Source organism: Primulina tabacum, chromosome 18 (assembly GCF_025594145.1).
Source record: "Primulina tabacum isolate GXHZ01 chromosome 18, ASM2559414v2, whole genome shotgun sequence".
NCBI classification, from domain to species: Eukaryota; Viridiplantae; Streptophyta; class Magnoliopsida; order Lamiales; family Gesneriaceae; genus Primulina; species Primulina tabacum.
This window is the reverse complement of record NC_134567.1, coordinates 2,194,067-2,266,155: the sequence shown is the minus strand read 5'-3', so window position 1 is coordinate 2,266,155 and position 72,089 is coordinate 2,194,067. Positions and strand designations below refer to the sequence as shown.

The following is a 72,089-nucleotide window of genomic DNA, read 5'->3' as shown; positions in this document are numbered from 1 at the left end:
GTTTTTGGTCACAGGGTGAGGCTGCCCATTTGGCACCGCAGCACTTGAGCTTCAGCCTTTGTAGCGCCGCAGCGCTGGTGCATGGGGCACCTAGGCGCTTACCAAGCACCATAGCGCTATGCACCCAATGCCTAGGCGCTAGTCCAGTACATGATGGTTAATGTTTTTAGTAAGCATGTCTCGTTTTGGGTGTTGATATATCGATGTGTCCAGGGTTATTGATGGTTAAATTGGGTCATACGGGGTTTAATTAGGAGTCTCTGAACTATGGTTAAGTTTCGGGTTGACTTGGGTTAAAACTGGGACTCCGCTCTAAACTTTAAACAGATTATAGAAGTTAAAGTGTGAGCTCGAGTTTACATCTAAGAAGTGATTAAAAAGATTTTTTTAAGTCGTTTGATAAGTTTTAATGGGAAATGGTCATTTTACACGCGAGTTATGTAGCAGTCCTGACAGTGCCCTGACAACTGAAAATGCATATTTAAAATGTATATGTTGATTATGAACATGGATTTTTATGTTAACGCTGGAAAACACTTTGCATGCTTGGTTTTAAGGAAATGTAAGTATATGCATGAATTTTTCAAGTGATGAATATGACGACATGTTTCTAAAGGAGGTGAATTTGTTGTGACTAATACGAACATGAACACGAACATGTAAGGCCAAGGCTCAGTGAACGGGTAAAACTGTCGTTGATGTCCCCGCCGCCGGGTACCCTGTTATACGTAGATGGATCTATCGACATAAAACTGATACGAAAGTCACATCTAATTATCTGAATTCAAAAAAGAGAAATGAATACTGATGTGATCCGGGTTAAATGTATGAGCCGGGTCGGATGCTCCACCGAATCTACTATCAAGATGTTGGGAAAAATAAGAGCAGGACGTCTGGATCAAAAGCTTCCCGGGCACTAATGTGAGGACCTGCAACCAAGAGAGTAACCGCGTGAATGGGCGCCGGAGGAATGTCCGGCGTGACCACTCCGATGCTTAAGTTAGTGAACAACTCAAGCAGGAAACCAATGTAACCAAGTAATGATTGTGAGATTGGTGTAGAAGGTATAGTAAATGCACAATAAATGAGTATTTAATATCTGAATAGAGAGTAAATGCAAAGACTAAACCTGATATTTATAGTAGGATATACAATGATGACCTCGTTCTTTGTGTTTGAGCACTAATTATAGTAGGGCGGCTGATTATACCCTATTATTCTGACACGTCAAATCTCATACTAGTCACATCCGACCTACTTGATTTTGTCAACCACTTGCACTGGTGTCAGAGATAGGTCGGCCGCACACAACCTTCTTTGTCGGCATAATTAAATGTGGCACGTTTATCGGAGTGGTCCGGGTAAAGTGCCTCTCGGGCATTTTCATGAGAGCCCGGGCATCCCATATCCCGGGTAGTTCAAGTCCGGGTGTTCCGATGGCCCGGTCTTTTGACTGTCCTCTCTACTTATTCTGAAGTCATACTCCCAATGTCCCAAGCAGATTGAGATCCGGATTTCAGATTGTCATCTTACTGATCTGGGAATAATCCATCCTCCTGACCCAGGCACTACCCATGGCCCGGCTTCATAGCCCGGGACATCCCGGGTACTATCCATGACCCGGGACATCCCGGGGTATCAAATACGTATATAATGATACGATATGACATGACTTGATATGAATATGTTTATGATTATGTTCATGCTTTTGAAGATTATGAAAGTTATTTTGTTTATAGTATTTTTCACTGTTGCATGTTATGTATATGTGCTAGTTATAAAGGTTCAAGTGTGTTGAGTCTTTAAACTCACTAGGGTGATTGATGCAGGTAATCATGTGGATGAGGAGACTGGAAGCGCTAAAGACTGAGTAGACTGAGCTGGGGGTGCACGTGAAAATCCGAGGACCTTGTATTTCTTCCGCATAATATGATTATGAGACATGGGTTTTAAGCAATATTTTTAAATGTTTTTGAATCTGTTTATACATTGTTGATTTGTCATACTTGTGGTATTATTCTCGAGTTTTTCTTTTAAACCAGTAGACTAGGAAATTGAGTAAATTGCAAGATTTAATTAACTGCAGTTATTTTTAATCAGTGGTTGGATGACATTTTAAAATGCATGATTTACTTATCTATATGTATATAGTGAAATGCCCACTACTTTTAAACCTTAAAATCCTACTAATTTTATTTAAACATAAAATTCAAAATTCATATTTAAAATGACTTAACATTCAAACATCCAAAAATAATTTAATATCTAAAAATTTAAAGTGCATAAAATACCTAACTTGTCAATTAACAAAAATCTTATATTATCCATTAACATGATCAACACTAACTTCAAAATAAAGCATAAAAATCTCTAAATAAATCATTAGCAAAATCTTTAAAACTTTAACAATCAAGCTAATGCGGAAAATAATGTCCCTCGGGAGTGTACTGCTGGACTCGATCTACTCAAGCGTCAGCGCCTCCCTCATTCTCGTCCTCACCTACAACATTCAAACCTAGTGAGTCAATGACTCAGCACGTTCTAAATATGAGTAACAAATAATACATATACAAGCACATGCATTAAAATCATACTTTGATTCAAAATAAGCTAGCATAAATTTGTAAGCATAATTTAATCATAAATCGTCAAATCATAAAGATTTTCATCATTTATTGTTTTGGGTGAAGTTTGATCCTTGAAAGTGACTAGTTGTATCATGTGGTTGACTGATCAGTCTTAGCTCACCATTGCGCATGAGGATGGGCACTAGGCACCGACTAAATGGAAGTACGATCGTTTGGTTTCCTTTTGGGCCTTCTGCTGTAAAGGAGCTCCCTTTGGGGCCTTCACCCTCACAATAATATCAATAATCATATATCATATTATTTTTCTCACAGTCAATTATGTTTCTTTTCTTTTTAATCATAAAATATCGCTTCCTTTCCAAATTCCTAAAATAGCATTTTAACAGTAAAAATCGCACAATTTTATCATAAATAATAAAATCTCATATTTTCATCATAAACGTTTTAAAATATCATTTAGCATATGTTATGATTCTTCGGAACACTGCTAGCCCTTTTTGTACTATCCAGGTGTAAAATGATTGTTTTACCTCTGGACCATAAAATTATCGATTTTGACTTTTTCTCACTTTTATTGACTCGAGACTATCTCAAATATTTATTTAAGCTTACATTTGACTTCTAATAATTTTATTTAACATAAATTCGGTCTTTTTGTTTTAGTTCCTCAATTAATAAACTGCAAAGTGTTTAAATCTCGAATTGATTCAAAACTTAATATTTTCTTCCCAAACTTTAAGCATAGACTTTCCATACCTAAACTACCCTCGTGAACCATGAATTTACCCCCGATGACCATTGTTCGAGCTCTTCCATTCACCAAGCCATGTTCGAGCCCTAAAGTCCCTATGAACCCTCGGCCTCACCCAAACCACGAGCCACCATCGACCAGCCCTGACCCTGACCCTCCTGGACCCTACATTAAGCCTCCTGGACCAGCGCACCAGCCCCAGCCCATGCGAACCACCCTTGCGCATGAACTCCTAGCCGCGACCCTCTTTCATTGAGCCACCATGGACCATGCTGCACCAGCCTGAGCCCTGACCCCAGGCCATCCTCCTTATACCCTACTGAACCATCCTAGACCATCACTAACCGAGCCACGCACCCTCTTGAATAATCCAGCCGACGCATGCACGGGTGAGAGTCCTTGTGAGCATAGACTCCCCTTTTGCTACAGCCACCGAGTCCATCCATGCTAGGACTCTTCCTAGCGTCGAGTCACATCCAACATAGGCCCCTGCCTGAGCCTTGACCGAGCCCTGGCACTCTTTTCCTCCAAACCGTAGCCTTCCCCCAAGAGAAACCCTAAAAAACCCTAGGTTTGTTGCCTTCCTTACAAGCTCGGTTCCAGCACACATATTGTCCCCTAACGACTCTTTTCCCGTCCTTTTAACACATCCTATTGGTAGTGTGTCTTTAGGAATCATAACATTTTTCAAACAAGCGTAAATGATCATCAAAACTTTGAAAATAATAGTCAAAATGTTAAGCGATTTGTACCTCATTATTTTTCATGCAAAAATATGTAAAACAAGCATAATATGATTTGAATGATGCATCAAACAAGTTTAAAAACGTGCCTTTGCGTTTTAAAACATCAAATACGATCGTTGGCGTGAGGTGCAAAGAAGGACGAACGAGCGACGAAGACTCCTTGTTTTTCCTCTCCTAATTTTTGAAAACTATTGTGTGTGATTCTCGACTAAATGTCTTTCCATCTCGAGATCGAGAAGCTTGAAGTTGCTGCCACCAAGCAACGGAGCGACCCTGAAAGCGAGTGGCGGTGAGAGTATGAAATCCATAGGTATTTTCCAGTCCATTAGTTCATTCGTTTCCACTTTACCTAAAAATTGAAGGATATCCACCTTGAAGGATGCATTCCAACTACTATCATCGTTTGTGACTACTACGAATATAACTTGATGTGGATGGACATGACTATGAGGCGACACAAACCGATTATTTCCCTCATTCTCATCATTTCTGGGTATGTGAGTGCTCTGATTGGCTTGAAACTCAGCAAACTCCAGCATAGGAAGGTTATCTCGTCAACAAGGGTGGTGAGAAGGGACACAAACATTGAAAACACTGTGTCATGGAGGCTTGATGTAAAAAAAAACTTGGGCATAACAGTTGGCTCTGAGAAGAACTGATGTAAACTGAAATACAAAAGATGTCAGAGTTTGAGAAAAAATCTCGTTTTCCACTTTATTAAAAAAAATATAAAAACTGTCTATATCAACGCTAATGATAGTGTAACGTCCGAAAATCAGTCCACCACATATATGAAAATAATTAAATTGCTTAAATCTTTTAATTAAATGATTTTGGATGCATGAATGATATATTTTGAGTGAAAAAATGATTAATTATGTAATTTTGCTCGATTGCATAATTTAAAGATTTTCAGACAAATATCGGTGGTTGGTCGGGGACGGAGGACCGAAGACGATTAAAGTGTTAAATATTTAAAAGCTAAATTTTTATTTCAGTTATGAAAATACTTATTTTAAATATTTTAAGAATTATTGTTTTTTTAAGGTCAAATTTAAAATAATTAGAGGAAGCAAGGAATTTATATATTTTATAAGGGATTTTTTTGGAAACAAGTATTATTAAACCTTTTAATTTGAGGACTAATGATTTTATTAATCTTAATGACCCTAATTTATTAATTAAAACTAGGGTTAATTAATTCCATTAATTAAGTGTTTGGAAAACCTTTTTAAATTATTTTTAAAAGAGTCCTACACACACACACTTAAAAACCTACACACACACCCGAAACACGCACATAAGTTACGTGATTTTGAAGGGGAAAAGAATAGAGTGCAGCGGCCGATCTTTGGCTTGGGCAAGTGAAGTTTTGATTTTTTTCTCCTTTGCTCTTCGATTTTCTTCCTTGTTCTTCCTTCCAACAACAAAGAATTGACTCCCTTGCATACCAAGGTGGGTTTTTGGTGGGGTTTTGACAAGAAAAAAAGGTAGGAAAAAAATATAAATTGTCCTTCGTTCGTCACTGACTTCCACCGCTACGGTATTCGTATTTCGAGTGTTTTAAACGCAAAGGCACATTTCTAAGCCTTTTTTTCTGCACCATTCAAATCATATTATGTGTGTTTAATCATGTTTGCATGAAAAAATTTTAAATTATTCTTTTATTTTCGTTTTTATGGCATAACATGAACAAAACTTGAGTTTTTGTGTTTCTAAATTCATGGTTACGATGCACAAAGGGGTTGCCATGGTAGAGCTATGAGAAGGGACGTTTTTTCAAATGTTTAAGGGTCCTTAAGTGCATGTTTAAGGGCTGGACATGATAGGGTTGTTAGAGTAGATGTCCGACAATCCAACGGTTAGTTAGTGAATTTATTGACTCAAGTGTAATAAACAATATTTATTTTAATATAATTGAATTTTTTATGGTTTTCTTTTACTTTATCTGTATACACATGCAATCATCATAGATAAAGTCCTTGATTATACTTTAATACAAATGAATCGTAATTCAATCTTAAAACTCATTTGTAAACACTGCATATTCTAAATTCGTTCATAGTCGATTCGGCCACCTAAAAAAAAGGATGAAGGCCGTTTGAGCTTAAACCTAGCATCTGTGATGTTGTATATCGTGTTTCATGAAAAGGGCATAGAGATGTCCAATAATACGGATGGGTAATCATACGATGATTGTACCAAACAACACTCACTCAGACTTTCCAAGTGGTTACCATTCATCGAGAGGAAAAGTTTGTGGCTGTGATTGTACGTGATTAGTCCTTACGACCCAGGACAACACTAAGGCTCTACATACTATGATTGTGCTTTGACTCATTTACCGACTCCGCGACGGTCACAAGGTGGCGAGGTTGGGTGCAATTGCGAAATGTGCAGAATCCAGTGCATTGTAGTCGAGAATTCACCGCTCACCTACGGGTGTGGATATCCTATGTGATCTAACAAAATAGTAATGCATGAAATCTCTGGCCAGAGTGTGGGATGTACATTAGGGAAGGAGTTTTCTGTTGTGCATTCGATGACACTATGAATATTTCATGATTGTATAACATAGCTATCGAATTAATATGCAACCCTCGATGAACCAATGGTTGCAGATTCGATCGGGATATATGAGATAAAGGGACTGTACTATACGTTAATTGTAACCGACTGGTTCTTGCAGGCACTATCAGTGATACCTAGGAAATCATGGGGCGATACTACAAGACGTTCTTACCATGATTCGATAGATTTATTCAGAAAATGGTTTCTTACATTCTCATGATCAAATGTTGTGAATTGAATGTGGGCAAATTAGGCTAAGCCCGAATAAAGTAAATAGTCCCGAATCACAAAGAGTTGTGAACCCACAACTAGCTGTATTCCTGAACTATTGAGGGTCACAAAAGCACTGGTTCACTTGTATATGTTGAGATAATGAAATCAATGAGTTGAATTTAAAAGAAATAAGTTTGATATGATCAATCGATAAGCTTATAAATAATGTTTATAAAAGCTTATAGAAATTTTGAGAGCTTGACTGCTAAAGACAGTCAAACAAAGTGCACATGTCTTATTTATACATTGGTAATCTCGAAACTAAAGTGTGCATCATAATAACGAACAAGTTGAAAATGTCAAATCAATGATATTTGATCACCGATCGGGATTATGATCAGATTAATATAATAGGAGCATAAATCATGGACTTATAAGAGTATAAGCCCATCATGCTAATTTATTAAAGTTCAAATGGACTTTATTAATCAAATTATATTTTAATTGAGTTAAAATATAGCCCGTTAAGTTTTTATAAAATATGGTATTGTGTTGGAACATTTCATGTTCGCAATCTTGATTTTTGATGTTAACAAAACTTGTTATTGTATTTCTAACATATTTACTCATGTGTGAAGTTACAAACACAAGAAGCAAACTGAAACTGAATTTAGCCAAACTGAATTTCTGGCGAGATTCGGTGTTTTGATGATATCTATCAACTGGATTATCAAAATGACAATCCGCCATCTTGACTGATCAGAAAACTCAATTTGAAACAAGTCATATTTCACATTAGTTGGGAAAAATCGGATGTTATCATGGTCTAACTGATCGTTGAAGTACCGAACTGATCACACGAAAACAACAATCAGTTGGGTTTGAGCAGTTGCGGTATTTTGGTCATATCTCTCAGATCAGTTATCGAAATAAGGCGATTCAGTATGCGTTGGAAAGATAAGACGAAGATCTACAAATCATCTTCAGAAGTCATCTGAATCGAAGTTTAAGATACTGATAAATGACGATGAAGCTACTGGCTCTGCGCAAACTAAAATCAGTTAGGCTGATTTCAACATACCAACTGAAACTGAACTAGACCAACTAAACTGAACCAGCTGCTGACCAACTGAACCAGACCAGCTGAACTGAACCAGCTGCTGATCAACTGAACCAGACCAACTGAACCAGCTGCTGATCAACTGAACCAGAACAACTGAACCAGCTGAACTGAACCGAACCAGCTGAACTGAACTGAACCAGCAGTTGACCAACTAACTGAACTGAACGACCAGTTGAGTTGACCAGAGTTGATTAGTCGGGAAAATGCCCAGCAAGACGAATTTGACCGTTGCAACCCCAGAAACAGTACAGAAACTTTTCAAACGGTCATATTCTTGTGTCTAACGTATATATTATTGTTGGAGCCTAAAAATACAACATATTGAAGATCAAATAAGTGCTTTTGAAGAGAATTCAAAATATGGGCAGTTGACATGAAGAAATCAGCTAGTTGAGATCACAAGCCCTTGTGTAAGGATACATTTGAGATGTACACTGTAAAGGATAAATTCCTCACACACAATCACTCACACATTCACAAGAGAGTTGAACTTCAAATATTAGTTGAATGAGTCTTCACACAAAGACGTAAAACAGTGTGTTTGTAGTCTTTGTGTATGAGACATTAAATAATATGTTGATTGTGAGGTGCTGCATACAATCTTGAGTGCTAGGAGTTCAATTTAGGCAGTGGGTAAGTCCTAACTGAATGGGTTTGTACAAGGTGTTGTTTAAATCAAAGTCTTCTAGTGAATCCTTCCCAAGGGGAAGAAGGGGTGACGTAGGAGCATTTGAAGTCTCCGAACATCCATAAACAAATTAGTGTCTATTTGTTTATTGCTTTACTTATCATTTCCATTGTTTTTAAAGATGCATTGTTGAAGCATTTTATGTGTTCTTCAAATACCAAAATATTGCATACCAAGTGTTTGATAAAATTCTTCAACCAAATATTTTTACTCATTCAACTTCAATATATTTTAAATGGTTTACAAAATGATTAATCGGTTTCTACGAAGGATTATTTCGAGTGTCTTCCGCTTGGTTTGAAAACCAAACCTATTTAATTCATCGGTATTCAATATTTCAAGAACCGAGCTATTGTAGCTCAACGATTTATCACCCTAATTGATCCTGTCAATTGGTATCATAGCCAGGTTGTTCTTGAATGAACATTGAAACTGATTTTGATGTTTAAAATTCGAAAATTTCAGATTTTTTAAACATATACATGCAAAACTGAATTTTCGTGCAGCTTGCAGCAACCGTAGGAAAAATGACATATCTCCTTTCTCGAGTGTCCAAATTACAAACCACTTTTTGCGTTGCAAACTAGACTCATAAAGGTTTATAACAGTTTAAAATTTGCAGCCTAGTTATGCTCGAGAAAATACAGTTTATTCGTTGAAAGCAGAGCATATGTGCTGCGGCAGAAAATGAGCCATGGAGAAAATTGGTTAGTTATCACTCTTCTTTCATAAATTTCAAAATTACAAAAATATATGGAGAGATTTCATTATTATTTTAATGAGTTGATTATTTTTAGATATTGAGGGGAAGAAAATTTTGTTTAAAATGTTTTGAAAATATGACTTTTTGATTCACACAAAAAGGGGGAGAAATATGTTAGTTGAGTTGATTGTTTATCCAAGTTTTGTGATCATCAAAAAGGGGGAGATTGTTGGAACATTTCATGTTCGCAATCTTGATTTTGATGTTAACAAAATTTGTTATTGTATTTCTAACATATTTACTCATGTGTGATGTTGCAAACACAAGAAGCAAACTGAAACTGAATTTAGCCAAACTGAATTTCTGGCGAGCTTAGGAGTGTTGATGATATCTCTCAACTGGATTATCCAAATGACAATCCGCTAACTTGACTGATCAGAAAACCCAATTTGAAACAAGTCATATTTCACGTCAGTTGGGCAAAATCGGATGTTATCATGGTCTAACTGATCGTTGAATTACCGAACTGATCACACGAAAACTGCAATCAGTTGGGTTTGAGTAGTTGCGGTATTTTGATCATATCTCTCAGATCAGTTATCGAAATAAGGCGATTCAGTATGCGTTGGAAAGATAAGACGAAGATCTACAAATCATCTTCAGAAGTCATCTGAATCGAAGTTTAAGATGCTGATAAATGACGATGAAGCTACTGGTTCTGCGGAAACTGAAATCAATTAGGCTGATTTCAGCACACCAACTGAAACTGAATTAGACCAACTAAACTGAACCAGCTGCTGACCAACTGAACCAGACCAGCTGAACTGAATCAACTGCTGATCAACTAAACCAGACCAACTAAACCAGACCAACTAAACCAGCTGAACTGAACCGAACCAGCTGATCTGAACCAGCAGTTGACCAGCTGAACTGAACTGAACGACCATTTGAACCGACCAGTTGAGTTGACCAGTCGGGAAAATGCCCAGCAAGACGAATTTGACCGTTGCAACCCCAGAAACAGTACAGAAACTTTTCAAACGGTCATATTCTTGTATCTAACGTATATATCATTGTTGGAGCCTATAAATAAAACATATTGAAGATCAAACAAGTGCTTTTGAAGAGGATTCAAAGCATGGGCAGTTAGCATGAAGAAATCAGCTAGTTGAGAGAACAAGCCCTTGTGTGAAGATACATGTTAGATGTACACTGTAAAGGATAAATTCCTTACACACAATCACTCATACATATACAAGAGAGTTGAACTTCAAATATTAGTTGAGTAAGTCTTCACACAAAGACGTAAAACAATGTGTTTATAGTCTTTGCATATGAGACATTAAACAATATACTGATTGTGAGGTGCTGCCTACAATCTTGAGTGCTAGGAGTTCAGTTTAGGCAGTGGGTAAGTTCGAGCTGAATGGGTTTGTACAAGGTGTTGTATAGATAAAAGTTTTCTAGTAAATCCTACCCGAGTTGATAGAAGGGGTGACGTAGGACAGTTGAAGTCTCCGAACATCCATAAACTTATCTTGTGTTATTTCTGTTTAACTGCTTGTTTTTGTTATTAACTGATTTGATCAGTTCAGCTGATATCAGTTCAGTTCTGTCCATAACTGAACTGATATAAGCCAGAACTGATCCCTAGCTATTTCCAGTCATTCAGTTACACAAGATATAAAATATAACAGTGTTTCTTAACGAATGATTATTTCGAGTGTTTTCCGCTTGGTTTAATACCAAACTCGATCTAATTCATCGGTGTATACATTCTTAGAACACGAGCTATTGCAGCTCATCAACGTTTTTAGAGAATTTTCCCGATCCCAACATATTGATTTATGAAATATGGAAATATTCATGATACTATAATTTTAAAAACTTGCACAAAAAAAAAATAATATTGCATTATATTCTCAAAAATATATGCATCGAGATTTACCATGATATGTGATGCAATTTTGGAATCTTTAATTAACTTATCTGATGTGATTATTTAAGTAAATCAAATATTAGAAAAAAATAATAAGGATTTTTTTATTCTTATTTAGAAAATGGCATCCGAAAGTATTTTGGATACGCACACATTGGCTATGATTTGGGCATGGATTTTAAAATCTTTAGTTAACTTAATTAATTATATTAATTAATTAAATGAAAGATTAAAGAAATAATAAGAGTTTTTATTCTTATGGCATATCGTTCGGAACATGCAAGGGAATTTTGCAAGAAAAACTAGCAGCTCTCGAATCCTTTTTAAAAGCAAGAAAAATTCGGTCACTCCATGTTTGAGAGTTGTGCCAGGTTTTCAGTGTTCTGTCTCTACGCAAAATATCTTCTAATTTTCTAGTGCAAGTTAGAAGAGGAACAAGTAATCCGATCGTGGACCTGATTCAAAAATAAATAAGGAGATTTGAAGAAAGTTCGTAGGGATTTTCAACAAGAGTTATATCCGCTAACACCGGAATAGTTGGAGCCAAATGAATTATTCACTAAAGGTATATTACTAAAAATCCTATGTATGATTATATCATTTAAACCATACGAGTGTCCAAAAATTATTTTGAATATCAAACAAAAATTTTTAAACTTTCGCTGCGTTTTGGACACGAGAGAACCGATGTCCCAACAGTGATATCAAAGACGGGTTCTCTATATCATATGGTTTATTTCATGTTGAATATTTTATTTCTAACCACACAAGAAAATTTTCAGAAAATTGATGCATAATAAAAATTTGATTTTTAATAAAAAAAAATTAGACTGACCGAAACTATTTCAGGCAGTGCACTGTAGGCGCCTTTGCGCACGCAGCGTGCGCACAGCGGGCGCGCGCGCTGTGCGGAGCATCCGCATGCTGCGCGCACCTGTGCGCCCAGGGCGCGCACATGTTGCTCGCAACCTGCCCGATACGATCAGGTAGTGAACGGGCAGCGCGGGCGGCTGCACGGGAATGTCTCGGGCACCTGCTGGGTCGTGGGCTTGAATTGTTCGGGCCTAGGGTGCGATTTTATGATTTTACAAAATTTTGGATAAAATTGTTATTTTTTGAAAATTGTTCATTTTTCCTTAAAATAAAGTTTTGATATATTTATAATTTTCTTGTAAGGTAAATAATTAGAATATGATTTTAATTATTTATGGTAAAAATATGTTTTACAAGAAATCAATTATTATTGAATTGATTTGAAATTAAATAAAGGTATTTATTTAATTTATTAAATTCTTTAATAATTGTGGTGGTTAATAATAAAATTATTAGATTCATAATTTATTCAGTTAATTAAATTTGTTTAATTAATTGATGTTAATATGTGATATTAAATGCACGAAGGATGATCAAAAGCCTTGACCAATGTGTTAGGTGTATTTTAGGATATTTTACTGTTTTATTCATTTTTTTAATATTTGATATTATTAAAGTGGGCATGGTTTATGGCCCGTTCCCACCCCTTGAGATGTATCTCTTATGTGTCATGACTATTTAAATGTAATTATTAAAAATTGTGGGAGATCAAGACTGGAAGATGGTGGGCCCGAAGCACAAGATGAAGACACGTAAAATATTGGAAGCTTTTGTAATAAGTTGCAATTGCATCCCTACACGCACCTAGGTTTTGGTCATGGATCCATGTTTGGCTCACATGGATCTAATAGTATTGGTGATCGATCATCTTTTTTTATTATTGATTGTCATATCATGATATATATAGTAGCATGTATGTATGTATATTACTAAATAACATAGTTGCATGAATCCGGCAAACATACAAACATGGCACATGATTTTGAATTAAAATGACGAGACAAGTTTTAAAGTTAAAATCTCTCATTTTGAATAAGATTCAAAATTTATGTCAAACTCCAAAAGTAAAAATTAAAGGAGTTTAATTTATTATTGCCTTCCATCAACCGTGGTTACATGTTGAACGCTACCCGCGGATAGTGTCTGGCTCATATTATTGGGAGGCCTGGACGCCTGAAAAGCTGTGGCTTCCACTGGACATATGATGTGTATTGGGTGGAACTCTCATGACTTTGGCTCATATTATTGGGAGAACTCATGGCGACCGTACACTATTACTCGATATGATTGGGTCAATTTGACACGTGAAAATAAACGACATCATATTATTGTGTCCTTGTTAAACGTGAGACGAAACACAGAGAGGTTGTATAGGGATGCAATTGATTCTACCTTTTAGAAATTATAATTCACTGATATTATTCAGGATCATAATTGTCTAATTGGGCTCTATGTGCCCACTAAAAAAATACGATTTTCATTTTTCATCAAAGGATGGTAGAAATGTCAAAATAGTGGGATGTAAATTTATAAAATAAAAATCCATATTTTATATCTTAAAATTATTTTAAAATAATCAGCAACCATTATTCTGTTTCTATATCAGTATATTTTCGATTTCGTCATGTAATTCATTTATGTTATTAACAAGCTAACCAAATCTAATTTTCAAGACTAACTGGAATAATTGTTCTAAATTCGGAGAAAATGACATACACGCTAATGTCAGTATTGCTGAACTGACAATGCATACAAGATGGTGGGACCATAGTGTGCAAGCTAAAGTGTAATATGCTCGCTTCTATATCAAATGAACTGTAGGACAATTTGAAGAAATGTTGGATGATCCTAACATTCGAATACACATGCAAAAGTTGCATGGTGCATGAAACTTTTACAGTGATACACACCACTTTTAAAAGCTCATGACTACACGCATGCAAGATGGGGCTCTGGCCCATGAGCGTGGTGTACATATGATTGGGCCTATTGAGAAATTGGTGAGCATGAAATAGGTGATTCCTAACGAGTTACTTCATGACATTAATTTGTTGTCATTCTCTTCCTCAATTGACGAGTTTATAGTGAACTTCAATTTGAATAAGATTGATGATAGCCTTGAAAGCTAGTCAATATACTTATGACTTATGAAGCCACCATAAAATAGAAAATTGTTGTTTCCTAGTTGGGCTCTTGGCAGGAACAAAAAATGGCCCACAAGGTAAGGGAAAGAAATGTTATGTCCCTCACAAAGAAAAAACAAACCCAATAAGAGGCAAACTCCAAAGGACACTTAAATGGCCCACAAAGTTCGATAAGTCAGAGCATATTTGTGTCACTGCAAAAAAGTGGACATAAGAAATTATCTATGCCAGAAATATTTTGGAAATGATAAGTGAATGTCCAAAGTAAACATGATTTCAACAAAAAACAAAAGAAAATTAGATGATCCAAATCCCGCACAAATGTGGCACGATAGAATAAGTCACATTTCCAAAATAAGGATGCACAAAACTAGTGGGAGAAGACATGTTTGACTTGTCAGACGTAAATTATCTACATACTTGTGAGTCATGTCTAAAAGAAAAATGACCAAGGCTCCCTTTAAGGGAAACATAGAATGTGCATATAGTCTATTGGATTTGATCCACACAGATGTTTGTGGCCCGCTAAGCGTCAGCACAAAATATGGACAATCCTACTTCATTACCTTTACTGATGACTATTCGAGGTATGGCTATGTCTACATGATGAGACACAAAGCTGAAGCATTTGAAAAGTTCAAAGAATTCAGATTTGAAGTAGAAAAACAGCTAGAAAGGGATATTAAGACACTTCGATATGATCGGGGTGGAGAATACTTAAGTGCTGAATTTTTGGGTTATCTAAAAGAGAATGAGATTCTCTCACAGTGGACTCCACCAGCAACATCACAATTGAATGATGTTTCTGAACGTCGTATTCGAACCATGATGGACATGATTCGATCAATGATGGGATTAACTGAATTGCCTACATCATTTTGGGGCTTTGCGCTTGAAACTATGACAATGTTGTTGAATAATGTTCATACAAAGGCTGTGGATAAAACACCATATGAGATATGGTTGGAAAAAACTCCCAAATTTCTTACTTGAGAATATGAGGATGTCCTGCTTACGTGAAGCAGAGAGTGAGAGATAAATTGGGTAGTAGATCCATTTTATGCTACTTTATAGGATATGCAAAGAATTATGTTGGATATTATTTCTATCATCCCAATGAAGCAAAAGTGTTTGTTTCAAGAAATGCCACCTTTGCCGATAGGGAATTTCTATCAGATATAAAATGCAAGATGATAGAACTTGAAAAAATTCAAGATACTCCCTTAACTGGAGAAGTTGAACCTAATCCCCAACAACCAGCAGTTGAAGTACACTCTTCTAGAAGGTCTGATAGGGTTATTAGACCACCTGCAAGATATACACTTTTTCATGAACAAGGCCATGATGAGCCTTGTGTTGGATGTGATCCAATGAACTTCAAAGAAGCAATATCTGATACTGATTCATCCAAATGGCTTGAAGCCATGCAGTCTGAAATGGACTCTGTGTATTCAAACCAAGTCTGGACGTTGGTGGATCCACCTAAGGGAATCGTTCCCATAGGATGCAAATGGATCTACAAAAGAAAGCTTGGGGCGGATGGGAATGTATTGACCTTCAAGGCAAGACTGATTGCAAAAAGTTATACTCAAAGGCAAGGAATTGACTATGAGGAAACTTTTCACCAGTTGCTATGTTTAAGTACATTAGAATACTACTAGCCATAGCAGCATGTTATGACTATGAGATATGACAAATGGATGAGCATTCTTCGATGGAGACTTCAAAGAAGACATTTATATGTCTCAACCTGAGGAATACACATCAGTAGAAATTTGCATAAGGTATGTAAACCTCATAGATCAATATATATATGGTCTCAAGCAGGCGTCAAGAAGTTGGAACCTCATATTCGACAACACTATCAAGGAATTTGGTTTTGTCTAAGAATCCTGAGGAACCATGTGTGTACAAGAAAGTTAGTGGGGATGCAGTGACATTCATATTACTTTATGTTGATGATATCCTACTCATTGGGAATTATGTAGGATTACTGCAATCAACTAAAGTATGGTTAGCAAGTAAATTCTCAATGAAATACATGAGTGAAGCATCCTACGTATTGAGAATACATATCTATAGAGATAGATCAAAGAGGATGATGGAGCTCACCCAAGCGATTTATATCGATACCATTCTAAAGAGATTCTCTATGGAAGAATCCAAGAGAGGATACTTACCAATGTGTTGTGGTGTTACTTTATCTAATGCAATGTGCCCCAATACTGATGGAGAGATAGAGAAGATGACATGTATTCATATCCGTCAGCCATTGGTAGTATCATGTATGGTATGATATCAAGCAAACCCGGGTCCAATGCATTGGAAAGCTGTGAAAGATATTCTTAAGTACTAAGAAGGACTAAGAACTTGTTCATGGTCTGTGGGGGTGGAGAATTAATATTGGAAGGCTACACTGATTCTAGCTTCCAAAGTGACAAAGATGATTCGAAATCGATATCTAGTTTTGTATTCATGCTTAATTGTGTGGCTGTCTCTTGGAAGAGTTCCAAGCAAGACACCGTTGTGGATTCCACCACTGAAGCTGAATATATTGTTGCATCTGCTGCAGCAAAAGAGGCAGTTTGGATGATGAATTTCGTCCAAGAGTTGGGTGTTATTCCTAATGGAGTTGATCCAGTCCTGGTGTACTGCGACAACACTGGTGCCGTTACACAAGCAAAGGAACCAAGGTCTCATCAGCGATCCAAACATATACTGAGGTAATTTCACATCATTGGGGAGATTGTGGGAAGAGAAGATATATCAGTCGAAAGAGTCGCCTCTACAGATAACGTTGTTGATCCACTTACAAAGCCCTTGCCAGAGCCATTGTTTGAAAAGCATCGCGAAGCAATGTGATTAAAGTTTATGGGTAGTTGGCTCTAGGGCAAGTGTGATATTGTTAGAGTAGATGTCCGACAAGCCAACGGTTGGCTAGGAAATTTATTGACTCAAGTGTAATAAACAATCTTTATTATAATATAATTTAACTTTTTATGATTTCATTTTACTTTATCTGTATACACATGCAATCAGCATAGATAAAGTTCTTGATTATACTTTAATACAAATGAATCGTAATTCGATCTTGAAACTTATTTGTAAACACTGTATATTCTAAATTTATTCCTACTCGAGTCGGCCACCTAAAAATAAGAATAAAGGACGCTTGATCTTGAGACTAGCATCTGTGATGTTGTGTATCGTGTTTCATGGTAAGGACATAGAGATATCCAATCATATAGATGAGTAATCATACAATAATTGTACTGAACAACCCTCCCTCGTACTTTCCAAGTTGTTATCATTCATCAAGAAGAAAAGTCCGTGGTTGTGGTTGTACGTGATTAGTCCTTATGACCCAGGACAACACTAAGGCTCTACATACTAAGATTGTGCTTTGACTCGTTTACCGACTCCGCGAGGGTCACAAGGTGGCGAGGTTGGGTGCAATTGCGAAATGTGTAGGAGTCAGTGCATTGTAGTCGAGAATTCACCGCTCACCTACGGGTGTAGATATCCTATGTGATCTAACGAAATAGTAGTGCATGAAATCTCTGGTCAGAGTGTGGGATGTACAATAGGGAAGGAGTTCTTTGTTGTGCATGCGATGACACTATGAATATTTCATGATTTATCACATAGCTATCGAATTAATATGCAACCCTCAATAAACCAATGGTTGGAAATTCGATCGAGATATATGAGATGAATGGACCGTACTGTACGTTAATTATAACCGACTGGTTCTTGCAGGAACTGTCAGTGATACCTAGGGAATCATGGGGTGATGCTACTAGATGCTCTTACCATATTTCGATGGGTTTAATCATAAAATGGTTTATGACATTCTCATGATCAAATGTTGTACGTGGAATGTGGGAAAATTAGGGTAAGCCCAAATAAAAAAAATTGTCTGAATCACAAAGAGTTGTGAACCCACGGCTAGCTGTATACCTAAACCATTGAGGGTCACACAAGCACTGGTTTACTTGTTCCAGTTGAGATAATGAACTCTATGAGTTGAATTTATAAGAAATAAGTTTGATATGATCAATCGATAAGCTTATAAATAATGTTAATAAAAGCTTACAGAATTTTGAGAGCTTGACTGCTAAAGACAGTCAAAGAAAGTGCACCTGCCTTATTTAGACATTGGTAATATCAAAACTAAAGTGTGCATCATGATAACAAACAAGTTGAAATTGTCACATCGATGATATTTGATTACCGATCGAGATTATGATGAGATTAATGTAATGGGAGCATGAATCATAGGCTTGTAAGAGTATAAATCCATCATGCTAATTTATTAAAGTTCAAATGGACTTTAAAAATCAATTTATATTTTAATTGAGTTAAAATATAACTCATTAAGTTTTTGTAAAATATGATATTGATTTATGCAATAAGGAAATATTCATGATACCGTGATTTTAAAAATTTGCACACAAAGAAAAATAATATTGCATGATATTCTCAAAAATATATGCATCGAGATTTACCATGATATGGGATGCATTTTTGGAATCTCTAATTAACTTAACTGATGTGATTAATTAAGTAAATCAAATATTAGAAAAAAATAATAAGGATTTTTTATTCTTATTTAGAAAATGGCATCCGAAAGTATTTTGAATACACACACACATTGGCTATGATTTGGGCATGGATTTTAAAATCTTTAGTTATTTAATTAATTATATTAATTAAGTAAATGAAAGACTAAAGAAATAATAAGAGTTTTTATTCTTATGGCATAGCGTTTTCGAAACATGCTAGGGAATTTCGCAAGAAAAACTAGCAGCTCTTGAAATCCCTTTTAAAAGCAAGAAAAATTCGGTCACTCCAAGTTTGAGAGTTGTGCCAGGTTTTTAGTGTTCCATCTCTACGCAAAATTTCTTCTAATTTTCTAGTGCAAGTTAGAAGAGGAACAAGTAATCCGGTCGTAGACCTGATTCGAAGATAAATAAGGAGATTTGAAGAAAGTTCGTAGGGATTTTCAACAAGAGCCATATTCGCTAACACCGGAATAGTTGGAGCCAAGTGAATTAATTCAGTAAAGCTATTTTACTAAAAATCCTATGTATGATTATATCATTTAAACCATACGAGTGTCCAAAAATTATTTTGAATGTCAAACAAAAATTTTTAAACTTCCGCTGCGTTTTGGATACGAGAAAACCGATGTCCCAAGAAGGGTGTCATGATGAACGAAAAATAGGGTTTTCATGGGATTAGGATTTCGAACTTGGCTTCCTAGGAGGGCACGGCTCTTAGCTGCTGTTGGGACATGTTCAAGGGTCCTAAGAGAGGCTAGGCAAGCTCCTAGATGGATCAAGGGGCTGCTGGTACAAGTGTAGGGCTGGAGTCGAGAGCGTAGGGATGTGCAGGTCTTGTAAATGACGTGTCGAGGGCTGTGGTGTGCTAGCTGCTATAGGATCGTTCCAGTGGGGTCCCTAGGGGTGTTCTAGGTCCTAATATGGTCAGCCAGGGCCTGGTTGGGTTGGCCATGGGCTAGGGTCGAAGGAATCAACGGTTTGTGCAAGCTAGGGTTTTCGAAAATGAGCAGAATTTTCCAGCATTGTTCTAAGTTTGTTCAAGGGTTTTAATTGGCTTGATTTGGGATGAAAAAGGGGTTAGTAAGCTGTTAATAAGATATGGTTCAAGTTTGGTAAAGTTTGGTTTAGTTTTGAGTCGATACGAATTAAAAACTGGATACAATTAAATTTTAAAATGAATTGAGAAATTAGTTGAGGAGCTTAATTTTACGTCTAAGAAATGTTTATGGGTGTACGATAAGGTGTCATGATAAGGTGTCATGTTAAAGGTTAGGGATGAAAAGTTTATGTTTAAAATTTGGGAAGAAAATATTAAGTTTCGAATTTATTCGGGTTAAAAATGCTTCATGGTTTAGTCATTAAGTTATTAAATCGAAAGTCTCGGGTTTACGTCTAAGAAAAATAATAGAGGAAAAATTTAAGCTTATATGATGATTTGGAATAGGCTCGAGTCGATAAAAGTAAGAAAAAGTCAAAATCGGGATTTTTAGGGTCCAAGGGTAAAATGGTCATTTTGCGTCCCGGGTAGTACGAAAGGCTTGAAAGTGTCCCGAATAATCATAACGCATGTTAAATGATATTTTAAAATGTTTACAATGAATATATGAGATTTTATGATTTATGGTAAAGTTGTGCAATTTTTACTGTTAAAATGATATTTTTCAAATGTGGAAAGGACACGATATTTTATGATTAAAAAGAAAAAAAAATATTTTGAAGAATGTGAATTGACTGTGGCATAAACGATATGATATATGATTTTTGGGAATATCGTTAGGGAGAAGGCCCCCAAAGAGATATCGTTTACGGGAAAAGGCCCCAGAGAGAGCCTAACGATCGTATTTCCATTTTACGTCGGTGCCTTGTGCTCATCCCCATGCGCAATGGTGAGCTAAGACTGATCAGTCGACTAGAGGATAAAGGCTAGTTACTTTCAAGGATCAAACTTTACCCAAAATGATAAATGATTGAAAGGTTTATGATTTGACGATTTATTATTAAAATTATACTTACAAATTTATGCTAGCTTATTTTGAATAAAAGTATGATTTTTAATGCATGTGCTTGTATATGTATTATTTGCTACTCATGTTTAGAACGTGCTGAGTCAGTAGACTCACTAGGTTTGAATGCTGCAGGTGATGATGATATTGAAGGAGGCGTTGATGCTTGAGTGAATCGAGTCCGAGAGTACACTCTTGAGGGACTTTATTTTCCGTATGAGCTTGATGGTCAAAGTTTTAAAGATTTTGTTAATGATTTAATTAGAGATTTTTATATTTTATTTTGAAGTTATTTTTGATCATGTTAAAAGTTGAAGTATGATTTTTGTTAATTGACGATCTAAGGATTTTATGCACTCGAGATTTTAAATGTTAAATTATTTTGATTTATGGAAATGTTAAGTTATTTTAAATAGTGAATTTCGAAATTATGTATGGAAAAAAAAATTTAGTAAGATTTTAAGGTTAAAAAATAGTGGACGTTTCAGATAGTCTTTAAATAGAAAACTAAAATATAATCTAAGAAAGAGTTCAATTTATCCTAGGAAATCAAACAAGCAAATCCTAAACCAGTGATGAAAGATATATTTATGAAAGGAACTAAATTATATTGATAAAGTCATTTAGTAGTATTAGATAAAGAAACATCATGACTATCATTATTTTTCTCCATTAGTGCAGTTTGGGACATTTTGCATTCCTGTAACTATTGAAATTTAGAGGTTGGCCACACGCTGTGGGTCGACAATGGTAGAGTTGTGCAAGGCGTTTTTGGAGAGGGGCACATGGTTGCGGCAGAATGGGGTTATGATTTCTCTCTTTTTCGAAAAATTGAAAGTTGAGGTTGAAAAATATAATTTACAGTCTCATTACATAATTTTATTTTATCTCAAACTCTAATTCCTCAATTAATTTGCCCATAAAACTTTTAATTAGAACTAAACTATACAAGCCGGTAGTTACAAAATTAACTCAAATCCCCAAATATAATTTTTCCTAAAATAAAACCAACAATTATTCGTCGAAAATTTTATACAACCTAATTTCCCAAAGATATCGAATAGCAACGTCATTTCTTAATATTCCAAAAATCATAATAAATCTTATAGATATTTGCTTTCTATTTTTTTTTTTTTACGAAATTCCTAGTGAAAACAGGGTGTTACAATAACCAAGCGAAAATACATGTTGATACTCACTGAAAATTTAGGGTCCGATTCCAGCAAATGACACTAGTTCAGACGCAGACTTCGAATTTGACCTGAGCCTGAAATCATGAAGAACACCGTTAGAAGGGGGCCGAGAGGGTGTCCCGGCGTAGCTCATCCGACGCTAAGTCAGATACTGATGATATAAGTGGAGAGTAACTAAGAGTGCTGCTGTCAAGAGACTACCTTCCATTTGGGTGGGCTCATCCATAAAGTATAACATTTGAACCCTGAATACGTTATATATTTATTTTACCAAGTTGGTTCAAATATGCAATAATGCGAAAGTGCAACAAAAATTGAAAGGTAGAGCTGACATTTTGTCTATTTGGAAATAAATGTCAATATATTTTGGGTTAGGCGACAAAAATTGGCTGTCTACCTCTTCGCGCAGGCGCCTTCACCACGATGACAATATTTCCAATGTGGCAATGCTTTCTTATCTTATATAAAATAGGCGAAGAGCAATTTGAACTTTCTTATTCTACTTTAGATCTATATGATCCCTTTGATAACAAAGAATCTATATAATAATAACTTGTAAATTCCCATACCTTATTTCATATTATGATAATTGGCCTAATGACATAAAAGTTTGAAGATATGAAATTGATTTTGAAAACGATTCGAGACATGAATTTCAAAACACAAGTCCATTTCAATTTTATCTATATAAATAAATAACGGAAGTCAAATTCATTATTACAAATCATTTAATTCAAACACTATGTTATAGTTTTCGTTTTTTGGATACGCATCGTATCCAAATTCATCTAAGATTAAAATGGATCGGACTGATTTGATATCAGGAATTTTTCTGATACAACTATTTTTTATTCAAAAAATAAAAATTGAAGTCCAGATCGAACAAATAAAAAATTAAAATAATATACAAATCGTTTTTGTCAGTTTTATTTTATTAGTTGGCCACGCCTTCGATGGAAAAAATATCAAAATCTAATTTTTATTTGACAGGAAAATCAAATTACGAATTTTTCAATTTTTAATTAAATTTTTTTTTGTAGACAATCTTTATTAATATTAAATATTTAAAAAATAATTAACAGAGCCACGTGCATACGTGGGCTACATTGGTCAATACATTTTGATGCAAGGATAGAAAAGGTCATTTAAAATTTAAGCCACCAACATTGGGAGCTCTACCCACCTCAGCTGCCGCCCAAACACCTGCATTGCGCCGCCGCAACTTTGCCGACGCCGACGAGATCCCCGAAATACCCCTCTAGGTTAATTTATTGGCGAATATTTTCTATATTTCCACATTCTGATGCAAACAAAATTAATTAATGTCACTAATTTCCACGCATCGGCACTATTCGCTGTTTCTCCTCTGCTAAAGCCCATTTCGAGCGTGAGAAAGTCCACAGATTCTCGGGTTCGATCGAACAATCGTAGCAAGAATTTTAGGTTCGCAGGGATTAGAACAAAGGCGATGCCTTCTGGTGAAGACAACGGAGCTTTGCGTAATTTCAAGTTGAATGAATCCACGTTTTTGTCGTCTCTTATGCCGAAGAGAGAAATCGCTGCTGATCGGTTCGTCGAAGCTCATCCGGAGTACGACGGCCGCGGTGTGTCTATTGCGATTTTTGGTTCGTTTTCTCGTTGTCCATTTTGAGAAGTTTTAGTTTTGATTTATTTTCCTTTTGGTTTGCTGGAAAATTTTGAGTGTAGCTGAGTTGTGAGTATCTAACTGCTTTTTTTTTTTTTTGGTTAGATTCTGGGGTGGACCCTGCAACGGCTGGGCTGAGTGTGACTTCTGAAGGAAAGCCGAAACTTTTGGATATTATTGATTGGTATGTGAATGGATTTTTTATGATAATGTAGGGAAGGTTGAGAGTTTGAATTGGTGCTTGTGAACATTATGCTTGATGTTCGATGTTTTAGTTTTTTTTTTAATGTCATTTTCTTAATGGTAAAACTGATTCTTTTCCAACAATTTTGTGGTTGGATGGTGTAATATGAAATTCCCGGACGGCTTCTAATTTTAAGCTCTGTAATAGTTAACTTGTTACTTTTTCTTGAGTTAATTGTTAACTCGTTGAGTTATTATTGTGGAGATTCAAAACCATTTCCACTCGTTGAATGATAATTGATGCAGTTTACTTAAATTTAAAAGTTAATTCTTTTGGTAGTACTGGGAGTGGAGACGTTGATACATCGACTGTGGTGAAGGCGGATGATGATGGGTGCATTCGTGGGACCTCTGGTTGGTTTTTTGATTGCCAAGTCAAATTTTTTGGATAGCATGGACTTGACTTGTAGGTCCTCGGTGAAATATATGGCATTCATTCAATTCTACTTATTTGTGTTTCTGGATAATGTAACAGGAGCTTCTTTGGTAGTAAATTCATCATGGAAAAATCCATCAGGAGAATGGCACATTGGCTGTAAATTGATCTATGAGCTTTTTACACATACATTAAGTGACAGAGTTAAGGTGACATATTTCTGTGAATTATTGTTAGTGGGATATAATGTGCGACAAATGGAAATGCTCTATTTACATAACTATGCTTCTTGGCTCCCCAAATTTTGTATCAGAAAGAGAGGAAGAAAAGATGGGATGAAAAAAATCAGGAAGCAGTAGCGGTAGCTGTAAATCAGCTTAATGAATTTGACAAGGTTGTCAGTTCTCTGATAGTCATGTTATTATTTGATTTGATTACCATATCTAATTATGAATTTACGGTACTTCTGATTTGGGTGAAATGGTGCATTAAATATATAGAACAGTTCAAGAATGTTGATGGAAAACCACAACATACACTGAAGCCCTTGGTGTTAAATTTTCCGCACTTATTTTGTTTTGTTTTTGCTAATTATTTCAGTTGGATTTTTTTCCACATCAGCTAATACTGCTTATCAAAGAGAGACTTCTCAATTGGAGATGAGCACATATGTCTGAAATAAATTTTTGCTACCCCCCCTCCCTTATGTTTTTTGTTTTCGTGACTTACCGATGGAAATATTTTTAATTTTACATTCAATGACGGACTCCTCGCCTTATTTTTCTTCCACGAAAATATTTATGCTAGATTTTTTATACAAGTAATTTTACTTGTAGAAACACACTGAAGTTGTTGATATAAAGCTTAGAAGGGAACGAGAAGATCTCCAGAATAGAGTTGATCTTCTTCACCAGCAGGCAGATGTAAGTGATATTTCATTGATGTGTGGGTGCTACTGTTTTTTTTTTCATTTTTGTTTGAGGATCTATCTCTTATTAATGTTTGGTCATGCTTTGATGATTTAGATCTACGACGACAAAGGACCTGTTATAGATGCAGTTGTATGGCATGATGGTGAAGTATGGAGGGCTGCTCTTGACACACAGAGTCTTGATGATGTATCAGGATGTGGAAAGCTTGCCGACTTTGTTCCTCTAACAAATTATCGGTATTTTGAGGCTCTTGTATTAATTTGGCAAACATTTGTCGTTTATTTGGGCAGGTTGTTCTTGTGTATCTTAGTAAATGGGATGATTACATAATGCCGCAATTATTATTGTGTAAAATTATAGCATGGTATAGTGAATGATGAACTATTGAGGTGGAATAAGCATACCTACAGGCTACACAGTACACACCATGTACAAGCTATGGATAATTGTCTGAAAAAGGGGGTTGCTTACGTTTTGAGTTAGTTTGTAAAGCTTGCATAATATTCTACAAGATGTATGAAAATAAGTTAGCCAAGTTATCAATTTTTTGTTTAGCTAACAAAAGCGCTATTTATCTCGTTAGAGAAGTTCTTTTGTTGATCACACTTTCTCTCTTCCATCCACTATGTTGTCTTCTGGAGAGGGCAATACTTTCTTTAGAGGGATGTTGATTTTCTCTGTAATTACTTTTTCCACTATTTTTTTTATTCTTGTATCCCGCAACGGCGAAGTCAAGAAGGAAGAAAATCTAGTTTTTAGTGTATTAAAAAATTAGTTGCCATTGTTAATGGCTTCAAGCAGAAATCATGTGTTCAAAATTTAATCTGGCCATTTAGTGTGGACAGTAGGAAGTAGTTTGAATAGGAGTAGACATGCAAATCTGGTCCTCAAAAGTTTGTTCTCGACTCCATGAAACATCAGATTCTGATGAAGGTAGATCAGCTGTTTGTTGTCTCCATATACGAGGCATCTGGTCAAATAAATCATGCACAAATATTTGCCAACAGATTGTAAAATTCTACTTTAAAAATCATTGTCATATTTTGTTAGCAAACCCTGTAAAATTGGTAGCATAAATCTGCTATAGAAAACCACCTATTAAAATCATGAACTTCTGTAATGAAATATACAGAAAGAGCAGCCATCCACCATCTTCCAGCCATTCAAAAAGTTGCCTGTGATATCTTGAGAGCTCTTCTTCATACGAGGCACCAGGAAAAGTTTATTTTATATTGAATATTTTATTTAAGATAATCAGTTGCTTACTTTTTTCTTCACTTGCAATTTTTTCCCTTGCACATGAGTCTTTATTTGTTTGGTGATATTGGTACCTTGAAATATGGACTCTTATGTAATTATAGGATTGAACGGAAATTCGAAATCTTTAGCAAATTCGATGCATGTGCATTTGTCCTTAACATATACGATGAAGGCAATGTATTGAGTATTGTTACAGACTGTTCTCCGCATGGTACTCACGTTGCTGGTATCACAGCTGCTTACCATCCAAAGGTAGTTTTATTTAGGCACCATTAGTAAATCGTATCATCCAGTTTTTATTTTGCATACTTGCGTTTATACCCTAATATCTGTTCGAACATCAAGGAGCCACTTTTAAATGGAGTTGCCCCTGGAGCTCAGTTGATTTCATGTAAAATTGGGGACTCACGCTTGGGTTCAATGGAAACGGGGACAGGGTTGGTTCGAGCACTGATTGCAGCTGTGGACGTAGGTTTTTCCCCCTGGAATATATGCTGCACTTTTTCATGTAACAATAGAAAGTTAATATTTTAATGTTGCTTATATCACAAGTTACTAGCGCAGTAGCCCTAATAGGCGAGAGGCGCTTGTCTTTGACAACTACGGCTAGCCTAATATTTAAATTATTTAATTTCTCAATGCCGAATTTTGTGGGATGTGATCTGATTAAGGACATTAAGAGGGATCTATCCTTGTCATCTATGTCTGCTTTATAACTGAAGCGGCTCTTTCCAAAAAGTTAGTGAACTTCATCGTTGAGTTTTTCATGGGCGTCAGACCAGCACCTAATGGCTAGACCACCTAGACGAAGACTAAGTGTTGTTAGGCGGATTCCATGGTATCAACATATTAACATGGAATTTTATGTGTTAGGGCAATCCAACAAATCACATTTCTTTTTAGGCCTTTTAAGACCTATATAAAAAAAAATATCATTTTTTTAATTGGGCTTTTAATTAAATTAAAAACCCAAAAAACTTGTTAAAAAAAGCCCAAAAAAAAGCTAGAAATAAAAATTTAATCCTAGGGCTGCCTAGAGCCACCCAAGACCACCTAGGCCAGCCGACTAGTACTGTTTCGTTGCGGTCGGCCGACACCTAGGCCGAATTTTAGAACAATTATTTTTATCAATATTTAGAGGACAATAAAACTGGAATTGGCAGTTTGGTTGGGGCCCCTTGGAATCTTTCTGCAATTTGGATATTGGCAACATCTGTCTGCATTTTTCAAAAAATATAAAAAAAAATGTATTGTACATATTAGTTCATTTTCGCGGGCATTTTTTTCCCTTGCATGTCAGTTCCAGCTCATCAGTCATTAGATATGTGTAGGGCGTGTTTATAATGTCATGTTAAGGGGAAGGTCACAGTAAATTTTGATGCCTCATCTTTAATCATTAGAATATTCATTCCACTAAAAACTTTTGATGCGTCAACTTTTAAATCTTAGAATATTCACGATAACTACTTGTACTGCAGCACAAATGTGATCTTATAAACATGAGTTATGGGGAAGCCACATTGCTTCCAGACTATGGTCGTTTTGTTGACCTTGTAAATGAGGTGAGATAATCCATGTTCTTGAACTAACATTTTGCATTACTCTAGGTCATAACCTCATTTAAATGTCAAGCGACTTATTTGAACATTTAGGTAGTAAACAAGCATCGGCTGATATTCATCAGCTAGTGCTGGTAATAATGGGCCAGCGTTGAACACTGTGGGTGCACCGGGAGGTACAACATCTAGTATTATTGGAGTTGGGGCATATGTTTCCCCTGCAATGGCTGCTGGGGCCCACAATTTAGTTGAAGCTCCTCCTGAAGGTCTTGAATACACCTGGTATGCGGTATTATGATCCCAAAATATAATCCAGTTTTCCATTGATCATTGCATGTTTTAGCAGGGTTTTCATCTATGTTGCATGAAATTTTTTTTTCACTGGACCCTGATAAAGCTTAGTTTTGCGCTCAAACTCATAAGTTGAAAGTGATGTAGGTCTAGTCGAGGGCCAACAGCTGATGGGAATCTCGGAGTTTGTATAAGTGCTGCTGGTGGTGCCATGGCCCCTGTTCCTACATGGACTCTTCAAAGCCGCATGTTCATGAACGGAACATCAATGTCATCCCCATGTGCTTGTGGGGGGGTTGCTCTGCTTATTAGTGCAATGAAGGTTCTTAGTGATGTTCAAAATTTAGTTCTTTTTAATTTTTTTTCTGGATGTGTTTGATATCTTAAACCAATGTTACTTAAATTTCAGGCTGAAGGGCTCCCTGTGAGTCCATATAATGTAAGGGAGGCTCTTGAGAATACATCAGTTCCCGTTGGTGGTTCGCCAGAAGACAAATTGTCTGCTGGACAAGGGTTGATGCAAGTTGACAAGTTAGATTTACTACTAAGAGCTTCTGTTATTTATTTAACAGATTAACATAGTCGACTCTAATTGGGCTTTTTTAACATGAGTGGCTGTAGGGCCTATGATTACATTCAGAAGTTGCTTGATGTCCCGTCTGTTTGGTATCAAATAAAGATCAATCAATCAGGAAAATCAAGTGGGTAAAATAGTTCTTTCTATTTTTGTCAAAATTGACGCTATACCATTAAATGGTTCTTTCCTAATATTTTATACATGTATTGATTTGATTCCTCAAAAGGACCATGCTGTTAATGAAAAATTATACAAGTTCTTGAACTTGTAGCTCTTGTTTTATTAATGGTTGTTTCTATGCCCATGTAAAATTCTTGCGGTGTAATCACTTTGCTTTGACTAGTTGCTCTCAGTTTAAAGTCTGTTTCATATGCAGCACCTACATCACGCGGAATCTATCTCAGAGAGGCTGATTCATGTCAACAATCAACAGAGGTAAAATAAAATGGAAAATTAGTTTCATGATTTAGCATTTCTACAACTTTAGGGCTTTTTGAAATTTCACAGAGAGTTTTTTTCCATGGGAAAAAGTAATCATCAATAATCCCTGTTTATTGCGTGCGATACCTGTGAAACCTGTATGCAATTGTGGGTGTTAGTTGAAACTCCACAAAGACATGGATTTCCTAGTCTTTTAGGTTCCAACGTAGTATTTAAGGCTTTTTTTATATTTGCGGAACTGCTAAGTATTTTTAACATTGTTTTCGTTCTTATATGATTCAGTTATCTTCGTTCTACCTGGATGAATCGTCTCCATTTGCTAGAATTCTCGTGCCTCGATAATCTTTTTTCTTGTAAAGCACGTTGGTCCTTTATTCCAAGAACTTGCTTTAGAGACTTGTCAGAGTGGTTTTAAAAAATATTACTGAAACAAATTCTGTCGCCATATAATATAAGGATCAGTGAAGTTTAACTGAAATTTAGGTCAATGTGAATTATTCCTGACATGAAACACCAACATTTCTCATTCGATAACTGTGATCAACTATTAGAACTAGCGGATTGTGTTCCGTATAAAAATAAAAATGAAGTAATTTTTTTTTAAAATTTTAAAATAAATTTTATTGAAATGATAATAGATAAAATAAAATATAAAGAAAATTTTATTATAATATAATAAAATCATATAGTTAGTGTTAGTTTGATAAGATGGAAGATGTTTTAGTCAAATTCAAAATTATACGATGATTTCATGTAGTTGCTATAGGGTGCTCTTGTATTATGTATGATAATAGATAATAAATATCAAGTGAATGCTTTTGCTTATCATTTGCAGGTTCTTATATTTCATGTATAATGGGAATATATTCACTTCACAATTACATTAAACATATATTTTTTTAGCAAAAGGTTGGTATATTGCAGAAACTATTGTTATTTTTAATGAAGTAGATAACCTTGCCTTTGATTACTTTACTACAGAAATATTGCAGATCTTTTTGCCTCCATTTCTCATTTTTCCCTCTGAGGCATCTGTTTTAGCTAATGGAAATATTACTTAGTCTCTGAATAAATGCTTTAGCTCTACTGGGTGCTGGTGCTGCTATTTCTTTTCATATTTAGAAGAATGATAAATCCCAAGTGGTTTCTCCCGATAGTAACACTTTTCAATTTAGCGATCTGATGGTAGACGTAAAATCCTATGTCAACTTCATCTTAATTTCGGGTAATCACACTTTTGTGCATGTAATGAGTTTCTAGAGACGATCATATGGGATTGTGGCTGTTATAATCGATAAATGATAATTTTCTATCTGACAATGAAGTTCGAGTCTTTGGACAATCATGCACATGTCAAATTTGTGTTGTGTTTGAGTGGTTGACAAATTTGTTTCTCTTAGTGGACCGTGAAAGTGGAACCAAAGTTCCATGAAGATGCAAGCAACTTAAACCAACTGGTTCCTTTTGAAGAGTTTGTTAAGTTGCTTTCTACTGGAGAGTCAGTTGTGAGAGCTCCAGAGTATCTTCTTCTAACTCATAATGGTCGTGAATTCAAGTTAGTTTGCTCCTCTGACTCTATCTCCTTTTGGTTTGAGTGTGTTTCTTGCATTGATCATAGCATATTATTCATTCGATATCTTTTCCATTCTATTGGGTTGGAGTAGGGAACAAGCTTACTTGGAGGCCAAAAAAGAATGTATGACAATAAAAACATGCTGATATCATGGCTTTTGTTTTACACTTGTTCTGTCCAGCATAATTGTTGATCCCACCAATCTCAGCGATGGTTTACACTATTATGAAGTCCATGCCTTAGACTGTAGATCTCCATGGCGGGGTCCTCTTTTCAGAATTCCAGTAACTATCACAAAGCCTACAGCTGTGAAAAGTCGGCCCCCACTGATCCTGTTCCAGGGGATGTCATTTGAACCAGGTATAGGATGATGTAACTTAAACTTATTTAAGTTCCTCAGTTACTGTTTACATGCTGCATGTTCCATCCTTAATCGTGTAGACTGGAAGGTAATGTCTCAGTGGAATTTTTCACTTCAGTAATAGCATTTTATTTTAGACTTTCATTACACAGGCAAGGTACTTCGTGTTTAACTATTTCTTCAGTCTAGGATTTTAACTCATAACTGTTTATCGCCGTGGTACTTTGTGTTTGAGTTTGCACACTCATTTAGACTATGCTTGGAAAATAAAAATAGCAACTATTCTAATCAAATTATATCCTACTCCAAGGTTATAGCTTTCAGCTAAAGGACACTTTTTTTTATTGTACCTGATTTTCCTCTTTTCTCTACTGCTCGAAAAGATCTATTTTTATGCAACTGTAGTTTTGATTTTATACATTTGATTTAGGCCACATTGAACGAAAATTTCTTGAAGTACCACTAGGTTCTTCCTGGGTTGAGGTAACCATGAAAACATCTTGTTTCAGTACATCTCGTAGGTTTTTCATCAATTCTGTTCAGGTAAACATTTGGTTTCTGTTACCATTTCACATTTTTTATTTATCTTTTCTCTCGGTACAAAACATTGTCTGGAGTTTCTTGACACATTTGCAACGTGTAGATTTCTCCCCTCAAAAGACCCATAAAGTGGGAAAATGTTGCAACATTTTCTTCTCCTTCTTCCAAAAGTTTTTCCTTTGCAGTGGAGGGTGGACGAACAATGGAACTAGCAATTGCTCAGTTTTGGTCCAGTGGTGCTGGAAGCCATGAAGTCACTATTGTTGATTTTGAGGTAACATATCTTTCAAGTGCATAAGGGAAGATGCTTCTGGTGCATTTTTGTTTTACATAAATGATAATGCTATCTTTCAAAATGGTCTCAATCAAAATAGGCAGTCACTGAGGCATCATTTTACAATCAACCAATTGACCACTGACACTTTTATTGTACTCATCATCTGGTCTGGACCCAACTAAGCAGTCAGGAAAGCTTCATTTTTAATACCATTATCCAATACTTGCTGTTTAATGCTACTACTTAACTCATAATTCACCCAAATATAGGTTGTATGCAAGTAATATATTTCGTAAATACAAGATCGATCCACAGAGAAGTTATTTTAACTTTAAATTTATTAATTTTTAAATTACAAAATGCAAGAATAAAGTTTATAAATTATAAATTTGTCAAAGCTCAAAGATTTATTCTTGGTTCATGTAATATTTTTTAACTAAAAATAAATAAAGGAAACCATTATAAATAGTGATTCTAAGAAAAAGAAAAAACATACATAATATAATATATTGCTCACTAAAAAAATATCGAATTAACCGATATTTTATCTATATAACCTTATAAATATAAAATCGCATAAAGTAACTGTTAAATTAAAGAATTATATTTCATTTAGAACAACCGGCAGAGCCACGCTATTGTCTAAATGAAATATATGATTTAATAAGTTAGATGCGGAAAGTAAAAGTTAGTTGCGGTAAGGTAAAAGTTAGATACAGAGAGTAAAAGTTAGATGCAGAAAGTAAAAGTTAGATTATGCTATTGTCTAAATAAACATACAATTTAATTAACTTAACAATTAACTTTTACTTTCCGCATCTAACTTTTACCTTACCGCAACTAATTTTTATTTCACATGTAACTTATTAAATCTCATATTTCATTTAGGAAATAGCGTGACTCTGCCGGTTGTTCTAAATTAAATATAATGATTTAATTTAACATTTACTTTATTCAATTTTATATTTATACAGTTTATATATAATTATAGATACCATATATAAATTATCGGTTAATTCGTTATTTTTTATAGTGGAAACTATATTATATTATGTATGTATTTAAATATTTTTCTTAGAATCATTATTTATAATGATTTCTTTTATTTACTTTTAGCTAAAAAATATTACATAAACCAAGAATAAATATTTGAGGCTTGACAAATTTATAATTCGTAAACGGTAAACTTCATTCTTGCATTTTGTAATTTATAAATTAATAAATTTAAGCCTAAAATAACCTTTCTGTGGATTGATCTCGTAATTATGAAATATATTACTTGTAGACAACCTACATTTGTGTGAATTATAATTTAAATAGTAGCAAGTTTTTGGCGCGGTTGCCGGAGAGGTATAAATTAAGTTAAGTTTGTTGTTTATAAGTATTGTGTTGTTTTTATTTGTATGAGTGTTTGGAGTCATAAAAAAGTGGTAGACTTATCCGAGTAGCTAAAAATAATTTAAACATGAATGATAATTCTAATAATCAAGATAATAATAATAATAATAATAATAATAATAATCAAGAACATTATAAGTTAAGAATACTTTGGCACCATATTAACCTTATTAGAACTAGTGTCTCATCTTGTTTTGTTTTTCATCCTGATGCATCCAATTTCAATTTTAAACCTCAAATTATTCAAATTTTACCAAATTTTCCTTGCTTAGATTATGAAATCCATATTTGCATTTAAGAGAATTCGAGGAAGTTTGTAATACTTATAATTATTAAAATTGTAGTATGGATATAGTTCGAATAAAGCTTTTCCCTTTTTCTTTAAAAGATAAAGCTAAAACATGGCTACAATATTTGAGATCGAGTTCAATAAGATCATGGGAAGAAATGCAACAACAATTTCTCAAAAAGTTTTCTCTTCCCATAGAACACTCTTTTAAAAGACAAATTACAACTTTTCCTCAAAAACAAGGAGAAACATTTTATCAATGTTAAGATATGTAAAAAAATTACTTAATACATGCCCACATCATGGTTTTGAAACATGGAGAATAGTTTCAAATTTTTATGAATGTTTAATACTTAAAGATAAACAAATGATAGAATTTATGTGTAATGGAACTTTCGAAGATAAAAATCCTAATGAAAAGCTATGGAGTATTCGGAGTCATTAGTGGAAAATGCTCAAAATTGGGATAATATAGGCACAATTGAACCACCAACAACTAAAATTAACAACTCAACAAGTGGGGGTGCAATTTATAATCTTAAAGATTATATAAATATCTAAGCTAAACTTACATCTTTAACAAGAAAAATTGAATAATTAGAAATGCAGAAGAGTGTTCAATTAAAAAGTGTTCCAGAAATTGTTTGTCATTTATGTGATACACGTGATCATTTTACAAAATATTGTCCTACGTTACTTTCATTTAAAGAATGTCTCCATGAACAAACAAATTATGTTAACAATTATAAAAACCAAAATTAGATAATTTTTCACAAACATATAATCTTGGATGGAGAAATAATCTCAATTTTAGGTGGAGGAATGATAATAATGCACAACCTTCACAACTATCTTTTCAAAATAATCAAATGTTATGTTCCTTATATTTCACCTACAGGAAAAAACTTTGAAGATGAAATTCATGCATTTATTCAAAAAGAAGAGTCTATAAATATTCAAAATGAGATTGATAAATCATCTAAAATTATAAATGAATTAAATAAGCCTCCTCCGTTTTCTCATGCATTAACAAATCATAAAAAACAAAAGAATGGTTCTGATATTTATGATGTTTTTAAACAAGTAAAGATAAATAACACATTTATAGATGCTATTAAACAAGTACCTTCTTATGCAAAATTTTTAAAAGACTTGTGTACAGTGAAGAGAAAATTACATGTTAAGAAGAAATCATTTTTGGCTGAACAAGTATGTTTTTTATTCAAAATAATTCTAGTTTAAAATATAATGATCCTGGTTGTTCCACTATTTCATATATATAATATATGTATCTAATTTTTTATTTTATTTTATTTTCAATTATTTTGGGAAATTGAAATAAAACTACAAAATAGTCACCAAGTACCGTTATCCGCCACTTAACCAGGAAATGAGCTAGAATCTGCAAAAACAAAATAAAAACATTACACAACTATTATGGATCATATAAAGACATAAATTCATCATTAAGAATTTTATTTCTATAAAAGGCTTAAGTCTTTTCCCATTAACTTTAAACACGTTATTGTTTTTAGGATTTTCAATATCGACTGCATCATGAGGATAAACAAATTTAACTATAAATGGTCCTGACAATCTCTATCTTAATTTTCCTAGAAATAAATGCAAACGAAAACTATAAAGTAAAACTTCTTGTCCAATCTCAAAAGATTTTCTCATAATATTTTTATTATGAAAAGCTTTGGTTTTTTCTTTATAAATCTTTGAATTCTCATATGCAGCATTTCTTAATTTTTCAAGTTCATTTAATTGCAATTTTCTTAATTTTGATTCATCGTCTAAATTAATATTACATGCTTTAGTTGCCCAGTAAGTTTTATGTTCTAGTTCAACCGGTAAATGACAATGTTTACCAAAAACTAACCTATATGGAGACGTCCCTAATGATGTTTTAAATACAGTTCTGTATGCCCATAATGCATCAGTTAATCTCAAAGACCAATCATTTCGATTTGGGTTAACTATTTTTTCCAAAATTTGTTTTATTTCCTTTTTTTGCATGTTCAACCTGACCATTTGTTTGAGGATGATATGAAGTAGAAACTTTATGTGTAATACCATATTTTCTTAACAAAGAAGAAATTGATTTGTTTATAAAACGACTCTCCCCATCACTGAATATAGCTCTAGGTATTCCAAATCAACTAAAATATTTTCTTTTAAAAATTTATCACAAATTTATGATCATTAATTCTACATGCAATCGCTTCAATCCATTTTGAAACATAATTAACGGCTACTAAAATGTAAGTAAATCCAAAAGATGATGGAAATGGACCCATAAAATCGATTCCCTACCTCTCAAATATTTCATTAATTATTATTGGATTTAAATGCATCATATTTCGTTTTGAAATTGATCTCATTTTCTTGCAATTTTCACAAAATTTGCAAAATAAATGCATTCTTGAACAAAGACGGCCAATAAAATCCACATTATAAGATTTTTGTATCTGTTTTATTGGATGAAAAATGACTTCCTCATGCTCCAGAAATGACAATTTAATAACATTACTTACTTCGTTGTCAGTTATGCATGTCGAAAAATTTGGTCAGGACAATATTTAAACAAGTAAGGATCATCCCAATAAATTTTTTTACTTCCGTCAATAATTTATTCTTATTCTGTGAACTCCAATAAGAAGGCATTTATGTGTTACAAGAAAATTTACAATATTTAGCAAACCATGGCATAGTAGTGGTAGAAAACAACTGATAATCTGGAAAATTTTCATTTATTGGTATGTCATTATGAGATGATTCAATTATTATTCTACATAAATGATCGGCTAATACATTTTTTTTCTTTTTATTTTTATCTTAATTATAAGATCAAATTCTTGTAACAACAAAATCCACCGTGTTAATCTTTGCTTAGCATCTTGTTTATTTGATAAATATAATTTATGGCAGAATGATCAGTGTAAACAATAATAGTAGAACCCAATTAAGCGAAATTTATCTAATGCAAACATTACTGAAAGTAATTTTTTTCAGTAGTTGAATAATTTATCTGAGCACTATTTAAAGTTCTACTAGCATAATAGATTGCATAAGGTTTTCCTTCTTTTTTTTGTCCTAACACAACTCCTATAACATAATAGCTTGGATCACACATTAATTCAAATGATAAAGATCAATCTGGAGGTTGTAAAATAGGCGAGATAGTTAAAAGATTGATTATCTTTTTAAAAGCATTTTCATATTGTTGGGTCCATTCAAATTGTGTATGTTTGGTTAAAAGATTTGAAATTGGTTTAGATATTATATAATTTTTTTTTATTAATCTTCTATAAAATCCTGTATGACTCAAGAATGATTGAACTTCTTTGACCGTTTTTGGTGATGTTAAATTAACAATCACATCAACTTTAGTTTAATCAGCTTCAATTCCTTTTTCAGATATCACAAGTCCTAAAACAATTCCAGATTTAACCATATAACGACATTTTTCTTAATCTAAAACAAGATTTTTTTGTTCACATCTTTTTAATATTTTTTCTAAATTCTTAAGTCAATTTTCAAATGTTTTTCCAAAAACAGTTATATCATCCATAAAAACTTCCACAAATTCTTCAATCATATCACTGAAAATACTTAGCATGCATATTTGAAAAATAGTAGGAGAATTGCATAAACCAAATGACATTATTTTAAATGCAAAAGTTCCAAAAGGACAAGTGAAAGTAGTTTTTTCATGATCTTCTAATGATATAGGTATTTGATAATACCCCGAATATCCATCAAGAAAACAGTAAGAAGAATTACCTGCTACTTTTTCTAAAATTTGATCTAAAAATGGTAATTTTCTAGTTGCATTATTTAATTTTCTATAATCAATGTACATACGCCAACTAGATGGAATCCTAGCTTGGAATAATTCTTCTTTTTTTTCATTTTTTATAACAGTGATGCGTGACTTTTTAGGTACTACTTGTGTTGGACTTACTCATTTATTATCTGAGATTGGAAAGATAATTTCAGCATCTAATAGTTTTAATACTTCATTCTTAACAACTTCTTTCATATGTGATTTAACCTTCTTTTTGGTTATTGATATGCTTTAGGATTTTCTTCCAAGTAAATCCTGTGTGTGCAGATTAAAGGATTTATACCTTTTATATATTTCAAAGTCCACCCAATTGTTTTTTTATGTTTTTTAAGTAATTCAATTAAATCTTCTTCTTGATTTGGTAGAAGATTAGAAGAAATTAAACATGATAAATTTTATTTTCACCAAGAAATACATATTTCAATTCTACCGGTAAAACTTTTAATTCAAATTTTGCATTATCATCATTTTTAACTTCTTGAAAATTATTTTCAGAATCAAAACTCTCCATTAAACAAACTTCAGATTGTTGATTTAAATTTTCTTCTTGTATCCTTTCCTTCCACGATTGATTCGATTACATTATCATCTTTCTCTTCAGTACTACTTGGTTGTTTACATAAATTGGACACATTAAGTTCTAGAGTCATATTTCTAAAATATAATTTCATTATCCCGTTTCGACAATTAATTAAAGCATTTGAAGTTGCTAGAAATGGACGCCTCAATATTACTAGAATTTCATTATGCACTTCTATTGGTTGTGTATCCAAAACGATAAAATCCACATGATATATGAATTTATCAACTTGAACTAGCACATCTTTTACAATACCTCTAGGTATTTTGATTGACCTATCGGCTAGTAAAAGAGTAACAGATGCAGGTTTTAATTCTCTTAAATTAAGCTTTTCATAAACTGAATAAAGAAGTAAATTCACACTTGCTCCCAAATCCAACAAAGCTTTTTTAATTTTGTTTTCTCCAATAACACATGAAATTGTTGGACAACCATGATCTTTATATTTTTAACTAGAATTATTTTGAATAATAGAACTTGTTCAGCCAAGAATGTTTTCTTCTTAACAAACAATTTTCTCTTCACAGTACATAAGTTTTTTAAAATTTTTGCATAAGAAGTTATTTGTCTAATAGCATCTATTAATGAACATTTATCTTTACTTGTTTAAAAACTTCATAAATATCAGAATCATTCTTTTGTTTTTTATGATTTGTTAATGCATGAGGAAAGGGAGGAGATTTGTTAAATCTGGAATTATTTTAGATGATTTATCATTCTCATTCTTAGAATTTAAGGTATCATCATTTTCAGAAGTATCAGGATCAACATCCTTACTGTTTGAATTTTGATGATCCTCGTTTGCATTGCTATATGGATCATTGACTAATCTAACATTTCTAAGGGCAATAACAGATTTTATTTGATCAATTTTATTATTATTTAACTCTTGATGTTAATTTTGGGATTAAGTTGAGGTTGAGATGTAAATTTTTCTTTTTAATGAATATTAAGTGCAGATGCAAATTTTTCAAGAGTTTCTTTTAAATTACTCAAAGATTGAACATTTTGAATATTGATAGACTCTTGTTTTTGAATAAATGCATGAATTTCATCTTCAAAGTTTTTCCTTGAAGGCGAAATATAAGGAACATAACCTTGATTATTTTATTCCTCCAACTAAAATTAGGATTATTTCTCCGTACTCATACTTGATTATATGTTTGTGAAAAAGGATCTAATGTTGATTTTTTATAATTGTTGACATAATTTGCTTGTTCATGGAGACATTCTTTAAATGAAGGTAATGTAAGGCAATCTTTTGTAGAATGATCACGTGTATCACATATATGATAAACAATTTCTTGAACGCTTTTTAATTGACAACTCTTTTTTTATTTCTAATGATTCAATATTTCTTGTTAAAGATGCAAGTTTAGCTTGGATATCTATATCATCTTTAAGATTATAAATTCCACCCCACTTGTTGAGTTGTTAATTTTAGTTGTTAGTGGTTCAATTGTTCCTATATTATCCCAATTTTGAGCATTTTCCGTTAATAACTCCAAAAACTCCATAGCTTCATTTGGATTTTTATCTTCGAAAGTTCCATTACACATGAATTCTATCATTTGTCTATTTTTAGGTATTAGACCTTCATAAAAATTTGAAACTATTCTCCATGTTTCAAAACCATGATGTGGGCATGTATTAAGTAATTTTTTTTACATATCTCAACATTGATAAAATGTTTCTCCTTGTTTTTGAGAAAACGTTGTAATTTGTCTTTTAAAAGAGTTTGTTCTATGGGAAGGGAAAAACTTTTTGAGAAATTGTTGTTGTATTTCTTCTCATGATCTTATTGAACTCGATCTCAAAAGCATTGATTGTATCTAGCACCCAATCTTTAATAATCTTGTCGACTGATTTGAGTCTTTTGAGTCTTTTACATAATACAAAAGTTGTAGATATGTTGACTGATTTATGATAAAATTTCGTGACATTTTACCAAGTAGTTTGAGAGTTATGGTGAATATACTCAAACATGATAAAACAGTAATTTTGTTGATATTTCTTTTGCTTGTTGCTTCATTAATTCTCAATTGTGTGAAGAAGTTTAGCTCATGGTTGTCATCAATATTGTAGACATTGAAATCAACTCTCTATAGGTTCAAGAATCATCTCCTTCTTATTTCTCAATCAAAAGTTATTCTTGTTTACTGAACCTGATAAAATAGTAAAAATATTAATATTATACAACACATATATTTAAATACAAATTATTATAAAACTTATAAAATATAGATATTTAATACAATTTAAACTATAAAATATTTTAGAAAACATTTAATAATAATTTTTTATATATTATTATTTAACGACTTCTTTCTGCATATTATCATATGTTACTTTTATCTTCCTATCAGAATGTATTTTCAAGTTTGTTCCAGTTTATATGGCTTTTTTCTGCTCTCTCCCCTTGCATGAACTTTTCGCGAGGGAACAGTTATGTCAGCAAGGGCAAACTGTTTCCTGCTGTTATCAAGTTCAATATATGAAATGGATATATTTTTCTTGGTAATTAATGTTTATTATCAGATTACCTTTCATGGAATCAACATCAACAAAGTGGACATTGTACTTGATGGGAGTGAAGCACCTGTAAGAATTGATGCTGAGGCTCTTGTGTCACTGGAGAATCTTGTCCCGGCAGCTGTGCTGAATAAGGTGATAAGAGTTGTTCAATGCCCTGTGCCCTTATTCATGTCATGTTAATATGTTATGGTGACTCCATTATTATTGACATAATTTGTCTTCTCCATATTGTTCTTTCTTGCTTCTTTCATTTGCTTGGTGCATATTGCAGGTAAGAGTTCCATATCGTCCTATTGATGCTAAACTCAGTACACTTTCATCAGACCGAGACAAACTTCCATCAGGAAAACAGACATTAGCGCTCATTTTAACGTGGGTTTTTGTTTAGTACCAAAGCACTCATCTTGTTACAGTTGTGTTATAACTCTACCTGATAGAGGCTTTTTTGCAACTCTGCAGGTACAAATTCAAACTGGAAGATGGTGCTGAGGTGAAGCCTCATATTCCCCTGCTAAACAATCGCTTATATGATAATAAATTTGAAGCTCAGTTTTATATGATATCAGATTCAAACAAGGTGAGTGGCATGATTTTCCTATATAATTTAATGATTTTCATTGTGCTTATTACACATCTTTTTACACGGGAAAGGTTCTCGTTTTGCCCAATTTACAGCTTCCTGTATGTTCCCCATGATTTATTTGTTTCCTTCTTGAGCGAATGATTGTTTTCTTCTGATGATATAATCTGTCACGCTCATCAAGAACGTGTTATGTCTTTGGCTCTTTGCCGCTGACCATGGACAATCCTAAATGGCATAATGTGATGATTTTGATAAGACATTTTGTATCAATAGCTTCACTTTGTACTTTTCTTGTACTTATTTATGTATTCCTCGTGATTACTGTGTGATTGCTTGATCTGTAGTTCACAATTGCTAGAACAATAGTTTGGCCACCGTACCCTCTCTTTGCTTTATAATATTTCTTTTACTTTTTATTTATTTCTCATGATTATTTTCTTTTGAACTTGTTCCTGGCATCACCAATTGCTATTGTTAGTAAATGCACTTTCAGATTGACTTAAAAGTATTAATGATGTCCAAACCGCAATAAGAATTATTGGTTTTCAAGACGGATGCACTGAAATTCAAGAAACGTTTTCCTTCTATGTGGTTTTCTAGTTGTAATGAAACCCCAATATATTTTCTTTTTACTTCCGCCAATAGTCTTAATAAAGACCTCCATAATGATGGAAATTTGTTCTAAATACTTGAATCAGTTGTTTTGTCTCATGCCTAACAATTTAATTTACAATGTAGCGTGTGTACGCCATGGGTGATGTTTATCCAGACACTGCCAAACTTCCCAAGGGTGAATACGTTTTGCGGCTTTATTTGAGGTGCTTGTTGCTCGAATCATTTTTCTATGTTGTGGCACGCTGATTTTTACTTGTGCATTTTGTTGTTCGGCTATACTATAAGCTGGCGAAGGTTAGAAATGTAGGAGATAAGTATATCTTGATGAAGTACAAAAGCTTGAGTTATTTGAATCCCGTGTTTATAATAATATATGTCATTTTAGGCATGATAATGTTCAGTATTTGGAAAAAATGAAGCAGTTGGTGATATTCATCCAGAGAAATTTAGAGGAGAAGGTAAATTACCCTGAACTATATTGAATAAATGAAATATTGAGTTATGACGTATGGATTCTATTTTCTATGCGTTAAGGCGTGCTTAATTGGATTGATACTATTCAAGGCTTATCCTTTGTTTTGGAAATTTGACTTTTGTAAGATTTCCTAATGTAGGAAGCCATTCGATTGAGCTTTTATGCACAGCCTGATGGCCCAGTGATTGGCAACGGCAGCTTTAGTTCTTCAGTTTTGATTCCTGGGTATGTCACTCTCTATTCTGCCATTAGCCTTCATTTCGTACAGGTTCCTCGTGGATTTTAATTAATTATCTTATAATGGTGATGATAGAACAAAGGAAGCTTTCTATCTTGGCCCTCCTGCAAAGGACAAGCTCCCCAAGGTTTTTCAGCGCATGAAATCTTTCTGTTGTCCAATAATAGTTTGTCAATGGGTCTGTTTATCCTTTCCAGCAAAGTGGGACGTGAATGCAATTATTTGTTGTGTACTTGCAGGCTGTTTCAACTGGCTCCGTACTTGTTGGCGCAATTTCATATGGAAAGGTTTCTCTTGGGGCAAATAGCGATGAGAAAAATCCAGAAAAGAACCCTGTATCATATCAAATATCATACATCGTCCCACCTGTTCAGGTTCTTAAACTTGCCTTGTCTTACAAAACAATCTACAGTGGTTCACGGGGAAAATTTATGATATATTTCTACACGGATGCTTGCCTAACTTTTGTACCTTTTTGCTTGTATTTTTATTAGTTTGATGAGGATAAGGGTAAAGGTTCTTCGAGTTGCACAAAGAGTGTGGCTGAACAATTAGAGGAAGAGGTAAAAATTTACTAGATTACAAATACTCATAGAAAAATTTACTATTCGAGCTCCTTAGTATTTTCTCTGTTCTGTTCAATGGCTTAGCACTTCAATTTAGGAGGGTTTATATCTTTATTCAAATCTTTTTAGCAAAGATTTTTTTGAAGGCTCATGAAAGTGTTATTTTTGAGAACTTTATAAACTGGGGAAAGAAAAGTGAAAAGGCAAAGGAAAGAAAATTTAAAAAACCTGAAACACTTGAAACAAGAGGAATGGAAATTATGCTATTTACTAAACTTGTTATCACCATTACTGGTTTCTTGCATATGATGTTGAATAGTTTCAATTCTATTGAATACTGAAAAATGCTATACTTAGAGTTGGAATTAATCTTGCCAACCAGGTCAGGGATGCTAAAATAAAAGTTCTCTCTGGCCTAAAACAAGGCACTGAGGAGGAGCGCCTCGAATGGAAAAAGTTATCAGCCGCACTTAAGGTCTTCTTTTTCTATACTGCGATGTATATTTTACACCTTTTTTCAGAATCAAGTGCCATCGGTGCATGTAATATCATACATATGTAGTAACTTGTTGAAATTATTGATTATCATTTGTTATTTAAGCCTCATGTAAAACAACTATTTTTATAGCTTATCCAGTGTTCTAAAATCAACCTAGGTGCCGCCTAGGCGCCGGCCGACACACTGAAAAAGTGCTAGTTGGCCAACCTAGGTGTCGTCTAGGCGGTCAAAAATTACCTTTTTTTTCTTGCCTTTTTTTAAAAGTTTTTTGGGCTTTAATTTAAATTCAAAGCCCAATAAAAAAATGAAAAGTAATTTTATGATCGGTCCTAAATCAAATTCCACAAAGAAATGGTATTTGTTGGCTTGCTCTAACATACTAAACTTCATCTTATTATATCAATACCGCCGAATCCACCTAGCGGCGCCTAGTCCCCCCTAATCTTTAGCCGCTGGTCTGGCGTCCGGCTAACGCCTACCGAATTTTAGAACTTTGAGCTTATCGAACCCCAAATCATGTCTTCATACTGTTCACTATGGTTTCTTGATACACAATTGATGACATTTACACGCTCAAATGATTTGAACTAGTGTTCTAAATGACGGTCAAGGCGATGCCTAAAACGGAGGCGACCATCGACTGCTCGGCCTTTGAACTAGGCGCTTATGTAGACGGCCATAGGTGAGATGGGGCGGGCGAGACTGACGAGGCATGCAGTTTTAGGCAGTCAAAAAGTTAACAAATTTTTAAAAACCCTAGTTATTAATACATTATACACTCTCTCTTCAACACATAATAGCCAACTCAATCACCCACAAGTGCCACAAGCCCTATCTCCTTCCGTATGAAACAGGCTTAAGTACCTAAGCCTGAAGGTCCTGGAATCAAGTGTTGGAGGAGGCGAAAGAAAACACTTTCTAGGAGTGAGATATTCTATGAGTGACGGTGCATGGGCATGAACTAGGGCTCATGCTGGACCATTCTATCGACCCATGACCAGTAGCGGTGCATGGGTATAGGCCGAGGCCTATGTTGGTTCAGCCTAATGGCCTATGATCGTTATAGCCGTAGCCATTCCACTAGGTTAGAACTTTTAATTTCCAATAAATTTTTGTTCTAATTTTAAACTTAGGCTTTTGGTAAAAGTAATGATAATATATACGTTTTTAGTTTTAATATGATGATGAATTTTTATTAATTATCTTGTTAGTTGCATTTATATATTTATTTGCACTTTGTATAAATTGTATTACATTGTATGAAGCTTATTTATGCATAAATATCATTTAATTATGCATATATTGCATGATTATATATAATTAGGAATAAAAAAATTCAACCGCCTAGCTACTGCCTACAACCATTTACCACACTGATTTGAACTGATGCTCTCTTTCTCGCACTCCACCCATGCATTGAGAACATATGATTTTGATTCGGGGTTTCCAATGTAGAAAGTGTAGTCATACAAAAACATCTGGAACTGTTACTTTGATTTAGTCAGCTGCCACTGTAATATTGTATTTGAATGACACATGCACACTGCTGGATAAAAGGATGGATAAAAGGACCTGTGCTGATTTGGTGAATTTCTAATACTAATGGAATCTCTAAAGTGAAATCCATCCTTGAGTTAACTAACATGGTCTCAACGCTTCTCAGGCTCTTAATTGAACTACTATTGCTAGTGCTTTATATTTCGATGGATTTTTCTAGTGTGAGTAATGTTTTTATGCTCCCTGTGCCATTGCTTTAGGTAATTTTTGTAGTTTTCCTACATCATTATGGTTTTACAGTGGTTTGGATAGCTATTTTTTTTAACAATCAATCTGTTGGCAGTCAGAGTACCCGAAATACACTCCTTTGCTAGCCAAAATACTGGAAGGGCTGCTATCTCGGAACATCGAAGATAAAATTCGACATCATGAAGAGGTAATCTAGCACCTGTTACACTCACAAATATTTCTGTCAATGGAATGCTAATGAACAGAACAAAAAAGGATGCAATTATACTATAATTGAATATTTATTGAAATTAGAATATAACCCCGAGTTTCCTCTGCACACATGTATGCAAACCCTACCCTAGCTAAGCTAGTAAACACTCAAGGAATAAAACGTGTGAATGCCTAACTCTATTCTACTTCCCCCTATTATTTTTCCTTGCCCCTCCCAAAAGTCATTCCCTCTAAATTTCTTTTCATAACTAGATAAAATTTTGGCCCAGTTTAATATTACCCTCGCTACTAATTAGGCCGATTACACTTGAGTTCCGAACAGCACCCACCATTACTTTTTCTTATTTCTCTTTGTATTCATGTAGAAAAATTTGAGGATTACATTTTACTGTGAACAATTTCCAGTCACAGTGAAGTAATTTTCCTGAAATTAGGTTCTTGGTTTTAACTCTCAATAATCAACGTATATATTCTTTCCAAATTACCATTGGCTCTTTTAGTTAATCCCATTTATGGACCACTTTTGGTTCAGTAATATAAGGGCTCATAAAATTTTAAAAATATTGTTGTTTTAATCACTGCTTCCAGACTTCAAGTTTTGATTTTTAAAACTTTTCATTGGTGATCCATTAAAAGAAATGTGATTGCTTACTTGGCTTTTTGTTTGTTTTCTCCCAATTTTTTTTGCAAATCAAGGCTTCAATAGTGAAATCAACCAGTTTCTTCCAATGTTGGAATTCTCCTGCTTAAAATCTCGTGTGCCCAAGTAGGAGATTTGATTGTCCGGTAGATTGATGCTGATGCTGCTTTTGTATCTTGTTGGCATAAATTTGATTTCATATTCCATCTCAATCAATTTATAATGCAGCTTCAGTTCTGTCTCTCAATTATTTCTGTAATGATACTACAAATGTCATGAATCTTGTGTCAAGTATAAATGGCCATTTTCTCACTCATCCCATAGTAATTTTATTACGATACGATGAATTTCTTGAGTCTTGTCCCAAATAAAAGCGACCTTACCTGAGACTTGAGAAAACTGTTGGAATGAGTTTACTTTCATTGTTAGCTGTGCAAGATTTACATTTCCTGTTTTGGTTGAACAATCAAGTTAAATGTCATATCCCTCTCAGCCAATTTTGTAAAATTATTGGCCCTATTCTACATAATTTATCGTCATTACAAGAAAAAAATTATATTTTAAATTATATTGATTTACAGTTTGTCTCTAAAAAAATTAGTAACATTTTTCTAGAAGGTGATCAACAATAAGTTAACCTGGTTCTGCTTAAATCTGATCCAAAACTAAACTTGTAATCGTCGAACAGCCATCAGTATCAACTGCTAAGTTAACTAATATGATTTTAATCCTAACTGTTGGTATGCAAATCTTGTGTGAATGTGTGGCAACTGTTTACAGCAAAGAAAATCCTGCAGTAACTTATGGAAGTTTAAGAGTCTAATACTAAATTTTTCAGCACTTGCTAATTTTGTTTGCTAATAGCCCCAAGATTGATTTACATCCAAAAGAAGCAATTAAATTGATCTCATTACTGACTATTATCTACTGATGTACTTTTGTGCATAATTTCCTATAATTAATCTGCTACTGTGCAGATTATTAGCGAAGCGGATGAGCTTATTGACAGCGTTGATGCAGATGAATTGATGAAATATTTCTCCGTCAAAAGCGATCCAGATGATGAGGGTGCAGAGGTGAACATTTAATAATTTCATCTGCTCCTTGGATGAGAAGTATAACACTGTTTGAATTATTTTTTTATCTTCCCCTATCATTTTACCTTAGAGTTTCAAACTTTGAGATGATAGTATGCTTTTAACCTAGAAAACAAAGAAGAAAATGGAGACAACTCGTGAGCAGTTGGCAGAGGCCTTGTATCAGAAAGGACTGGCTATAACAGAGATTGATATGTTGAAGGTATGAAAGACCTCAATTGGCTGGGCCTTGTTTAGTTGTTTAATTGAATAAACTTGGATAAATATTTGATCATGATTTAGAATCGAACATTCCAGTATGCATGATTTCATACCATAGGAATTTGATGCCATTTAAAAAAATCACACCCAATAAAATATCTTGAAATGATAATCATGAACCGATTTCTTCAATGGAAACGAACCATACCAAAATATAACTGTGTATCTAAGAAAAAAGGTGAGATGACTTCGTCCGAAGGCAAAGCCATTCGGACTGCTCAAGTTATTATAGTCTTTGAGAGAAAAAAATACATGATTAGCATAAATCATTGAATATAAAAACATACATTGATTAGGGTTATCCCTTTATTTTTATAGGTGGAGAGTCCTAGTTAATATGTAATTTTATTATACATGGCAACTAGATCCGTGCATATCCACGTAATATTCTGTAATATCTCTAAAATATAATTAAGGTTTTGATAGGATTTTTACCATATCATCAATAGTACCTCGCAAAAAAGTGACGACAAATGAAATGATGGATGAACATTCAAGTGAGGAAAATTATATTTTAGGGTAAGTTAGATAATATTCTAGTTGCCTGTCATAATGTCCTTTAACCGTTTGTTGGAGTGGACTTTTTGAGGTGGCCAAATTAAGTGGTCAATATAGTCGTTCTGATACTAAGTAGATAGTCAAATGATGTTTCATGCCGATCCGGAAATGTCTATACTGCTCAATAAGAGATCCAGTCAAGATGTAGAGACCAACATAAGATAGAACATTTGTAAGAAGTCCGAGATAATATCCATGACCACAAGAAGACCAAAGAGATCCAAAGTGATAATACGTGTCCGAGAAGACCATGATTAACAGTTTATACATACGTATTATCTGATCTCGTAAAGAGTTGTAGATGAAGACCTGCTGAAAGTCGAGCACAAATGAAGAGAGAGAATAATGTGCTAAAAACCGAGCTCAAATAAAGAGATATAGAAAGTAATATGCTAAAAATTGAGCTCAAATAAAGGGCAGTATAAAATACAATGCAGAAAACCGAGTTATAAAATAACAACTGAAAACCTATCTCAAATAAAGAGCTATAGAGAATAATCTGCTAAAAATTGAGCTCGAATAAAGAGTTATATATAAATTCTTGCTGAGATCCGAGCTCAAATAAAGAACTATTGAAACAACCAATGAAGACCAAACTCAAATAAAGAGCAGTAAATTAAGAGTCCAATTAATGTTGTCGGGCACGAGGTGTAGCTTATGTATTTGCCAAGAATATTTGGCTTATTGAGTACCGAGCACGAGGTCGAGCTTATATGGGCTTACTGAGTGCCGAGCGAGAGGTCGGGCTTATATGGACCCAAACAATACTGAATATTGCATAAAGTTGAGATGATTGACTGGTTTAAAATATTTTCTTTTCAGCGAAAGAAAAAATATACGCTTGATCAAACAATCATGAATCTTGTATCAAATTTGAAAAGGATTGATTGTTTGAAAATATTTCTTTTTGAGAAAAAGAAAAATTAGGGAGCCAAGCTATCGGAGATCATGGCGTAAAGGTTCATGCCCTTTCGATTGCGGATGCGAGAACATAACATAAGTCTCACAGCTTCGTCGTCCGATTCTATGCCTAATATACCTGCTCTTCAAGGATAAATTCTTTTGTGCATGGGTATAGTTCTACTATGATTCAATTCCTTCAAAACAAGGTGCTCCCCTTTATTCCTACCAAACTTGGAAGGCTTCAAACATTATTGAAAAGAAACAATAACTTTTAAAGAATAAAACTTTAGTCATTTAGTGCTAAAAGAGAAATATCCAGAAGACTTATCTTTATTTCTCGAGCTGTTGAGTAAGACCTGACTAGGTTGTCACAAGGGGCCAAGCTAGGGTGCCCGATAGTAAAAATCAAGAGTTGAGCCCAGGCACGGTGCACCGAGCAGACTGAAGGACACTCTACATTTGTTACTATTGCCCCATTATATAGATTGTTTAAATCTGAAGTATTCAATGAATCTCAATAAAGAGCCTGGTCTAAGAAATCCACAAGCGAAAAGCCTAATCCGAGAAATCCATCCAGCTCAAAATGTTAATAATTTGGTATCATAACTCATAAGTACGTCCTGGAGAAAGCAAAATCGACCTTGCATGGACTGTCATGTATGCAAAATAGCAGTGCTAGAATGAGAAGAGATTAGCTTGTTTAACAGTAAAAAAAATCATGGAGTAGTTTGACTAGTAAAATACCCACGAATGCTACTCTGCTAAGGCTGCAAAATGACATGAAACCAAGGCAAAAACAATCAAAATAATAATTTGAATGTATGGCATATCAGGAAGAAATTACGGAATATCAAAATTCGTGCAATGGTGAATCCCTAACGCCTGAAGCTTTTCTTATTAGATATGACAGTAGAATATCCCAAGTGGTAAGATAGTCATATATCAAGGGTTTAACAAATTAACTCAAGAATGATTCTCAAAAATATATTAGTCTTTTTCATGGACATAAAAATAATAATTACCGAGGTGCGTGCCTACAGTTCAATTAACATGACAAACCCACTAAGAAAATAAATCAATACATTTAATGCACCAAATGCAATTACTTCAACGTTACTGTTTGAATCGATCAACCACTTAGCAAAAAGTGAAAGCAATTTCTCCTGTGAAACCTTAGGAATATCTGGACTCAAATTCAGATTGTTCTTTAGTGAAAGAACGTTACCAAATCTAAAATAGACTACAATATTCAGTTCTAGGAATAAGGACCAAAAAACCAACAGAATACTAATGATGCACTCATGCACCAAATAATAAGTAGTTGAACAAATAGGTTGATATAAACAAATGGAAGTCCACGAAAAGTTTTTCCAAAAGTATTCCTGCGAAAAAAAATTTAATCATGCAACAAAGACTTATAAAGTTCAACAAGATCCAGCCCCCTCTTAATTTCCAACTTCAGATAAACTACTGAACTTTAATCCAAGCTTGGCCAATAGAAATAATTTCCGAAATGCCAAGACATGCCTGATTGAAGCGCACAACTAGCTCAATATAGATTGTAATGACGTGCTTTGAATACATAAAACAAGAGTCACCAATAGCAAGTCCCAACTCATAATAAATTCAAGAAGAAGAATTCCGAAGAGTGATGCTATTTTTGAAAATGGAAATTAACTCTTGAATGGTAATCTATCACAATACCAAATTATATGTACATAAACATTTTTAAGCTAACAACTCTGATGTCATGAGATGATTAACAGATTCCGCCTTCTGGCACTTTCTAATACGAGTTCACCGGTATTTGTCAAAAGAAAAAAGATATTCTCCGATTAACCACACAAAACAGCAGTATGAAATAATATTGATATAATAAGGCAGAATAAATCAAACCCATCTTTCAAAGTACTGAGCCGATAAGTGATGCTCCAAGGTCACACAACTAGAAAGATGACGCATGCCTCGGAGATGAATTTCCAACCTAATAATGGTAGAGCAGTCCGATGAGGAGCGCAATTGTTGTATTGTGGGCTTCTTCGAGGTCGTTGAATGTGGATGGTCGATAATTCATACTTTATTTCAGAGAAGTAGGAGACATGAGTGAGAGGACAGTAGCTGCAACTGTCTCCAACAACATATGCCTGAGTTTTCTCTCCAAGTTCCTCCAACAGGTTGACGCCATGGCTCTGCCTATAGAGACCCGTTTAGAGCCAAAAACTAGTGATGAAATAATTGACCTGGAAGCCATCTCTGGTCTTAAAGAGTCTGCTGCTATTGAACTTAAGGAAAAGGGTAAGGAGTATGTAATAATTGGGAAGAAGCATTATTTAGATGCTATTGATTGCTACACGAGGGCCATTAATCAGAATGCCTTGGGTGATTTATAGCACTCCAATCTTTATTCCAATTGGGCTCTGTCAATCTGCTCCTAGGGAATTACCAGTGTGCTCTTCAGGATGCTGAGGAAGCTTATCGCCAAAGTGTGCAGTCATAGCATCATCCAACAATATGTTGCTAGGCTTTAAATCAAAGTGAATGATAACTGATGTGTTGCCAAGATGAAGATATTCCAAGGCTGAAGCAACATCCATTGCTATGTTCAATCTTTGTAACAAATCCAACCAGCTAAACTTCTGGGAATAAAGCCAATCATCAAGACTCCCACCGTGCATGTACTCTTCTGTCTTGAGGCTCTTGGCTACTCTGTCTGAATGCAAACTGAAAACTTTAGCATCAGTTACTTTGCCATCCGAAAGCACTCCTCTGAATATTGAACCAAAACTTCCGGTTCCGAATAAGTTGCTCTTATGAAAGTCATATGTTGCCTGTGAAAGCTCTTGATAGGAAATTCCACCCCATGAATCAATTAATGCGCTTTCACACTCCGGTGTGCCTCTGTTCGATTTTCTTTTCCTCATTAGTACAACAATCAAAGTCACTATGAAGATTGCTGATATACATGGGGGTATAACATACTTCATCATCTTCACAGTATCATTCGACCTTGTTTTTCCTTTACAAGGTGGAACTTGTAAACGGGTTTCACCATATAGACCGGAGTTTTTAAGGAATGATTGAGTAGTGAAGTTTTCAAAGTTTTCTCTAGTGGGATAATGCCCTTCTAGTCTTTTAGATTTCCAACAGATCTGGGAATATATCCTTCTAAAACGTTTGCGTCAAAGAAAGGGACGGCAAGGATTCTTGATCGTCAATATTACTAAAAATCTCACCTGAGAACTGATTGCGTGATAAATCTAGTTCTCTGATAACCTTAAGATTTCCAACAGGTGCCATGGAGTCGTTTAGGATGTTTGTCGACAAATTTAAGGCCGAGAGGTCATTCAGGTTTCACAAGTTAAAGGGTACACAGGATTCAAATTTGCTGGTGGCTCCCGTGATGAATTTTTTCCGTTTCCCATTGTTGTAGGATCAGACTGACCTGCTCAGGTAATTCATCGAGCAAGTGATGTGGACTTCCTGGGAAATTTTTTGAAGGTAGAAACGATGATTGATGGGTCCTTTCGAACTGAGCTTAGGCTACGCGGTAGAAAGTAGGGCTTTCCCGACAGTGGTCGTAGACGGCGGTGCAAAACGATTTTCAGGCAGTAGTCTGGGTGGCGACGGGTTTGGTGATGGGGCTTTCAATATTTTTACTCTTTTGACACATCGCCTATTGTTTGAGTCTTGCAAAGATGAGAAATAGAGGTGAGATTGGGTGTTTGGTGGCAGTGATGACAAATCTTCATTATCAAATTTCTAGTAACTGTTCTTGCTCAGTTTTTCCATTGACAGCTTTTTTTCTAATAATCTTTTCACCCCCTTTATTTGCTGCCAGTAAAGAACAATCATGAGATTTAATTTCTTTTACCACAAACGGCATCAATGGTGATAAAAAAAAAAATCACACCCAATAAAATACCTCAACCAATAATCGTGAACCGATTTCTTTAATGGAAACAAACCGAACCGACCCAAAATATAATTGTGTCAAATAAAAAAGGGTGAGATGACTCCATCCGGATATGAAGCCACTCCGACACTCAAGTCAGTATAATATTCGAGGCAAGAACACATGACTAGCATAAATAATTGCATAGAAAATGCGTATGAAAAACATAATTAGATAAGGGTTATGAGCCCTTTATTTATAAGTAGGAAATTGTTAATATGGACTTTTGTAATATTTGGCAAGTAGATTCATACATATCCACGTAATATTTTGTAATATCTTTAAAAAATAATTAAAGATTTGATAGGATTTTTACCACGTCATCAGAATTCATGATGAAGAGAATCGAGTTGTCAAAAGTATTTTTGAAATGAACCCAGAGCTTGTTCTTGTTCTAACAACATTGATTATTTTTATGTGAAGAAAATAAGTGAATAAAGTGATTCAGACATGCATTACACATTGAACAACATAGGAAAAAGTATTTCTTTGCTTGCATGGGAAGCATTTCTACGATAAAAAAAGGCTATTTGTCATGATACAATCATTGCGTTCTCAGTTTAGTTTGAAATTTATTTCCTCTTGATCAAACCAAGCATTACTTTAATAGCTTTAGAATTTTGATTGCACCGATTATTTTATCTGTAGCATTGTGAGAAAGTTGTGGATAAGGAGCATACTCAAGCTGCATCTGACTCCAGTGGACAATCAGTTTTGTTTGAAGAGAATTTCAAAGAACTCCAAAAATGGGTGGATGTGAAATCCTCCAAATATGGTACCCTCTCTGTTACACGTGAGAGGCGCAAAGGGTGTCTTGGCACTGCAGTAAAGGTACTGTTTTTGCTGAGTTTGGTTTTAGTAACTTATCACCCATGTAAAATGGATGCTAGAGGAGAATAATTTTGCTGGCCTCTCATGTAAAAATGGATGCTAGAGGAGAAAAATTTTGCTGGCCTCTACTGTGACAAACTACTACTTAATTCCATGAAGTATGGGCCATAATTTTGGAAGCTCCTTAGTACTACTCAATTAGGAGCTCCCAGCCATTTGAACTTCACTACCTTTAAGTTTGTCCTGAAACAAAACGAACTCAGAGGGAGAATCAGATTTTTCTTTTAATTATCCCAACTATCATAAATAGAATCCTCCAGCGAAGTTAAACTCTGACGGAGACATCCTTTTGTCTTTGAATTAGCATTCATAGGTCATAGAAGATGGTGAGAGAGCACAATTTTTATCTGTTTAAGCTGGAAGGTTAACTTCAGGCCTTGTGACAACTTAATTTTTCGAGCTGACGTAAGGACAAGGTTTCCTACATTGTTACTTAAAAGTTTGTGACTGGTATAATATACTATATTATCCATCGTGTTACTTGTTATATGCTCATCTTTTCTCTGAAATTTAGCAGAATCTCTAAGGTTTTGTCTTGTACGACTCTCTGAATGCAGGTGCTAAATAACATGATCCAAGAAGATGGCCACCCTCCTAAGAAGAAGTTCTATGAACTGAAGCTTTCGTTGCTAGAGCAAATGGGATGGGGCCATATAGTGACATATGAGAAACAGTGGATGAATGTTCGTTTCCCGGCAAATCTACCTCTATTTTAAGCTTTTACATCTTCGTACGAAGTTATTCAACAAGAGCAAGAGAGTTCTGTGCTTCCACAATGTTCATGTATTGAAGTGAAAGACATGGAGTTCGCCTTGAAAAAACAAGTCATTTCTCTAGCGTGGGCAGATAAATTTTTCTCAACTTATCAAGTAGTAGCCTATGCAGTTATCTGAGGTACTTACCGAACGGTAGTTTCCCACTGAGTAGAGTCATTGTACATCCTGCATTATAAAGACTTTCGCAGCATGTTTTAAAATAGCTAGACAGCCGCACATGTTGATACAAATATAAAACACGGATATTAGCGATAATAATTTATTTAAATATGTGATTGATATTTCAAATAGCAATAATGCTTCAAAAACAACCAACTAATATTTTTAGGAATCAAATGTTCATATTTTATCTTCTTGATAATCTTTGAAGCTCTTCGTTTCTTGGCATTGACGTTTCCTGTTGAACTGTCCTGTTTATGGATAGCTTCTGCAACATCTTTAATAGGTCATCATGATAGTTTATTGAGCTATCCAGTTTGAATAAAAATGCATGGAGCTTGGTGTTTGGTTCAGTGTTTTCAAAATCGGTGTAGTTCGACCGGTTCCAGTACAGGCCGATGATGCTAAAAACATTTGATTGGTTGGCGAAAACGGCTTCGATCGTTCGTACTTTTTAATTTTTTAAAAAATCGATTTTTATTTTATTTTTTACAAAATAAAATATTTTTTATATTTAAAATTTAAAAATTTATTTTGTGTATATATATATATATATATATTTATTTATTTGAACTATATTTAAAATATTATTTTAATAATATTATATACGTAAGATGATTGAATTTTATGCTAGGGGAAACCTATAAAATGAAATTAGGAACGCTAAGAACTTATGGATAATTGTAGAAATTTCGGAATTAAAGATCAATTGGATAATTTTCGAGGACATTAAGAATTAATTTTGCAATTATTAAGAAATTTGGGGATTGATTTAACAATAAGTGAGAATTGAACAGTTTAAATGATATAAATTTTCGATGATTTAAGCTTGAAGAAATATTTAGAGCCTTGAAACATCTGGGTTATAAATAAGGAATGATAATCAAGGGCAATGTAAGATGATTCAATATTGAGCTTGAAAATCTAAACGTTAGTGGAATAATATTGTGGTAAATTAAAACTTTAGAGTGATGACAATTTAAGGTAAATTTGATCAATTAGTTAAGTTATAAGATTGGACATTAAGTTAACATATTTTTGGGAACTTAAGTTTGATGTATCATAAGTTTTAGTCATGATCTTAAGAGTTAAAATTATACCTTTGTTATGGTTAATTTTTTTTAAAAAAAGTTGGACATGATTGATGGTTATGTTATTTGAGAGACCGTATGTAAGAAGTGAGATAGACATCATGTCTTGGGGAAATTAAAAATGTTTGTTCTTAAAAGTCTAGTAATATCGTGATACTTGGAAGTAAGTATGTATGATATACTCACGAACATTTAGATGTTATGCTTTATAAGGAATAAATACACCTGAGGAATTTTTGAAAGTCATTTAGAAACTTGGGATTAAGCGGATACGTGTGTTGAAATTTTGTTATCTAAGACTATTTGGTTGGGTAAGTTTGAATTCCAGTTTATGCGATAGGTGTTCATATAAATTTTTTGGGCTGAAATAAAAATAAAAAGAATTAGTTGTGTTCAACATAGGTTACTAATGAACGAATATGAAGATTTTTATTGAGTAAGAAATCTAAAATTTTCATACGTGGATTCTAGAATTCTACGGATTTTAAGTGAAGTTGAATTATTAAAGTTAGTCTAACACTAATATAGGATAACTTTTTAAGTTTTATATGCTAGTATTAATTAAGCATTAAGAATACGTCAGAATGCGACAACCATTCCAATGAGGAAAGCCCAAGTGTCTTAGGTCTCAACTATATTGTAATTGAAAAGAAAATAGTTTAAGCATGTAATTGATGTTAGAAGGATTTTATTATATTAGTAGAAGATCGATATTATATATTTGGATTTTATAGATTAACGTTACTCGAAATTTAAGATTTGAAACAATTTATACTTGGAATGTACTTGTAAATAGTTAAGTTACGTTAGTTGGGTGCCGTAAGATAAATATTTGATTCAAGGATCTTAGGCTAATATTATTATGGGGTTGAGATAATGTTTTAACTTTTAATTGTATTACCGAGAATAGAAGTCGATTAGTAAATTTTGGTACTAAGATATCTTAAGCCGAACTGTCTAAATGCTAGTATTTGGATTTAAAGCCTTAGCATACCTTGAGTTCAATAAATTTAAGAAATGATGTTTTTGGGATTTTAATGTTGAAATATATAGGTTCGATTAATATCTTGGGTATAGTATAAGAAAAAGTAAGGTGCGATAAGTTTGGACCTCCACTTCTAGTACTAGAAATTGCGAGAAGAGTCAAAATTCAAGGTTATAGTAAAATATAACTAAGTCACCATAGGTCGTTTTAAGTTGAGATTCACAAACGAGGATGTTGAAGGCAAATTTAATTAGAATTGAGGAGACATGAGGACAGTTAACACTTCTTTTATCAGAGTGGCGCAACGGAAGCGTGGATTATTGGAATACTCGAATTAAGAGTCTAAACTTTTTGATCATCAAGGATAAACGAATTTCGGGGACGAAATTCAATTTAAGGGATATATATTGTAACGTTATGAAAATTTGAAGGTCCACGTGAATCTCATGCATGCCAGTTATCAAATTTCTTAGGTATTTTAATTAATTATTTTTAATGCATTTAAAACATGATTGTGACAAGACTATGTGCTTTATTGCATGGTTTATAAAAATTTCATGCACAAGGGCTTTTAGTAGTTTTCGCGCTCGAATGAGGAACGGAGACTGGGGATAAATAAGGAAAAATGTTTTTTACTAAATAATTATTTTTAATTATTTAATATATGGTGTAATTAAGTGAGATTTTCGAAAATGGGCCTTGGTGGAGTATATTTACTCGCCAGGTCATATTTTTAACCGATACGCAAAATTTAGCAAGTCGGGGGACTCTTAGAGGGTTCGATCAATATTTTCAAAAACGTACCTAAACGAAATATTTTTCAGGAATATTTTTGGGCTTAATGGGAGTATTTTATTGCGTAATGGGCCTAAAATCTTTTTAACCTCTTTAATTTCAATTAAGAGTCCATTAACACTTAAACTCCTTAATTTAAACCCTAAACCTAATTTTTACATGGTGGCCGCCCCTCCCTCATTCAACAGAAGCACTTTCACAAAAAAATTCAGCAACCTTTGAAAATCCCCTCAAGCTTTCAAAGAAAACTCCTTCCCCGTCTCTCCGATGCAAGTTCTAGGCGTATATCTCAAGGTTTTCGAGCGTTAAGACACGCCATAAATCTTTTTTTCTCATCATTCATGCTATTATATGCTGATGTGTGTGTGTGTGCATGATGAATGCATTGTTCTATTATGTTGTATCATTTACGTACCGTTTTGTCATGAAATATGCACATTCTTGCATGTAACTCATGATTTTTGTGTTGCTGTGTAAGGGGCTGCCGATTTGTGATGCTAGGGGGCTGAACACGTCGATGGTTAAGGTATATAAGTGCTAGAGTCGAGGGTCGGTTGAACCATGGTGAGGTTCGATCGAACCTAGGTTATGTTTGTGAGGTTTGCGGCTAGTTCGAGCTTGGGGATGAGAACCGACTGTAGGGGAGCCTATGGTTGAGACGTGGTCTAGGAGGGCTCAACCGCCGCTGGTCTTGTTGTAGGGGTCGGTCGGTGCTCTTGTACCGAGATGAAAGGAGATCGGTTACGGGTACCCGAATGCGCAACGAAAGTTTCAAAAATCATATTTTCAATAGAAAAAACGAGCATCCCACTCGATGTGTAGCAAATAACAAACACAAAATCATACATAATGTGTTTAGGGTTTTACCTATCAATCACAAAGATTGATGATTTTCTATCCTTTCATCAAATGAAGAATCAAATATTTTTAAGAAAAATGGGGAGAAATTCGGCCACCATGGAGAGAAGAGGAGGGAAGCATTTTATTGGTTGTGTAAAAAATGTTGTGTATTCCAAAGGCATGATAGCCTTTAATCTGAAAAAGTTGACTCCCAACCTTTCACCTTCCTTGCATGTTATTTGGGCTTGTAACAATTACAAAGTTCATGTACTATTATTTAAATATCTCAAACACTATTTGAGTTCAATTAAATCTTACTTGAATTTATTCAAGCTCACTAGTTAAATAATTATTTTCATTTTGGCTCTACAAGACCCAATATTATTTAATTAATTCAACACTTGTATTAATTTAATTATTTGGAGTCTACTAGGTCCACTAGTGTTTAATTAATTCAACACTTGAAATAATTTAATTTAGTCCACAACAATGTTTATGAAAATCACAATTTTCAAATACATTATTTATTTGTCTAACTTTTAATTTAGGAATACTTCCACAAATTAAAATTTATATTCATTATATAGAAGTCATACTTCTAATATTCACTGGGCTTATAAACTCCTTTATAAGCCGTTCAATATATTGAACTAATTTCCTTCTCAACAGGATCTAGAAAGGTAGTACTTGTGTGGCCCTCAATGGTTCATTGATGCAACTAGCAGTGGGTTCACATCCCAATGTGATTCAGGGACTAAACATGTCCTTATATGAGCATACTCCAATTGCCCCATTCTTACTTATCAACTCATTGATAATAAGATCGTCAAAACTCAAGTGTGATAGAACCCAACCAATCATGTTAAACGCCTAGCAGCATCGCTTACATGATTCCCTAGGTATCAAATGATAGTGCCTATAAGAACCATTCGATTAGGTTTAGCGTACAGTATGGTCCCTTCATCTCATATATCCCGATCAATTCGACAACCATTGGTATATCGAGAGTTGTCAAAGAACCGATACTATGTCTCATGTCGTAGTTGCATCGATGGTGTAATCTAAGAAACCCCTTTCTTAATTACCACCAACGCTCTGATCAGAGATTTCAAACTACATACACATGAGATCACATATGATATCCATACCCGAAGGTAAGCAGTGAATCCTCGACTACAATGCATAGACTCCTATATGTTTCGACAAAACATCCAACATTGCCACCTGATGACCCCATATGAGTCGGTAAACAAGTCAAAGTGCATTCTAGTATATAGAGTCACAATGTTGTCCCGGGTCATAAGGACTAATGGTGTACAACCATAAACTAGGACGTTTCCACTCGATAAGTGAGAACCACTTGGAAAGCCTTTTATGGAGGGTTGTTCAGTGCACTCTACATGGAGCACCTATCTGTATGCTCGGACATCACGATGTCCCCTACCAATGAAACATGATACTCACATCGCAGATACTAGTCTCAAACTCAAGCGGCCTTTAACCTTCTTAGCGGCGACTGAATCGACTAGGAACTGTTTAGAATATACAGTATTCTAAATATGAGTTTCATGACACTCATCATATGAGCATCTCATATTCTTTCTACTATTAGTATATTGAAGGACTTTATCTATGCAACAAACATGTGTATATAGATAAAGATGTGCTAAAACAATAATTTAAAATATTATTAAAATAAATATTGTTTATACATTGAGTTTCAATGTGAACCTTCGGCCAACACGTGGCTCGACTAGCATCTACTCTAACAATCTACCACTTGCACTAGAGTCAACTACCCATATGCTTCAAACCCATCGATTCGTAATGCTTCTCGAATAATGGTCCAGGTAAAGGCTTATTTAGTGGATCGACAACATTTTCTGCGGAGCTGACTTTGTCAATCGACATTTCTCCTCTTTCCACAATCTCTCAGATGATGTGGTACTTTCTCAATACATGTTTAGATTTCTGATGAGACCTTGGCTATTTTGCCTGAGAAACGGCTCCCGTGTTGTCACAAAACACCGGGACTGGAGCAACACCATTAGGAATGACACCCAACTCTTGGACGATATTCCTTAACCAAACAACGTTCTTTGCTGCAGCTGATGCAGCAATGTATTCGGCCTCAGTGGTGGAATCCGCAGTACTGTCTTGCTTGGAACTCTTCCAAGAGACATCAGCATCATTGAGCATTAATACGAACCCAGAGGTTGACTTTGAGTCATCGATATCGCTTTGGAAGCTAGAGTCGATATAGCTTTCCTGTTTCAGTTCTCCTCCCCCATAGACCAAGAACAACTTATTGGTCCTTCTCAAATACTTGAGGATGTCTTTAACAGCTTTCCAATGTGGAAGACCAGTGTTCGATTGATATCTACTCACTACACTTAGTGCAAAATCCACGTCAGGATGTGTAGATATCATCTCATACATGATACTACCAATTGCAGATGCATACGGAATGCTTGTCATCGCCACTATCTCTGCATCAGTCTTGGAAGACATAGACATGGATAGGGACACGCCATGACACATTGGTGTATGTCCTCTCTTGGACTCATCCATCGAGAACCGCTTAACAATGGTATCAACGTATATGGACTCGGTGAGACCAAGCAATCTTCTTGATCTATTTATATAGATTTGTATCCCTAATACAAAATATATTTCACTAAGTCCTGCATCGAGAACTTACTCGCTAACCATATTTTAGTTGATTGAAACATCCCTACATCATTCTCAATGAGTAGGATGTCATCAACATAAAGTACCAGGAATGTCACAGCACTCTCACTGATCTTTTTATACACACAAGGTTCCTCAGGATTCTTAGTAAAACTAAACTCTTTGATTGTACTATCGAATCTGAGGTTCCAACTCCTAGATGTCTGCTTTATAACATAAATAGATTTATAAAGTTTGCATACCATATGATCACTTCCGATAGATGTAAATCCTTCGGGATGAGACATGTAAATCTCTTCTTTAATATCCCCATTGAGAAAGGCTGCCTTTACATCCATCCGTCATATCTCATAGTCATACCATGCAGCTATGGCTAGCAATATCCTTATAGACTTGAACATTGCAACTGGAGAAAAGGTTTCCTCATAGTAAACTCTTTGTCTCTGAGTATAGCCTTTTGCTACCAATCACGCCTTGAAGGTCAATAGCTTCCCATCCGCCCCAAGTTTCCTCTTGTAACTCCATTTACACCCTATGGGAACAATTCCCTCAGGTGGATCCACAAGATTCCACACTTGGTTCGAATGGATGGAATCCATCTCAGATTTCATTGCTTCAAGCCACTTGGATGAATCGACATCAGATAACACTTCCTTGAAGGTTATTGGATCACATCCATGGTTAGGCTCATCATGGCCCTCTTCAAAAAGCAGACCATACCTCATAGGTGGTCTCGAGACTCTCTCAGATCTTCTAGGAGCTTGTATATCTTCTCTTGGCTCTTCGGGTGTGGGTTCTACAATTTTGGGTGTCTCTCGAACCTCTTCGAGTTCTATCATCTCCCCTTTTCTAACCAATATAAATTCCTTTTCCAAAAAGGTTGAATTCTTCGAAACAAACACCTTTGTTTCTTGGAGATGATAGAAATATTATCCAACTGAATTCCTTGGATATCCCACAAAGTAACATAAAATAAATCGACTATCCAATTTATCATTCCACTACTTGCTTCACATAAGCAGGGCATTCCCATACTCTAAGATAAGAATATTTGGGAGGCTTACCCATCAATATCTCATATGGTGCCTTATCAGCTGCTTTTGAATGGACATTGTTCAACAACAGTGCCGCTGTCTCAAGTGCATATCCCAAAAAGGATGGCGGCAACTCCGTGAACCCCATCATACACCAAACCATGTCCATCAAAGTCCGGTTACGACGCTCCGAAACACCATTCAACTGCGGTGTAAGCAGGCGGAGTCCACTGCGAGAGAATCTCATTCTCCCTTAGATACTCTTGGAACTCGGCACTCAAGTATTCACCACCTCGATCCGATCGAAGTGACTTGATGTTTCGTCCCAACTGTTTCTCTACTTCACTTCTGAATTCTTTGAACCTTTCAAAGGCTTCAGATTTTTATTTCATCAAATACACATACCCATACCTCGAGAAGTTATCGGTAAAGGTGATGAAGTAGGCATGTCCATGCTTAGTGGTGATGCTAAGCGGACCGTACACATCGGTATGGATCAAATCAAATAACCATTTTGCTCGCTCCACGTGGCCCTTAAAGGGAATTTTGGTCATATTTCCTTTCAGACATGATTCACAAGTCGTGAGAGAATTAATATCAGACATATCAAACATGTCTATTTCCACTAGCTTGTTCGTCCTTCTTAGGAAAATATGTCCTAATCGAGCATGCCATAATTGTGCCGAATTTAGAGTATCTTGTTTTCGTTTGTTTGTTGTTGTTATTGCTTGGACATTGTTTAGTGACATTGTTTAGTGGAATATCTTTCAATTTTAAGTTATAGAGATCGTTTTCAAGTTCTCCTGTAGTTCCCAAATTCAGTACACATATAACTCATGCATTTACTTAACTATTAAAACATTTATTTAATTTTAAAATGAGTCTTAGTGGTGCATGATTTATTTAAATGCATTATCTTAAATTATTTACGTTTATGTGATGAACGTTAAAATGTTTTCTCGAGTTTCATGTTTCAGGCGATTACTCGATGCGGGACTGAGGAAAAGAGACCGGTGACGATTTTGGCAATTTTTAATGTGGTATTTTATTTTTAAGTTGAAGATGGGGCATTTTTAAATAATTTATTCAGTTTAGCATTTTAAAAGTCTAATTTATTGATTTTAGTGATTTTAGAATCTTAAAACTTTTAAAGTCTAGCACTTATGCATATCATTTTTTTTAATTAAGGGATTTTAGTGAAGTTAGTCTTTGATTAAGATTTTTCTATTAGCATTTTATTTGCATTGTGATTAGCAACTTTTAATTAGCCTTATTAACTCCTAATTAAACAATATTCTCCCTTAATTATATTAATATACACGACACACACACATATACCACACAATACACGACACACACACATATATCACACAATACACACACATACACATCTATTCATTCATACTTTTTTTGAGAAGAAACCTAGGGTTCATATCAATACAGCAGCCGCCCCTTTTCTCTCAAATTCCAGCAAGGTTTTGTTGTGTTTTCTTCAAAGAAAATCGAGCCACCATCGTCCCGGATCAAGCCTCGCTTCCTTCCCGCTTCGGTATCGTCGTCACGGTATTTCTAATTATCAAAAGGCACGTATATTCTGTTATTGCTGCATCGATCTCGTCATATTATACGTTGTTTTGTTATTTATGCGTAAAAAATACATGTGTGATGTGTAGAAGTTTGAGCAATTATGTTTAGGTCACTTTAGAAATCGTTTTTGGATCAAAAATCACGTTTTTGCGGTCTTTTTAAATACTGCGACTTTTCGGTCTTGATTCTGAGAAAACTTTCAACACAAAAATTGTAGAACTTTTTGATACCTTCGATTGGACAGTAAATTCGAATTATTTGGATAAAAATTGAGTGAATTATGACGTTTTCGTGGGAATGCTCAAACTTCGTTTTTCAGAAAATTATGTATTGATGTGTTCTCGAGATTTTATTGTTGCAGGCTTCATTGGGAATCGACGGGTGATCGTTGCTGCGTATAGGTATGCTTAGTATGATGTTGGGTTGTTATTTGATATGTCGTTTAGTGTCGATAGGCACTCGAATACACTAGAAGCCGTATGAAGTATTTTGGTGTCAAAATTTGAGTTTACGGATTTGTTGCTCGTTTTGGAGTGCGTCGACGTTCGGGACATTTTATGGGGTCGAGTATGGATCATAGTGTCCTAGGATGAGTCTCGAGGCGTTGATTACTGTATGTGTAATCGAAATTGGAGAGTATAAGTTTATTGAGTCGCGGAGTCCAGTTTGTTCGGCGCCCGAGCGGTAACTTTTTGCCGCCCGAGCGCCATTCTTTCTGTCCGATTGTTCTTCCCAGTAACCTCGTCGCTCGAACGGAAATTTGTTACCGCCCGAGCGCGGACTCTGGCGCCCGAGCGGTAAAGTTTTACCGCCCGAGCGCCACCCCTTCTGTCCAAATATTTTGTTCTTTCTTCTTATCAAGTTTTAATAGTAAGTGCATGTATTTTATTTTTGGGAAAGGTTCACACATCATTTTAGAGATAATTCGGGGTTCGATGTCATTGGTTAGTACGATGATTTAATGTGGTCAAGTCGCGAGAGATCTAGAATGTCATAAGATATTTAATTACTTTGTTGGTGAGCACGAGTACCTACGTCTAAGCTATGAAATGTAAGTGCATGTAATTACGTTAGTATGTGCAGCAGCGGCCCGAATCGAAGTCCAACGAATCCCTCAACGCCAAGTAAGTATGTTCGACGTGCAAAGAAAATATTTTCATGTTTTTGAGGTATGCTAAATGTCTTGTGACCAATTTATGTATGGGGTTGGAAAGCGTTAAATCATGAACGGGGACCAACCCACCCGTTAAATTATGAATGGGTTTAGATCGAGATTGGAAAGCGTTAAATCATGAACGGGGACCAATCAGCCCGTTAAATTATGAACGGGGATCTCATGTATGTGGCAGTGGATTCGTCCCTGTCAGCCCAGTACTGTGGTTTAGTCTGATCAGACGATTATGTTATGGGTCACTTGCTTTGAAACATGCCTCTACGCAAAATGATGAAGTTATGTATGTTCAAGTATGTTTAAGTATGCAAGCACGTTTAAGAAAAGTTTATGCTGATGGCACGTCTAAGTATGTATGTACTGTATGTTCAAGTTTTTAATATGCAAGTTCAAGTTTTAAGTATGTACGTTCTATTTTAAAGCTGCATGTTATTTTATTATGTAGTACTTGTTACTTTCAGTTTATACGTGTTGAGTCTTTAGACTCACTAGACTTGATCGATGCAGGTGAGGATATTTATGAGGAGACTGAAGGTGGGGACCAAGGAGCAGGCTTGGACTGAGCGGGAGGTTAAACCCGAGGACCGCCATGTTTTAAGTTTTATGAAAACCTTCAATACTTTTGTCAAACTTTAAATTTCAAATCTTTTGGTTGTGAGACGTACAGTTTTTATCTTTCATCGAATTTGAATGTTCACGTTTATTTAAGAAAATTTTTAATTTTTTCCGCAAATTTTGAGTAGTAAAAGTACGGTACGTTACAGTTGGTATCAGAGCCGTGTTCTTGTAAAGGGTTATGCCTACTGCCAGTCGCAAGAAGCTCACGAAGTCACACCTCAAGTCTGTAAGTTTAAAGTTTTAAATTTATGTTATGTAGTAAGCATGAAGTCCTGATTTCAGCATGTGCATGTTTTTAAGTTCAAGTACGTGCATCTTATGTTGTCTTTATGCATGTGGGGTTTACGTGTTGGGTAAATTATTGGAACAGTATGCCTCCTAGACGTGTGATCGACCGTGAAGCAAGGGATGAGGATAGGGAGGATCGAGAGGAGAGGAGAGACGCTCCTCCACCTCCACCTCTAGACATGCAGGCACAGATGCTTGCAGGTATGACTCAGTTCTTTGCACAGTTTGCGGGGAACCAGGCTGCAGTTGATGCAGGGGCGAGGCCCCGACCTGAGGCGGTATATGAAAGATTCAGGAGGATGAATCCGAAGGAGTTTTGGGTACCACTGACCCGATGATAGCTGAGGGATGGATTAAGTCCATCGAGGTAATCTTTGATTTCATGGAACTGACTGATGCAGATAGAGTCAGGTGTGCCACGTTTCTTCTGACAGGGGACGCCAGACTTTGATGGGAGAGTGCGTCAGTGGCAGTCAACTTGCAGGTGCTGCCTTGGAATGGGTTCAAAGAGGTCTTTTATTCAAAGTACTTCACTGAGGAAGTACGCTCTCGCCTAACCAGAAAGTTCATGACGTTGCGTCAGGGGGATAGCAGCGTGGCGGAGTTCGTGAGGAAGTTCGAAAGGGGGTGTCATTTTATGCCCCTGATAGCTAATGATGCCCAGGAGAAGCTGAGGCATTTTATGGATGGATTGCGGCCGATCTTGCGCCGTGATGTGAGAGTAGCTGGTCCTACTACCTATGCAGTTGTCGTGTCCAGGGCTTTGGCGGCAGAGCAGGATTAGAGGAATATCGAGATTGATAGGCAGGGCAAGAGGCCCTATCAGGCACCGCAGCAGCAGCAGCAACGACCTCAGTTTAAGAGGCCGTTCCAGGGGCAGCCAGGGAAGAAGCCCTATCAAGGACCACCGAAAGGCAAGGGTCCAATCCAGCAGCAGAAGGCTCCTCAGAGGCCGGGAGAGTACCCGGTGTGCCCAAAATGCAACAGCCAGCATCCGGGACAGTGTTTATATGGGTCAGGCAAGTGTTTTAAATGTGGATCTACTGACCACATGCTGAAAGAGTGCCCACAGTGGAAGCAGTCAACTGAGGGCAAATTGTTCGCCATGCATGCACAGGAGGCGAACCCAGACACGACTTTATTGACCGGTAAACTTTTCTACCTAAGCTCAGTATAATTTTTCTTTGCATGTGGAATTTTAATTGGGATTATTAATGTGCTAATGATATTTTGAGTAACCTGGAGTATTGATTTCTTCTATGCTTAAGATTAATGTTAGTAAATTGGGGTATAAGTTGTGTTGTGCTAACGTATCTCAGGAAATATTTTCATTAAGAGAATAGTCACTCAGGCCTTGATAGATTCAGGAGCCACCCATTCATTTATCTCGGAAACGTTCGCTAGTCACTTGGATATCAAATCCATTGGGCTCGACGTGAATTATTCAGTGACAGTCCCGTCAGGGGAAGAATTATCAGCTACTAGTGTGGTCAGAGACATCGATCTGGAATTACACGGCCACCTAGTGTATGCCGACTTGATTGTCTTGCCGATGCCAGAATTCGACATTATTTTAGGAATGGACTGGCTGACGAAGAACAGGGTCTTGATCGACTTTCAGAAGAGATCAGTTTTGGTTAGACCGGTGGGCATGGAGCAGTTTCTATTTGAACCAGCAAGATGGAGAAGTTTCCCTCGCATGATCTCTTGCATGCAGGCTCGGAGACTTATTTCTAAGGGGTGTCAGGCCTTCTTGGCCAGCGCTTATTTCGACACTTGACATACCCACTCCGTCATTATCAGATGTGCCAGTAGTCAGAGACTTCCCAGACGTCTTTCCTGATGACATCACAAGTCTTCCACCGGAGAGAGAGGTGGAGTTTGCGATTGATCTCATGCCAGGCATAGTGCCAATCTCTAAGGCACCGTACCGATTAGCTCCGGCCGAGATGTTAGAACTCAAGCAACAGATTCAGGAGCTTCTCGACAAGGAATTCATCCACCCCAGTTTCTCACCGTGGGGCGCACCAGTACTTTTTGTAAAGAAGAAGGATGGGAGTATGAGGCTGTTCATCGATTACCGAGAGTTGAACAAGATAACGATAAAGAACAAGTACCCACTTCCTAGGATCGAAGACTTGTTTGATCAATTGCAGGGAGCCACGGTGTTCTCTAAAATAGATCTTCGATTAGGTTATCACCAGCTGAAGGTGAAGGATGCCGATGTTCATAAGACAGTTTTCAGAACCAGATATGGGCATTACGAGTTCTTAGTAATGCCGTTTGGACTGACGAATGCTCCAGCAATTTTCATGGACCTCATGAATCGAGTATTTCAGCCTTATCTTGATCAGTTCGTTATAGTATTTATTGACGACATTCTCATTTACTCGAAGAGTCATGAGGAGCACAGTCAGCACTTGAAGACAGTTTTGCAGACCTTGCAGAGTCGCAAGTTATTTGCGAAGTTCAGTAAGTGCGAGTTTTGTTTGGAGAAGGTGGCGTTTTTGGGTCACATTATATCTAGCAGTGGGATTGAAGTGGATCCAGCCAATGTGGCAGTAGTTAAAGATTGGGTTGAACCGAATAATGCATCAGAGATCCGCAGTTTTCTGGGTTTAGTCGGTTACTACCGTAAGTTTATTCAGGGATTTTCTTCGATAGCAGTGCCACTCACTTCACTGACCAAGAAGAATGCTAAGTTTGTGTGGAGTGATGAATGTCAGAAGAGCTTTTATACTTTGAAACAAGCTCTTATTTCAGCGCCGGTGTTAGCCATGCCAACAAGGGCAAGGTGAATTTGTGCTATACACCGATGCATCTAAGTTCGGGTTAGGCGCAGTGTTGATGCAGCAGGGTCGGGTTATAGCTTATGCTTCCAAGCAGTTGAAGGTGCATGAGAAGAATTACCCAACGCATGACTTAGAATTAGCCGCTGTTGTCTTTGCAATGAAGAATTGGAGACATTACTTGTATGGCGAGAAGTGTCAGATATTCAATGATCACAAGAGTCTCAAGTATTTCTTCATGCATAAGGAACTGAACATGAGACAGAGACGGTGGTTAGAGTTGGTGAAAGACTACGACTGCGAAATTAGCTACCTTCCGGGAAAAGCTAATATTGTCGCAGACGCCTTGAGCAGGAGAGTGGCAGTTGTAGCACATTTGTCAGTGCAGAGACCTCTTCAGTCTGAGATTCAGAGGTTTGGTTTAGAAGTTTATCGCAAGGGCAGAGCCCCGAGGCTGTCTAATCTGACAGTCCAATCTTCTTTGCTTGACCGGATTCGTGCAGGCCAGCCTTCAGACGAGCAGCTGCAAAAATGGAGGCTGAAAGATGGTAGCCAAGGGCAGTGTACTCTACACAGTGTCAGATGGTATTGTGAGATACAGAGGCAGAATGTGGGTGCCTAGCGTTGATTCGATCAGAGAGGATATTCTGACAGAGGCACATGCATCTCCGTATTTAATTCACCCAGGAGGTACCAAAATATACAAGGACTTGCAGATTTTGTATTGGTGGCCAGGGATGAAGCGAGACATCCGCAGATTCGTGTCTGAATGCCTCACTTGTCAGCAGGTGAAGACAGAACATCAGAGGCCAGCAGGAATGCTTAAGCCACTCCCTATCCCCGAGTGGAAATGGGAGAATATTACAATGGACTTTGTGGTTGGGTTGCCGAGGTCAGTCAGAGGATCGAATTCTATTTTGGTTATAGTGGACCGACTCACCAAGTCAGCACATTTCCTGCCAGTGAAGACGACTTTCTCCATGATGCAATATGCGGAGCTTTATATCAGGGAGATAGTTCGATTGCATGGGATCCCAGTTTCTATTGTGTCCGACAGGGACCCGAGATTTACATCATCCTTTTGGAAAAGCCTACATGCAGCCATGGGGACGAAGTTGCTTTTCAGTACCGCTTTTCACCCTGCAGACAGATAGACAGTCTGAGCGAGTGATTCAGATTTTGGAGGATTTATTGCGAGCATGTATGATTGATTTCCAGGGGACTTGGGAATCGAAGATACCTCTAGTGGAGTTTACATACAACAACAGTTTTCAATCATCCATTGGTATGGCTCCTTACGAGGCATTGTATGGGAGGAAGTGCAGATCACCGATTCATTGGGACGAATTCGGTGAAAGAGCAGAGCTTGGTCCGGAGATAGTTCAGCAGACGGCAGATGTGGTCGTCAACAATCGAGACAGAATGAAATCTCCCAGAGTCGCCAAAAGAGCTATGCCGGTAAGAGGAGAAGAGATCTCGAGTTTGTCGTAGGTGATCACGTTTTTATAAAGATAGCGCCCGTGAAGGGTGTTATGAGATTTGGAAAAAGAGGCAAACTGAGTCTGAGGTTTATAGGGCCGTTCGAGATTCTTGACAGAGTTGGGACACTAGCTTATCGTGTTGCCCTTCCGTCGAATCTGGCCGGGGTACACAATGTGTTCCACGTCTCGATGCTGAGGAAGTACCTAGCTAATCCTTTGCACGTGTTGAGCTATGAACCGTTACAGTTGGCTCAAGACCTGTCTTATGAGGAGAGACCTGTCCGGATCCTAGACAGACATGAGCGTAGACTTTGGAACAAAGTGACCAAGCTGGTCAAAGTCCTGTGGCTGAATCAATCCGTGGAGGAAGCCACTTGAGAGTCAGAAGCGGACATGAGGATTCGCTACCCGGAGTTGTTTGGTAAGATTTAATTTCGAGGACGAAATTTATATAAGTGGGGGAGGAACTGTAGTGTCCAAATTCAGTACACGTATAACCCATGCATTTACTTAATTATTAAAACATTTATTTAATTTTAAAATGAGTCTTAGTGGTGCATGATTTATTTAAATGCATTATCTTAAATTATTTACGTTTATGTGATGCACGTTAAAATGTTTTCTCGAGTTTCTTGTTTCAGGCGATTACTCGATGCGGGACTGAGGAAAAGAGACCGGTGACGATTTTTGCAATTTTTAATGTGGTATTTTATTTTTAAGTTGAAGATGGGGCATTTTTAAATAATTTATTCAGTTTAGCATTTTAAAAGTCTAATTTATTGATTTTAGTGATTTTAGAATCTTAAAACTTTTAAAGTCTAGCACTTATGCATATCATTTTTTTTAATTAAGGGATTTTAGTGAAGTTAGTCTTTGATTAAGATTTTTCTATTAGCATTTTATTTGCATTGTGATTAGCAACTTTTAATTAGCCTTATTAACTCTTAATTAAACAATTTTCCCCCTTAATTATATTAATATACACGACACACACACATATACCACACAATACACGACACACATACATATATCACACAATACACACACATACACATCTATTCATTCATACTTTTTTTGAGAAGAAACCTAGGGTTCATATCAATACAGCAGCCGCCCCTTTTCTCTCAAATTCCAGCAAGGTTTTGTTGTGTTTTCTTCAAAGAAAATCGAGCCACCATCGTCCCGGATCAAGCCTCGCTTCCTTCCCGCTTCGGTATCGTCGTCACGGTATTTCTAATTATCAAAAGGCACGTATATTCTGTTATTGCTGCATCGATCTCGTCATATTATACGTTGTTTTGTTATTTATGCGTAAAAAATACATGTTTGATGTGTAGAAGTTTGAGCAATTATGTTTAGGTCACTTTAGAAATCGTTTTTGGATCAAAAATCACGTTTTTGCGGTCTTTTTAAATACTGCGACTTTTCGTTCTTGATTCTGAGAAAACTTTCAACACAAAAATTGTAGAACTTTTTGATACCTTCGATTGGACAGTAAATTCGAATTATTTGGATAAAAATTGAGTGAATTATGACGTTTTTCGTGGGAATGCTCAAACTTCGTTTTTCAGAAAATTATGTATTGATGTGTTCTCGAGATTTTATTGTTGCAGGCTTCATTGGGAATCGACGGGTGATCGTTGCTGCGTATAGGTATGCTTAGTATGATGTTGGGTTGTTATTTGATATGTCGTTTAGTGTCGATAGGCACTCGAAT

General features: G+C 35.4%; 1 protein-coding gene across 1 annotated transcript; it reads left to right on the top strand.

Annotated features, from left to right (window-relative positions):
- The first annotated feature begins 23,250 nt into the window (after positions 1 to 23,250).
- LOC142533718 (tripeptidyl-peptidase 2) lies at positions 23,251 to 55,141 on the top strand. The gene is given in 35 exon segments (XM_075640583.1): positions 23,251 to 23,725; positions 23,851 to 23,929; positions 24,269 to 24,342; positions 24,464 to 24,573; positions 24,678 to 24,758; positions 25,201 to 25,287; positions 25,390 to 25,532; positions 26,658 to 26,808; positions 26,902 to 27,024; positions 28,035 to 28,118; positions 28,209 to 28,241; positions 28,243 to 28,397; positions 28,554 to 28,728; positions 28,816 to 28,937; positions 29,028 to 29,107; positions 29,360 to 29,418; positions 30,825 to 30,979; positions 31,179 to 31,357; positions 31,789 to 31,901; positions 32,002 to 32,172; positions 40,834 to 40,962; positions 41,102 to 41,202; positions 41,290 to 41,407; positions 42,152 to 42,231; positions 42,414 to 42,486; positions 42,643 to 42,728; positions 42,817 to 42,868; positions 42,981 to 43,115; positions 43,236 to 43,304; positions 43,690 to 43,782; positions 45,647 to 45,739; positions 47,383 to 47,481; positions 47,612 to 47,704; positions 53,825 to 54,007; positions 54,625 to 55,141. Coding segments are annotated over 35 exon segments (4,059 nt in total). The 5' UTR covers positions 23,251 to 23,403; the 3' UTR covers positions 54,784 to 55,141.
- The last annotated feature ends 16,948 nt before the right edge of the window (positions 55,142 to 72,089 follow it).